This window comes from Amphiura filiformis, unplaced genomic scaffold (assembly GCF_039555335.1).
Source record: "Amphiura filiformis unplaced genomic scaffold, Afil_fr2py scaffold_72, whole genome shotgun sequence".
NCBI classification, from domain to species: domain Eukaryota; kingdom Metazoa; phylum Echinodermata; class Ophiuroidea; order Amphilepidida; family Amphiuridae; genus Amphiura; species Amphiura filiformis.
Window position 1 is genome coordinate 66,753 of NW_027305536.1, and position 60,948 is coordinate 127,700.

At 36.5% G+C, this 60,948-nt stretch overlaps 1 protein-coding gene across 1 annotated transcript; it reads right to left on the bottom strand.

The window, feature by feature from the left end:
- Window positions 1-24,036: 24,036 nt before the first annotated feature.
- Window positions 24,037-44,477, bottom strand: LOC140144690 (uncharacterized). Its single transcript, XM_072166500.1, has 2 exons — window positions 44,179-44,477; window positions 24,037-29,399 (listed from the first exon to the last, which is right to left on the bottom strand). Exons 1-2 carry the CDS (start codon window positions 44,225-44,227, stop codon window positions 28,261-28,263), a joined length of 1,188 nt encoding a protein of 395 aa, XP_072022601.1. The 5' UTR covers window positions 44,228-44,477; the 3' UTR covers window positions 24,037-28,260.
- Window positions 44,478-60,948: the final 16,471 nt, after the last annotated feature.

Genomic DNA, 60,948 nt, shown 5'->3' on the forward strand with positions numbered 1-60,948 from the left:
AAGAAGACCGTAAGTCCATTTGGCCCCTCAACATGTATACACCAAAGTTACATATAGTTTCTTAGGGTTTTATGATGTTTAATACATGTTCCAGGGTGAAAACATCATGAAAGGTTATGAAAGATTTGTTTTGGCCCCTGAACATGTATAAAACATTACCAAACTATACGAAACCATACGCATCTTAAGTGTATACATGTTGAGGGGCCAAGTGGACTTACTGTCTTCTTGCACTCAGGTCTTCAAATGAAGGCAAATTCGTGGTATCCCATAATCACATGCATGTATCGGATGGGAGCCCGGACCAACTAGCCGAAATTAGGGTAAAATTGCACAATCTTGCGCGCTTCGCCCCTAAGGGGTGCACTATTGATTCATCATCATCATCAATCTTTATATCATTCAGGGCCGGGGGGCATGGGAGTTTTAAAAAAACTTCTCCCACTATAGTGAGAGAAAAAAACCTTTGCCCATTAGTGAGACAAAACAAAATTGCCTTACTGACGCGCACACAAGAAGATCGCGATATATAGGGCCTAATTGTAGGCCTACCCTAAATGTTGTTGCTGGCCTATCACCAAAGCATCACGGTACGACATTTCAAACAACCTCCTTGCGCCACAATCGTCGCCAGTAGCACCAAGTCCAATCGATATCAAATACTCATTCATAAACATTGCTACCGCAAACTTATCTTACTTAATGAAAGATATAGGCCGCGTAAACGATTATCGTCTAGGCCTACTGGTAAATACAAAGATGACCTTTGAGCCCAAACATACACGTTAAGTTACAATTAACCCATGCATTGCGCGTGGCGCTGAAAAACCTGACAAGTATAGCTTTTGAATTTTGAATCAGAAATGTGTAGATACAATTTTTCCCATTTCCATATTTTGCAAGTTCTCGACGCTATTCAAGATAAGAAACATGAAAGCCTTATACATGCTTGCCGCGCCGTAGGCCTGCATGTGGTGTATGCGTATTGCAAGTAACATATCACAAGAAAAAAACGTAAGCTCGTAGACAGATTTTTCCTTTGGGATGCACTGAGATTTTCCAAATACATGCCTTTTCAAGAGAAATCTTCATTCTGGTCTTTATACACTATGCAATAATATTAGAGTTCTTGAGGTGGTTCGAATCTCTTGACTCGATCCATTCACATATATATTTTGCTGGTTGGGAAGAATATGGAATGGGGGCCTGGGACATAATGTTTTTTGGAAGCCCAAGCAGAGGGCGCACAGAAATCCTTTCGGAATAACGAGCTGACCACGTTTCAGCTGCCTGCATTAGGCCTGTATAAATGGTCAATGGATTTGGTCAAAATAATCTCAACCTATCAAAGCGAAGGAATGGTTATAGTTTCAAATATTTTGGGGACAGCTTTAAACGCCGGTCGACGGCTGGTGGATTGGTAGATCTCCGTCGATGGGACCTGGTGTACCGGTCATCCAAACAACAATATAAACCAGGTCCAATTGCCTCTTCTGCAGCACGCCGGCGTTGACTGGCGAAGTTGGTTTTGAAGCCATTCCTCGCTTTAATGATAGAATGTTATAAATGTCGTTAACATTTTAACATTAATCTACATGAAATGAATAAAACGAGTGTGACCAACTAAACCAATTTTATTATTATTAGGCCCTGTAGGTTGAATATGTAGCTCTTAGGCCTAGGCCAGTAGGCCTACACTGTTTTGAAAAGTGGTGTACAGAAAATCGCTGAAATTCCACTTTTTATAATAATAGGCTACAAATTGCAACAGGCGCGTAGCAAGCAGGGGGGGGCAGGGTGGACGAAGTCCATGGGCCCCGAGGGTTCAGGGGCCCCGAGCCCAAAACCAAAAATTAAATAAGGGCTGATAATGGAGAGCAGGGCCGAATTTACCACTGGGTCAGATGGGCCCGTGTCCAGGCCCCCCCCCCCAAAAAAAATTGCCCTATGCATCTTTCTTTTAACCCCAATAACAGCATGTTTTTTGGCCAAAATAGGGTAAAATTATAAAATTGTCCGCGCTTCGCGCGCATTCAAATGGCAAAATTTACGTTCAGTGATCTGGGCTAAAATAGTCTGCAATTGAATTTTTCGCGTGCTTTGCGCGCAAATGTCCTATTAACATCGTAACAAAATATGTTATTCCCCCTCTATATTATATGTAGGCCTAAACCAAAACTTGGCCACGATGCCTTCCTCGGCACGTGAGTTCGGGGCCTCCGAATTTTGGCCTGGCCCAGGGTCAACATAACATAAATCCCACCCTGGTTACAAGGGCCCCGGTACTGCTCCTTGTCCATGGGCCCCTGATGCTCTTGCTACGCCCCTGATTGGTTGTGAGAAACCTTGAACAGCAGTCATGTTCATGGTTAACTAAAACTTCTCCAGACATCCAAGGCCTATACATTAACCTTGAATGGATAATGATAGGGATTTTTGAGCTAAACAGTAAATAGTCTGGCTGAGCTGTCAAAATCTTATCTTACTATAAATGACCGACTTACCTTTTTGTTAATCGTATCATTTTAATCTGATAAACTGAGTTTAATTAAGGGTCAAATTAGGCATAGACCCAGCTAAGCAGTGTTGTCTTTTAGATAGTGTATGACAACACAGTGCAAAATACGTGCCACGTTAACAATAATATTCGATCACTTACTGGATGCTTTTATATGATTCTTATATTTTGTGAGCCGGTGTGTCGCGTCCCGCTAACTTGCTCTCTCTCCCCCCCCTCCTTTTTTTTAAATCTCTCTCTCTTTTTTTTTTTTTTTTTTTTTTTACATGTATCCAAATTTTTAAAAAAAAAACTTGACAAACAAGGGGTGTTTTTTTATTTTTTATAAATTTTTTTTTTTTTTTTTTTTTTTTTTTTTTTTGATTAAAAAAATAGTCACCTCGAATGACGTGATGACCAGAACGTGACAGGTACTAGGTGCGCGTCAGAGTGTCATCGCGAATCGCACCCGGCACCATCAGGCTGCACTTGACAAACTAGTTCAAGCCTCGGTTACCATACTGTCGTCGAAGCTGTCGCCTTGATCTAATGTGCTTCCTTCATTGAAATTGTGATGCAATAAAGTTCGTATTAATGAATCGCAAAAACGGTACAGGCACGGGTGGCAGATATAGGGATGATTAGGACTATTAGCGAATTACGCCCACAGTGCAGTGGCGAAATGATGATTGACATCATGGGTAAATTTTCCGAATTAATAAACGGCAAATCTGCCGAAATATGTGTTGGGCTGGAAATGCCGACTTAATACCGGCAAATCTAGTAAATATTATATGCCGTAATGCCGCGACAATTCGGCACGACCGGCATAGGGCCTATAATTAGCGTGCTACTATTGAAGAAAACGGTAAAAGTACATCCCGAACAATCCCCCCCCAGCTCCCATGGCTTCATTATTTTCCATGATATCGTCTATGCATGGTCTCTCCAGTCTCGGCAATCTAATACGACAGCCCTGTGCCGAAATCACGGGCGTGCCGAATAGGGCCTATATGGCATTTCGGCAGAGCCGCGTGCACAAATCCCGGGATTTAAGCTGGTTTCATACTACCCTGCCGCTTGCCGCTAAGCGGCGTGGCGCACGGCAAGCGAGATGAGGAGCGAAATATAACGCATATTCAGTGTAACATTATAATTTATCAGAGAAGATGATAGATGAATTTTTTACGAATGCCACATCCACTGGCAAAGAGTCTGCTCAAATGTAATCAAGTAGGCCCACAGCAACAGCACGTTAGATATTATGGCAAGCCTGACAATATCGCAGGATTTCGGCAATCCCGTGATTTCGGCAGCTGCCGAAATCCCGGTATTTCGACAACACATTTCTAGGATTTCGGGACTCCCGTGATTTCGGCGGAACAGACCTTTTACCGTAACGATCCAAATCCCGGTGGGTTCAGTTTGTATTTAAAGGTAGGACGTATGATCGTTCCAGAATTTGAAAATGACCCCCTATTTCATGGGCAATCGAGGACATTTGGAACAATTTTACCCCCTATTTTGCGCGAAATCAAGGAAAATTTGCCCCCAAATACCTCCCCTATTTTTATCATTTTGAGGATGCATTTTTATTACACCCCCTTATCACGAGGAATTGAGGACATTTTTCCGAAATAAATACCCCTATTTTTACCACTTCAAGGACGCTTTTGAATTTTCCCCTATTTCACGGGGAAATGAGGACAATTGTTTTGGAAAAAATACCGTATCAATCAAACGGACAGAAAAAAAATACAAAAAACAAAAACTGTAGTGGTAAAACGCGGAGGAAAGTCCTAGAAATACACCCTATTTTTCATTTCAAGGACAATTCATTACTCCAAAACACCCCTAATTTGGACAATCGCGAACAATTTTGTCCTCGATAATTCCACGGACATTTCTTGAAAAGTACCCCTAATTGGAACCATCATGGATACACATCGTCAGTGAAGACTGAACCCACCGGGGATCCAAATGTTATACGTTACATCGTGGTCTTACGTTGTGAACACCACGATCGTACAATCACAATTTAGTCTAGTGCCCTCTATTGAATGCAGTTAAATGCTGTTACATTAAGGTTACATTATGTTACAACTTAAATAAATAGTCATTGCCATTTTCAGTCAAGGATAAGGGTTTGGGGTTGGCCATAAAAAAACGAACATTTATACATACACCAGGGCCAGGCCAGCATCCCAAGGGGGGGGTGGCTAGACTTCTACTACTGGGTGATACCGGTACGTCACGGCATGCAAATCCGATTAGGGGATCATCTAGACAAACCTTTCCGTTTTCTTCATATTTCGGAAATGAAAATGTTAAATGCTTCTCGCTGGTCAAGGTATATGGGGCGGTGTACGTGTGTCATAGTTTTGGGGTACTTTTCAGCGATTTTGATATAGGCCTATTAATGGGTGGGTTTTCTAACCAATGCGCCCAATTGGGCACATTTGATATAAAATTGGATCGATGGAGCCCATATTTATTGGTCGAGCTATGAGTTTTTATAAAACTCATATCAAGACCAATAAATTATTGGGCATAAAGCATCCAATTTTATCATGTGTTGGATCCAATATTTTCACACACTTGGATTCATCAAAACATAATAATGTTCAAACGTGGTCCTTAAAAGCGCCTAATTAGGGTGTTTTTGTGAAAATTTAATGATATTAAAACGGCAACTTAAAAAGTATAGTATTATTTTAGTATTAAGAGAAAGTTAGCATTCGAAAGTCTGCGTGGAACACCTACAAACAATTTTTTTAAGAAGAACTACCGGGATTTACCAACCATTTTAAAGCAACTTCAGAAAATTTATTTGGTCCTATTGATATGATTCTCAAGTTGGATCTCTGAAAGTGCCTTTAATGCAAATCCCTCGTAGACATCTTAGATGACACTTGTTCGTTCTTTTTACATAGCATTAATTCAAATTAACCAAACAATGGTACATTGGTATGGGGAGTGGTGTGTCTTTCACCTGTCGATGAGGCTGTCAGAACACTTGTTATACGTCAAAATGATTTAGTCTAGAGTTGCTCTAATCAGGATATTGTTAATGACTGTTAATTAAACACTGACACTCTGCTTGAAGAAATACTTCAATAGTTCAAGTACTGTTGATATTAGCTACTAAAGGAACATTTCCGTATAGGCCTAGTCCGGTATGAAGTGCAGGGCCTAAAGGCGGGCCTAACAAGGGAACAAACCGAATATTCGATAAACGAAAGTGCTTTTATATATAGCTGACCCCTCCATCCATCCTTCGCTAACTCTTAATAAAAATTCCTTTAAAAAGGAATGTGGCGCCCAATGTGAACTTGGACGTGATATGGTGAATTCCATGGTGTGTAGATTTGGTATTATAATGATTTTTCTAGGGAAGAGTAGAACTTGATCAAATGCAAGAGGAATGTGTTTGATTGGGGAAGGTGTTCTGACAATCCAAATATAAACTTAGTCCACCTCAAATGACCTGTAACAATTTGTGATTGACATTACTTAATTCACCTCGGATGACTTTGATCTGACATTCAACATTTTCGCGCTTACACCAATCATATCCATAACAATTAAACTCTTACAACTTCCTGTAAACTCTCTAATTTAAAACTCTAAATTTCTGTCTGTTTGCCTTTTCTGTCTTATACCATTTAGTCCAATCATGGAGGTAGTAGCTAGTCAATTTTGGTCTTCAGTGTTTTAAAATACAACAATGTAGAACATGTATAATTAATATGCCGTGTTGTTTGCATACAGTTTGCCGCCCAATTGTGCCACCATATTGCAACTTTGGCAATAACCGCTATATAGATTCTATGGTAATTAGCAAACAAAAGCCATCAGTTTAAGAGGCCTCGTTAATTGATCTTATCACTATGGACCACAAGGGTCTCATCCCAATGGCACAGTCCAATAACCTCAATTAGGCCTACATAATCATAGTGCAAAATTTGACCTCAAGTTGCAGAGTATGAGTTTGTGTTGCCAAATTTTCAAAGGATGAATGTACAAATGTATTAGGGTTTAAGAACTGTTCCCATGATAGATGAGCATGTTGTGGATCCTAGTGTATGGTCAAATGTCTCCGTCCAGGCCCGTACGCAGAGGGGGTGCAGGGGGCGCGTCATACCCCCCCAAATTTGCCAAAGTGTACAAAAAGTCCCCAAATTTCAGAATTTGCGAGCGTATCGAGCAAAAAAATCAGGTTTTTTACGTGTTTTTCGTCAAAAAATGTCCAAATTTTGGGAAAAAAGTCCACTTTTCACAAAATCGCTCCCCCTCCTTTGGAAAAAGGTCCACTTTTTCAAAATCAGCACCCCAAACAAAATCCTGCGTACGGGCCTGTCTCCGTCTATCGTGTTCTAAGGCACACGGTAAACTGGTTGAACGCATACAAAGGTCAGGATTTATTTGGTGTTTTTATAAATCCTAATTTTGTATTTTAAACAAAGAATATACGCTCACCATTTTATCCCGTGCATATCTGAAAACAATAATAAAATAAAATCCAAGCAAATTGTGGTTTTATTTCTGAGCTGGGCATAATTTTAGCAAAACAATTGCGAAGTCAATCTAGCAAGAGTGAAATTAGAAGCTTTTCACAAAGTCATGCCTATTATTGTGGCGCGCCTCCGTAGAGGGCGCCACAAAAAACCTGAGGTGCAACTTAAAACCTTTTTTGCCCTGTATGCAGAACACTCTGCGAAATAAAGGTTCTACAAAGGTTCTAAAGTGGTCCCTCAGGAGAATCCTTATAGGTTCTCTAAAGAACCAAAAATGGTTCACCCAAAACCCGTCGAAAATGGCCCCAAAAATGTGATACATATTTTTCTGTTCTTTAGAGAACCTTTAAGGGCTCTGCAAAATTAAAGAATCATTTTGAGAGGTTCAAGACTAGGAGATCTCAATAAAGTAGACGCCTTATTTCTTAGAGTGAACCCTAAGCAATAAAGTTCTATAAATAACTTTAAAACGTTCTATAAACAATCGTAAAGATTATAAGGTCCCAGAAAGAACTTTTTCTTGGCTACAGAACTTTCTTTTTTTTTGTTCTTCAAATAGGGTTTTTGTAGAACAAAAATGGGTAATTTTGCCGAAAGGTGGGACGTCCCCGGGACGTCCCCATGCCCCCCCCCGTTGAAACCCAAGTTTTCAATCCAATCTCATTGCCAATGTACACATGTCTAACATCGTTGGCCAGACCAACTGGCCAGTTTTGTGCAGTAAATAAATACCATCAATTAAAATGTTAATGCTACACGTAGGCCCTATATAGGTAGGCCTAACCTTGTCCTTACACATTATGTCACAATGTTCTTTTCATTATATACCATACTTTTACACTGGTCAGGGCCTTGGTGAGTTGGACACTTTTATTATTATGCATGTTTTGCCATAAAATGATGAGCTTGTGTAACATTTTATGAATAAATCCAATACACGACAGAACATTCAAAAACAAAAACGCGCAAGAAAGGTTTCCAGTCTCGATAATGAAATACAATATATTAATGTAAATATCATGATCCGCACAACATCGATCGATACCGGTGTATGAAAGTACAATGTGGTTTGACTTTTAAGCGCGCTTCAGACTCCGTATTGTACGTACAATATTGTATGTACAATACTTTTCGTGACGTCAAAAAGTATTACACGTGCAATAAATAGTATGTACCGGGAACATATATATTTTGCTACAATCATTGGTTGCTTAATTGATACGGAGTTGCCAAATTTCTAAGAGTGGTAAATTTAGTGAGTGTTCGTGCACGGAATGATGAACATCTTTTTATGTCTTCTTGTATTCAACTGTACTTAATATTAAAAGGCCTATTAATACTACTAATAATAATAATATTAAAATTGTAATAATAATATATGGCACATTCAGTTTTTATTTATTTATTTATAGATTTATTTATTTAGGCATATTTGTTTATTTATTTATTTATTTATTTATTTATTTATTTATTTATTTATTTATTTATTTATTTATTTATTTATTTATTTATTTATTTATTTATTTATTCATTTATTTATTTATTTATTTATTGGTTGATTGATTGGTTGATTGATTGATTGATTACTGATTGATTAATTGATTTAGCGATTCATTTATACCGACATTTAGTCATATATTGATTTAGTCAGTTTCTTAAGTATTATTTGTAGGCCTATGTATTTATTCTGGTTTTGATTTGATTGATACCGATATTTTTTTGGCATATAACATTATACATTATAACACGTTGTGTTATGAATTTGCAACAGCTTTTTACATGTTGATATCGTTGAGGCATGTTATGATGGTGTATGTTATAGACCTACTTATGATCATCCCAATACATCCATAAACGTGAAACGAGATTACTTGAAATATATATATATTTCAGAGTTGAAGGAGTTTCAATTATACGAACATATATCTGAAATATGTCTCTCTGATTGGTTGATTGTCAAGAGGTTTACGGCATCCTCAAAGCCTCATGCTGTAATTCTCTAATCGATATCTATTATAGGACCGATCTTTTGAAATCCATACAACCGTGTCAAATGAAATAGTCTCGGATCATAGTTTGTGGACCGATACAACGTTGATACGTCAGATTTCGGAATTGTATTAAAAATAGGCACAAATCACATTGAACAGGTTGAATGGTGGCAAAAGTAGATAAAATAACTATGGGTCGAATTTACATTAATCAGTGTCCTGGGCCAGGATAACATTTAGGACTCCTTCGCATTCTAAAACAATACTTTGAACCAGAACTTTGAACACCAAAATGTCCTTGCTTTCATTTTCTCATTTAATTTGTTTTAATTGTAATTGATTTCTTTATCCACTGGCTCTGTGGTAAATCCGGTATTGCCAAATATTTATCGTCCATTACCCGTGTTAATCTATTTATTTATTAAAATGCACCATCTATTAAATTCCTGTAATACAACATAGGCCTAGTGTATTTGATAACAAATTTGTTTTTATTTTTGATTGGAATTTGGGTATTTCATATTATATAAAATATGTTTGGGCATGGCGGAAAGCAGAAAAAACCTCCAAACGCACTCTAGGATTTTTCATCAGCAGCAGTAGAAATTTATCTTGCATAGATTTTCTGGTGTCCTCGCTTGGATTTAGCAAACAATGAACCGTCAGGGTTATAGCGCGTTATTTAATCTGATTCAACTAGTCGTGGCACGTATATTTATTGCACGTGCAATAATTTTTGACGTCACGAAAAGTATTGTACATACAATATTGTACGTACAATATGGAGTCTGAAGCTAGCCTTATTATTCATATTTCCTGTAACCACCTGAAACCGCAGTTCTGATTTTTCTCGTGTTGATATAAATCAAAGTAGGCCTAACATGCCTAATCTAAATCACATTATGCCCATTGAATCCATCATTCCATGATGATAACCTAAACATCTACCAAAATGTAATTGCCCCCTTTAAATAATGGTCATTATTCCTAAACAGTTGATTGTATGCCAAATTTGGAATATGCAGTCGAAGCAGAATTTATTTCTGCGCATTATGACATCTCATTTGTTGCAATGTTCCCAATTTTGATGTCGTCTGGCAGCGTACTTTCAAATGAAAGTAACCCAAGATTTGAAAGTTGCGGTAAAATTTTGTCCACCTTTCACAAAATCACCCCCCGGAAAAAAAGGTCCACTTTTTCAAAATCAGCACCCCCAATGAAATCCTGCGTAAGGGAATGGGCGCCCATTGGAGCTTTGATGTGATGTGCTGAAATGTAACCGTTTGGATACAATTTTCTTCTTTAAAACAATAATGTAACATTAGCATAGAGCAAAGAATTAGGAAATGTAAAGCATATTTATTGATTAGTGCAGTGAGCCTAGAGGTGTAAAATCGTACTGCATGGGATATAAGAGGATTGGTTTAGGGTCGACTTATTAATTATGACTCCTCCAATAGTATTTACTGTCACTCTTGAACATTTAAGCGGGACATTTTAAACGGGGACATAAAAGTCGTTTAGTCGTTAGTGTTTTCGCTTTTCCACAAGGCACAAAGTGCCCTGTGCTTTTTTTTACATATCACAAGAGTCTCACAAAACAAAATCACAAATGCAGCACCAAAATAATAATGTAAAACTCAGTTTTCTGAACTTTACAACTAAAGAGAACTTGGAAGAGTTGAAACTGGGACTTTAAAGTCGTTAGAGAGAGACTTATTGATTAATTTGTTGTGTTATTGTTTTGTTGTTGTTGCTGTTGTTGTTGACTTCGACAGAGAATAACAATTCGACTATTTTAATTAAAATCTTGATTTATATGATGACCATCATATATATAGTAAAGTGTTTATTCAGCATTTCTTATTTATATACCATCTAAACAAATTACGTCCTGTTTGAGATTAAAAAGCTAACTATAAAATGGCAACATTTTGTAATGACGATACGCGTACGGTCAATGACTGCTCCAATTTAGTATGTTTCGCTGCTAATGATCCACGACTATTCAAAGGAGACTATTGCCCTTCGCAATTTTTGTCTCAGATATCTTTGCCAAAAGAAACCACGCTATAATGGCATACACACGGGACAATAGCGAACAACGAAATATGCCGGAAATATCAGGGCATACCCAGTCAAGTTTATATATTACAACAAATATATTTAGCGAGGTTAATATCACTATTAAAATGAAATTCTTGGCAAATGCAAACAGTTTATTTATTTATTGGTAGATCACTGTAGGCATTTACAAGAATCGTGTATGTCATGTGAAGTAGGGCGGGATATGTAGCTCATCGAACATTGACATTGAATTTAATGAGGATTTCATTTTGAAGTTTAGGGTCATTTACCTTTAATCTGAATTTAAACAAATGACATATCATCTGTAATGATGAGTTGTGGTTGGTTTTATCAATTGGTGCAATGGTGATAGCATTTAGATGTGTAAGTGGACTGTGCGGTGACAATAATGACTTCTGATGACACCAGGCAGAGAAGACGTGTTACCCTTCCCAGAATCCTTTGCAACATTATCACCTCATTTCATCAAATGACACTCCCATCTCATTCCATCAAATGATACTCCCACCTCATTTCCATATAACACTCCCATTAGGCTTTGAATATTTTTGTGATTTTGTGATCAGACCGGTTAAACATGGGTCGATGGTTTAGTCAAGAAATAAAAAAAAAAGTTGCAAGAGAACATGTTCATGAACATGATGAACATTACTATCGACCCGTGTTGCATTTAAAGTAGATCAGTACATGAAATTAAAATGTGAGAAATGCATTATGGGAAGTGTATAAGACATCTTCTGATGATTCGTGTATGCTTGTCATTATAATAATTATTATATAGATTCACGGTTTGTTGAGTGAGAATTTTTAAAAACCGACAATATACAAATAATTGAGGATGTGAACTATTTCTTCATGCCCGTGTCTTTGCAGCAATTACAAATAGTAGAGGTGAATGCACGACTTGCCTTCCTTGGCTTATACTCCCCAAGTTGGTCCACGTGTTGTTTTAAAAGCGTTGTCTTCGTGGATGAATCTCGTCTCAATAACAAAACATTAGCAAATGATAAACAACAAATAGCGACAATCAGTTGAGCAATACTTATTATTTGTTTTGTTATGATATTATTGACTTAACGTGAATTGACCTTCAGTTCTGAAGAAAAACAAAACAACATCTGCAAAAGAATGATAAACTTGAAAAAGAAAAACACGGAAAAGGTTTACACGTGACTCGAGAGTCGATACTCCTATCCCTACCCATCACCGGTGTTGCTTTAAAAACATATATTGTACAACCTTCTCTTTATCGGCATTAAACATGTTCAAATTTTTGTTTCAATTTTCCATTGTGTTTCGATACCATCAAACCGGTATGTTTCTTTTTTAATAACCAAGTTGATATAACATCCTTGTTCACTCAAGATCATGCATAGAAAAAAAAGAGAAAGCATTATCTCTTTTTAACATCCATGGCTACCCGGAAATATCCAATACCTGATTGACAGGAAGTGTCAAAGCAAGAAACGTCTGGTAGGCTAAACTTTGGCAGCTTGAAACCGGGTTGGTAACAATGGCTGAAATTAAGTTGCTGCCAATATTTTTCAGTGCAACCAGATATGCATCATATAATACTCATTTTCGTTTATAGCAACTTCTGAGGTATACCGGTAATCCCATTTATTTATGAAAATGGTTCTTCCATACCAGTGATTCTGCAAGGTTAATAAAAGTGTTCAAAAGGTTCTCAAGAACTCCGATAAGAATTAGCCTGAGTATAATGTAACATGTAGATTGTAGACCATGTCTCAAGTTCAGATAAGGTGACTGATGAGAGGGGTGTGTGGTGGAGTGGAAACTATGGAGTGAGTAGTGACGATGTTTGATGCATGGACAATGAACGCATAGAGTACCTTTGATTTGAAGTTGAAAGCCCGGGGGGCACTTCAATTTGAAATGGATATAGGTGTAGGGCTGGCACTTTCGCACTAAGGGGCATTCGGTGAGAGCAAAATGTAAAAAATATGGGGTCATTGGGTGAGAACATGATCTTTTTTTGAAATGGAATCTTTGGGTGAGAACCGAAAAAGTGCCCAGAAACCTCGAAAATCGAATTCTTAGTTCTAAATGGCTTCAAATATCTTTGTTTTTTTTCAAAATAAGTAACAAAATCAGTGATAAATGAAAGTTGCTGTTCAAATTGAACTTGTAAGGGTCTTTGGGTGACAGATCAAATGGAAAAATAGGGGTCTTCGGGTGACAGAGCCGGGACAGAGCATGTGTTCGTAAAAAAATATGGGGTCTTTGGGTGACAGCGATGATGAAAAAGGGGGTCTTAACAGCCCTACATACGCGTCACCTCCAAAGTTGAAGTGCCCCCCCCCCCCGGGTTGAAAGTTAGGATTCTAAATTACTCTATTAAATTCGAATCATTGCACCATCTGTCCCATCCTGCCCTCCTCGTGTTGCCAAACCAAACTCGCTATCAACGGAAACACAACACACCCTTGATTATTATCATCATCATTGGCAGAATGATCATTTGTCAGATATTATTGACAGTGACATTGACAATGTGCCATTCCAGATATGAACTATCCTCCCCGTGACCGTATACTGATGGTATACCTTGGGTATCAACTTTCGTTTTCTGAGAATTCCATCACTTGGTCTTGAAAAAAAAAAAAGCAGCAGCAGCAGCAACCAGGATTTCCACGATTTCCTCCCGTATGTTTCTCAACTATAATTTATGTACTTCCCATCATGCCCATGGACGGGTTATACTATACTGTCATAGTTTCTTGTACTTTTTAATACCTCTGTATAGCGGTAAACATGTTAAAAGAACAATTAAGAAGACCATCAGTTTGAGCTACCGTAAAAACTCGATAGTTAGCATATGTGCTTACTATCGAGCGCTTTTGAATCATGCAAACAAGAGCCCCATCCACAAAAGTGTATAAAGGGTTTTGAGCAAATCATCGAGTAAACCTTTAAATTTGTGTCTCAATCCCATTAGTTAGCTCAGCTCAGCCTGTAAATATGGTAAAGCGCCGGACTTTGGGTACAATTTCATGTTTTCAAAAGCGCTCGATAGTAAGCACATATGCTAACTATCGAGTTCTTACGGTATATCATGTATGCCTATATAGGGGTCCTTTGTACATGGTTTGCGCCTTGTATTATGAAGGAGATTAAATTAACAAATGACCGACCCATAGAAAAAGAAGAGAGGACTAGGAGGAAGAGGGGGGGGGGAAGGAGGGGCCGGGAAAGGAGGGGCTGGGGAGGAGGAGCAGGAACAGAAGGAAGAGCAGAAGGAAACGCATGAGTAATGGTGTAAGAATAAACGCAACATAAATACACTGCAAAAATATTTTACTCAACTTGAGTTAAAAGGTTACAAAATGAGTAAAAAATTACTCCAATTGAGGAAATAATACCCAACATTGAGCACTTATAGTATTGATAAACAGTACCCAACATTGAGGGCATCATTTATTAATTTGAGCTCATGTTGGGTATCATTTATTCAATTTGAGTAATATTTTACTCACTTTTGTTGGAGTTGTGACCTTTTTACTCAAGTTGACTAAAATAATTTTAAGAGTGTAGGCTGTAGGCTACATGATAATAATTATAGTTGCAACGTGCGTCTTTATTTTAAGAACATAGCAACACTGCAAAAACAAGTGTTTATATTTAAACACCATATTGTGTTTATCAGAGCAACACTTAATAAACACATAATTCATGTTAATGGTCTAACACCAATGTTCATAAATTAACACTTGGTGTTATATTACAAACACTAATGTTTGTAATATAACACCAAGTGTTAATTTATGAACATTAGTGTTAGAACCATTAACATTAGTGTTAGACCATTAACATGAATTATGTGTTTATTAAATGTTGCTCTGATAAACACAATATGGTGTTTAAATATAAACACTTGTTTTTGCAGTGAAGGGGCTGCAGCATGTGACATGAATACACTAATCATGAAAATTGTCAGAATGATGTTTATGTTGTTGACAACTTGTTCTCAATGAATGATGTGCTGGTGGTTTGTGACATTTCCTTGTTAATTAGTGGATAGAACAATTGATGATTGTGTTTTACTGGGATGTTAATTGATTTCCGCGTGCCTCTCGCGTGCCGGTAATTAACGCACAAGGTGGGTAATTACAGGTGATTAGTGGTTTATAAAGTTTAATAGTATGTGGGCTCCTTTTCTTTTTTTCTTTTTTTTGATTCGGGGAAGTAGACAACACAAAACATTTTCAAAGTGGCGTACAAGGTTACCAGAAAACGTTTAAAATATATAAAGGTTTAACGTTTTATGTTCAAAACATTTTAGAAGTTCCAACAAAACATGGTCATCATTGACTTTTTACAACATTTTGACAACACCCGTTTTAAAAACATTTCTTATATCTAGAATGTTCTTAAGACGTAGGCTATATGCTATTCCTAATGTTTTAATAAATAGACATCCCCTAAGATTTAATCACACACACAAAAAAAAAAAAAAAAAAAAATACGCGCGTGTTTACCCCCAAATGACCTACGCTAATCGTAGATCCATCCTTTGCGATCATTATAGTGAGAAAATGTTTACCCGGGGATAGGACCAGCCATCAAAGATGACCATAGAGGGGGGGGGGGGGGAGGAGGGGATACCCATCTACGGTAAAATCCAATGATTTGCATATTTGGTTGCAGAGTGGTGCCAAAGGAAAGAGAAAAAGTAAAGAATAATAATGAAAATACTTCCCCTTCCGGGGGTGACACTCAAATGCACATGACCCGGGTCAATATTCATATAGGTCCTTTCAGGTATGACCCCCCCCCCCCCCACCTCGTTTCAAATATTTTTCGCTGAAATGAACTTAAGGAATGGGCTTATCCTATTTGGGAATATATTTGAGCATTTTTATGCATCGTTTTGTTAACGGTCGCTTTTTGCGGAGACACACTTTGGATCCTGATAGTACCAGACTCAAACAAAAATGCACAAGCCAGAAAAAGCCTATATAACCATGCTGCCCTTTGTGGACACAAAAAAGAAAAACAGATTTGAAGGTAAAGATCAAGGAAAAAAAGGCCACTCCCAATTTTACAATTTTACTGTCAGCTTCTGGATCAAGAGAAAGGAAACTTCTTAAGGGATCTGGAATGAGCGTTTTGACCGTTTCGACAGTATTTTTTGTGGGACATGAGAGCACATGAGACATATCGAATTGCATTCTGAATACGAAGAATGTCTTTCTGATATCAAATAATTTTCATTTTTGAAATTCACGATATAATACAAATTTTATGACAAATTATTAAAATTTGATATTTTTGATATATAACAGTCCGCGAAGTAAATTTTTTAAATCTAATGATATATTCTTAAAGTGTATGTAGCTGGGAGGAAAAGCCGACGATCAATTGAAAATTTTGACCTTTCATATTGAAGATATGAATTTTTTTCCCAAAAGACCTCATTTTTTTGGTGTTTTGGGGAAAAAAATCCATATCTCCAATACGAAAGTTCAAAATTTTCAATTGATCGTCGGCTTTTCATCTCACCTACATACACTTTAAGTATAAATCATCAGATTTATAAAGTTTACTTCGAGTACTGTCAAAAATATCAATTTTTAATCATTTGCCATTAAAATGTGTATTACATTGCGAATTTAAAAAAAATCAAAATTATTTGATATCAGAAGGACATTCTTCGTATTCAGAATGCAATTCGATATGTCTGATGTGCTCGAATATCCCATAATAATACTGTCCAAACGTTCATATCCCACCCCTTAATCCAATCTTTTTGAGGAAGATTTGACCAGATGCAGATTGTAGAATATGAAAAAATTATCACTAAGTTTCAGAATTTTAGTGTGAATCTTCTGGAACAAATACTGAGTGGTTCTTTACATCTCAACTTATAAGTTTTATATAAATTCGTATGAGGTGCCTGAATTGCGAAAGATGAACACTTGCATAATCAGTGATTACGGGGTTCGAGAACCGCTTTGGAATTCTTTCACATACTGGCGGAAAACACGTGACTATTTGACGCTTTGCAGATAAAAATGCTTGTACTTTTTAAATATTGCCAAATCAAATATTTAATATAGGTAAAGAAATTGTACCCATCAATACCTTCAAGAAATTAATGTATCATGATTTTCTTTGTGTAGCTTTATCTTGACGTTTCCGGACGCCGGTTATGAGCCCACACATTTGGAATTTCATTCCTTTTGATTTTTGACTTCAAATTATTTACATTCATTGTTAGCAAATACCGTGTCTTGTACAAAAAATCTCTTTGAAGTTTGTACATTGAAGGCCTGAGCGCAAGAAGACAGTAAGTCCACTTGGCCCCTGAACATGTATACACTAAAGTTGCCTATAGTTTCGTATAGTTTGGTAATGTTTTATACATGTTCGGGGGCCAAAACAAATCTTTCACAACCTTTCATGATGTTTTCACCATGGAGCATGTATTAAACATTATAAAACCATAAGAAATTATACCTAACTTTAGTGTAATACATGTTGAGGGGCCAAGTGGACTTACGGTCTTCTTGCGTTCAGGTCTTCACATGTAGGCCTACATATGAAGGTCATTATACTAAGTATAAATGACAAGTATAACTGATCATCGTGATAAATGGGGAATTCCCTTTGAATGCAACAAGTGGAATATGGGTAAAGAAATACATTACAAACGGTAAGTTCAGTTATTTCGCGCTCTTTTCAGTTGTAAAATTTTAGGAAAATTATGAATGGTTTGGAATATTTGTGCATGGAAGCATAAAGCTATCAAAACCGGTAGCGATGCTTTATGTATTCACACGTTGGACAGGTAGATTATACAGGGTGTCTGGAAAACTTCTCCAGTTTATTTTGTAGGATCAGAGGAGAGACGTATTTGTTAGGATCAGAGATGTTGATGCTCGGTAAATATAAAATATAGGAATATCCCCTAAATTTGATGCTAAGTAAAAATACAATATATCGCCTGAATTTGAAGAACCCTTTATTAGTCTGGCTGTTATGACGCTATTTATAGATCAAAATCAAAATCAAATTATGAATATACACTATTGTACACGATCGACCAAATTGTAAATTGATTGGATGCGTAGTTGCTTGAATAAAACAAAATGTCGCGTTCCGCAAGGATCGGTCATTGGTCCTCATTGGCTATGCCTACACTGGCACGGTGGTGTTATCACCACACTCACGCGTATCATGTCTTGAAAATGACTTTTATATCTTAAATCTTAGACACTTGCCAAGCAGTAAGCCTACACCTATACCCAGAGGCGCTGCGTAAAAAGCCGCGTGGACAGGGTGGACAAAGTCCAGGGGCCCCGAGCAATTTAGCGAAAATGAGATAGGGTTGAAAAAAGGAAATGTTAGAAGGTTCCCGCACTGCTCCTTGTCCATGGGCCCCAAAGCTCTTGCCCCCGAAGGGTTCTTCCTGGTTGAAGGTATACGGGGGTGTGCCACGGTTTTGGGGTACCTTTTCAGCGATTTTGGTATATCAATGGGTGGGTTTTCAGTGAAGACCAATGCGCCCAATTGGGCGCATTTTGGAAAAAGTGCACATAAAGCGCCCAATAATTGCAAATTTGGGTGCTTTTTGGTGCTTTTCTTGAAAATTGGTATACTGATGGGTAGCAAAAACAGCAAAAAGTAGGTATAGAGAAAGTCATCATCCGAAAGTCTGCGTGGCACACCCCGTACAAAATTTTTCGAAGACCCCCCCCTGCGGCTCTTGCTACGCCCCTGGCAGTACATTGTTCCTGACTACTGAGCACTTTAAATTATACGGGCCGCGTGAATGGGCAGCCTCGTGGTCAAAACTTGAACAAAAGGTGACCAAAATGGTGTGTTCCAACCATGAACTGCCTCAAAAGTGTTCCATCATGAACGTGTTCAAAAGGTGTTGCAAAAACTGTGTGCATAAGGGTGTCATCATGCAGTTATTGTTAACTACATGTATGCACACAACACAGTGGCACTCACAATAGGCAATTGACCCCTACTGGTAGCGCTGTGTTGTAGATATAGGAGATGAACTAGTTAGCGTCATATAACAAAAAGTATAAAAGCTATGATTTTAGTACTTGCTCTATGTTTCAATTGCTTATTCTTTTCAACCCGGTACAAGCTTTACTAACGGGGGACCATACATTTGTATGAAATCCTACCATCTATCCAAACTCCCGTGTTATTCCAATGCACATTTTGCTTTACCGGGCAGCCCTGGCTTGGTCGTATTTGGAAGATTGGTGTCACGAAACCGTAATAGGTACAAATTTAGTACTTTCTGTGAATCAAGTATGGTTTATTCTCTACATGTCAATCTTTAAATCATTAGCATAGTCCTTATAATAACGGGGGACCGCCTTGATAAGTAAATGACAGCAAACCAGTGAAAAATACCCCCAAAATCGGTCAGTGGAGCTCCGTCCGTACATGTCAATAGCGACATTATCGATACGGAGTGTGTGCTTCATGACTAGACTGGCTATGTTTTGAACACCCTATACTATTAATTATTTGACCTATTTACTGTTAACAAGTCAAGTGCAAATCTATGTATGACGTGCGATAAATTGAATAGATTGTATAGAAATCAGGTAGTTATAGAACTTAAATATTTGAAATAAGTAGGGCCTTAAGTTGTATTTTTACTATGGATTACATACTTTGTATTCCCAGGTATAATGAGTTCCAGACAAAGACACATCGGAAATAAACACACGTGAAAGCTGTCAAATATAATGTCCACGAGGCAGAGGGGTACCTAGTATGTTTATTTTATTTTATTATTTTGTTGTTGTTGGGGTTTTATTTTGGGGGTGGGGTGGGGGCTGATTCTGGAGAGAGTGGACCGTTTGACATAAGGAATTTTCTTGCACCAAAAAAAAGGACGCCATCTATCATGTTTATTTATGTCAAATATTTCACTTCCGGTCAAATTATTTAATACCGTTTTCCGGTATCCATTGATAGCATCGGGCTAGTGACCTTTTTTTAAATTTCTAACATATAAATGAACCACTTGTCTTGAATCACTGAAATTCCAGTGTACAGGGTGTCCCAAAAACTGGATTCCTTGCCCCTATAACCATGATGACATACATAACTTTTGTTACCAGTGTGTAGTTATTTTTTTTAGAAAAATGCAAAATTAGTCACAAATTTATCAAGGGGTGTAGTACCACCTTAAAGCATTGTTTTTTATTAATTTCTTCTATCATTGGTTAATCATTATACTTCGTTAATAGGCCTATGTAATTTCAGTGAAGCTTCTTTCTTGTACGAATATTTTTGCTTAAACCAAATTATCGTAATTGCGAAATAACTGATCGTAATTAACTAGATTATATCGGATGATGATATCAGATTAACATCAGGCTACCATTGACTAGTCGAGATAAGGAACATCCATTTCATCAGCAGTTGTTTGAACAAATACTAGTTATAACCAGACGTTTACGTACGAGTAAATAAACATTGCAAATAGTGTCCATTTTAATTGTAAATAATATATCTGAACAATTCTTTTGAAAGTTTAGATCGCGATTAATATTCATCTAAATCATTACGAAAGGGTCTGCGGATATCAAGCCAAGTTACAGGTCGAAAACTTTAAAGTATTATAAACCCGAATCCATACCCTATCTGCGTTTAGAAATCGAGGATAGGTTGGTATTTAGAAGGATGAATGTCTAGCATTTAAAACACTTTAATGTTTAGATCCTAAACACATTTCATATGATTATGTGTTTATAATGTTTAAGATCTAAACATGTAAGTGTTTAATGCTAGGACATCAATCTGTCCTCGATTTCTATTGAATATTGCTTCTGCAGCGTCGGCATACAGGGCCGGATTTACCATAGGGCCAGATGGGCCCGGGCCCAGGGCCCTCAAATTTTGGGGCCCCCAAAATTGCCTTATGCAGTGTGCATCTTCCATTTTAGCCGAAAAACACCATGTTTTGGACCAAAATAGGGTACAAAAATTACAAAATTTTCGCGCTTCGCGCGCACTGGCATGTTTGTAGCAAAATTCAGATATATTTTTTTAGTTCTTTAAATTTTCAAGAACCCTTTTCTCCGCATTCTATATAGAGGACAACCAAGAACCCTTTTTTTTTTCTAAAAGTGATATGCCCTGATCCTAACCCTAAACATAATTCGACTATATACTCTAAATTTGACCACATTGGGACATAACTTACACCCTTAACTAAAATGCCCTAAACACCTAAAATCATTTTTGGACTATACCCTTCGGACAATGGCTGTACCCGAGTGTCCGTCACTTGTATTGGACAATCAGATTTTTTTTTACTGTAAAAACAATTTTAATGAACAAGATCTTCAAAATTCACTCAATTCTACAGTTATTGTCAAACATGGAATCTTGCTGTTAACCCAAGCAAAACAAAAGTTGTAGTATTTTCTCATGGGAAGATCAGAAAACCTTTATTCCACCATTATTCCACAATGGTAATGATAGCGTAATTGTGTGTGATGATTGTAATTATCTAGAAGTAGTTTTTAATTACAATGGAAAGTTTTAAAAAAAAGTTTTAACAAATAAGTCAGCCAGGCAATGCATGCTTGTTTGCATTATTGACCAAGTCAATCACTAACCAATTGATATCACTTGCAAACTTTTTGAACTCGCTGGTCTTATTACTCTACGAAACAGTTGAACTGTTGAAAAATATTAACCAAATTGAGATATTTTATCGAAATGTTCTCAGAAGGCTTCTCAAAGTAAGTAAGAAAACTGTAAATTGTATGTTATACGGTGCATGGTGAAACTGATAATATAAACTGCAAAGCATAACTGATAAAAAAAAAAGAGATTAATTTCTGGAGTAGACTTGTAACTGGTAAAAAGAGCAAATATTCATTATTATATTGTCTTATCAAAACTTCATGTAAAGAAATATGCATCAATTTGGCTGGATTAATAAAATCAAGCTCATACTTAAAGGGCATTTCGTGATCCACAGCCTCATCCCCCACTTTTCTCAAAAAAAGTTGAGATTTTTATATCACTGGAAACATCTGGCTACATAATGTTTATGTACAAAATATTTCTTGCAGATTACTTCGTTTTGCAAAGATATCGTGAAATTTGAATTTCGTTCTGGTGCACCAGAACGAAATTACAACGCATTGTCTATGGAGCAGTGTAATACACATAATCATGCATAACTCGCAAACGCAAAATCGGAATCAACTGACATTTTGGGAATAGGCTTTTTTCGTGGATATGTACTGAAAAATGTCATAAAAAGAGGATGCTAGGATCACGAAACACTCATTTAATCAAAATGGTTTTGGGTAAGCTCTTGATCAGAGTATTAGTGATATTGATGAGCAAAACTGGCCCAATGATGTAAACATCTACCAAAATTTAATTACCCCCTTTAAATAATGGTCATTATTCCTAAACGGTTGATTGTATGCCAACTTTGGAATTATGCAGTCGCAGCAGAATTAATTTCTACGCATTATGACACCTCATTTGTTGCAATGGACCCAGTATTGATGTCGCAGCATACATTTAAATGAAAGTAACTCAAGATTTGAAAGTTGCAGTAACGTCCTATTGCCTTGTATTGAGTATCCATGGTAGAAAATGTTTTCTGCGCTCATTGGATTAAGGTGATACTACACCCCCTGATAAATTTTGTGACTAATTTTGAGTTACTGAACATTAAAATGTACGCTGCTGCATCAATATTGGGACCATTGCAACAAATGAGGTGTCATAATGCGCAGAAATAAATTCAGCTTCGACTGCATATTCCAAATTTGGCATACAATCCTCAGGTAACAGAATATTACTTTGTTAACTTAGATTTTAGTAATAGAATAGCATTGGGGCACTTAAAATATGCCAATGTAGGGCCAATCCATTCTTGATTGCAACAATCTGCAGCATTTTCACATGCTTTAACATGGTAAATGTTGGTCACATAGAACTCCCGTTTGCCAACAAAGATTATCACCAAATGAAATAAAACACACAAGTCATTCATCAATGTACAGAAAAGAGCAGTAAAAGAGTTGCTCACATATAATTTATTATATATATCACATTCACGCAAAAAGCACATTACGTAATAATTTCAACATAAATTCCCTTAATATCCAGTATTCACAGAAGGCAAAGAAGTATATTACAATAAATGAAAAGTTCAATAAATGATTAATTAATAAAGAGAAGAATTCTAGCTGCATAACCAATACCGTAATCTACTAAAGCACATAAATGGCTTCCTTTCTTTACAACAAAAGCGACGCTTAATCTTAAGGAACATTTCGTGATTACATCATCCTCTTATTAGGGTGAGCTTGTATGGGTCAAGAAAAAAGCATATTTCCGAATTTCAGCTTTCTGTCTGTGGACATACAGAAAATATAAAGTGGATGATGTCTGTCGAACGGCCGAATCAACAAGGAAGGTAGGTTTCACTATGGACCACACATTTTGTATAGCCTCATCCCAATGGCATAGTCCAATAACCCCAATTACATAATCATAGTACAAAATTTGACTTCCAGTTGCAGAGTCCGAGTTTTTGTACCCAAGTCTTCAAATGTCATTCAATGAATGTACAAATGTATTGGATGTTAAGAACTGTGCCCCTGATAGATGATGTTGTGGATCCTAGTGTTTGGCGGTGTGGGACAAAACTTTGGATCACGAAATGTAACAATTTCTTGAAAGTAAACTAAAATGGCTTTGTGCATCTCACGAGGGAATCGTGTTCAAATATTATATTCAGATTCCTATCACACCACACCAGTCCCAATCCCCACACATTTGCATGTGTTAATCAAGAACCGCAAGACCAGTCATGTTCAGCTAGCTGTACATGTATTAAAACACTTAGAGCCACTGCGCTAAGAGCCATTTTGATTTACTTTTATGAAGATTTGAGGAAAAAAATTGAGCTAATGATAAAGCGTCAACTTACACTTCATTGCTGCTACATAAGTAACCATGACAATTTATTTCTCCAATGAAATGGAACGTTCTTTACAATCAGTATGAAACCGTCACGCTTATTGGTCAGAACTCGATCACAGGAGCGACTCGAGTGTAAACTAGTTTCACCAACATCCAATTATAATGAAATAAAATCATATTTTCTCATCCTTAAAGTGTTTCTAGGAACATAAGGTGTTTCTAACTGTCCTACAGAAATGTATGTTCCAAGAGATTTTGAAATTCACTGTGTAATCATTTAATTCTTTCAAATGAATACATACATTAGCAGAAACAAGAGTATATTCTAAAATTAATTAATTTTCTGGAAAATACATTCCTGTTGTGAGACGGTTTGACACAATTTATCGAGACAGAAAATCAGAGATACATGTACCGTATAAGAAAACATGGAAGATAAAAAAACCGAGAAACAAAATTACATTGTAAACGAAGCATGTAACATCTTGTAAGCCATTTTATAGCCAAATGTTCCAAATCGTCTCCTTTCTCCAACAATATAAATTCAATTATTAAATGAAATACCTTACAGGACTCAAATACTTTTTGGCGACATAGGGATACTACTTAACGAATTGAATATTGGGCCATTTCAGAAAATAGACGCACACCTCCTATAGAAGAGTTTGGATTTCCGAACTTTTAGTCCAGTCGTGATTGCTGGAAATTCACTTTTTAAAGTGTCCAAAGGCGAAAAATCCAACACACAAATAGCTGGAAATCCTCTAATTGAGAGTTCATTTTGGACAATTTCATTCATTTAATAGCATTTCCAAGCCTTTTTCAGTAATGCCATCTGTTTTCAGAAAGCAAACATGGAAATCCAGACATTTATTGAAAAGTAACTCTTCTATAGGGGGTATGCACTATTATTTTCCCGAATAGCCCATCGTATAATACTTGGTATTAACATCACATAAAATACAAAAATTCCAATTAAATTTAATTTTGCATCTTGCAAAAAAACACCGTAAGGTAATTGAAAATTCATACAAAAATCAAGCAATTTTAAATTTGCCATACAAAAATTTTGGTATAAAATTACGAAAATGGGAAGAAATTTGATTACTTGTAAATAAATAAAATGCTCAAATCTTGTTGAGCATATAGTAATTATTGCATACACAACGCAGGAATAATTAGTACCGTTTGGAAAATTATTGAATTTATGCACTTATTAATTCATATAACATTATTACAACCGCATGAACGATTTTTAATTGGCGTAATCATTTTTTCTCATTCACAATTATAAAACATGATCAATATTTTAATGTAAACTCATGATTTTGGTTTCGTTTATCGGGTATTTAATGTTTGACTTCAGAACGGAATACTGTATAGGGAACAAGGAAGGTTTGTTGATTTGAATCTTATCAGCTAAGTACACTGAAAACATGGCCAGGTATAACATTGAACAGTCTTTTCAAAATAGAAAAATGCGCATAACCAATAACTTAAACATCAGCCTTGAGAAAACATTGGAATAATAACTGCAAAGCTATAATGTACGATCTTATTACTAATATCAGTTCAGCATTTCGGGTAAAGAATAATAAAATTAAAATTTGAAGGAAATTGTACATTATGGCTTTGATGTGTCTAAAACTTTATGTCTCTGAACACCAGTGTGAAAAGACACACAAAACCACAATGTGGCTTTCCAAGTTTGACACAATTCAATCCTGAATTCGAACATATTGTTTCATTTTACCAATGTTAACGTGCAACACTGCGGCTGCCGGCCTATTGAAATTGAAAAAGAAAAATGATCAAAAATATTTGACAATACCATTTCTTTACAGAATATGGTGTTGGAATTGGGCCAGAATTTTGATATAATCACTTGTTATGGTTGTGTACGCATTAACTTTAGGCGATGTACGCATCAAAAACGACACGTCCAAGTCTAAACCACCATTGTGTACTGTCTTTCTCTCTTACTTGTATTGTGGTTCACTGAAAGAAAGTTATAGAATTGTGCTCGCAATTCTTTCTTTGATGACTAACAAAATGAGCTACTCATCAAGAGTTAGTGACCTACAGACCTTTTTATTCGACGTAGAATATTCGATGTAACATAATCCATATCTACGTTATTTAATCTATTCCCGTTCTATTTCCAGTAATGTTCAACTTCTAACGAATGTTTGATGACTTAAAATCGATAATATTTTTCTAACAGATATTATACGTAATATATTATCGATTTTATGGCATCAAACATTCGTTAGAACTTTAACATTACTGGAAATAGAATGGGACTAGATTAAATAACGTTGATATGTTGCACCAAATATTCTACGCCGAATACCCGGAGTCTGTAGCGGCACTTACGATATTACACACTATTTTTGAACCACATGCAGTTTCTTTAGTACCGGTATATTCCTGATGCTACCATTGACAACCTGTAACAATTTACATATACACCATCGCTAAAGTATCTGTTTAACATGATATTAACATGACGACATTTGGTCCGGTCAACAAAAACAATTCTCTGAATTTTCGTCTGTTTTTATGTTAACTTATGATATCTCAAAACTTACGTCAGTGATTCTGTAACTATGCCGTTCTCATCTCTATTTCCTTACTTCGGCAAAGAATCTGATAACCAGAAAGTGCTCGATGCAATCAGCGCTTTGAAACTTTCTTGAAAAGGCGCTTTATAAATGTTGTAGTATGTAGTATGCAATACACCGATATATGTGCAGTTTTATGACCAAATAGATCATTTGTTAAAAAAAGATTTCGCCGACACAATATTTTTACATTTTGGAGGCAAATATTCAAAAGTATATTTAAGCCAAAAATATTGATAAACAGGGAACTTAATGTCAAAAACTAGGCGTTTTTGTTGACCGGACATACAACTAACCAGCAACCATTTTAAATCTGTGACATCAGCCAAAATAAGTCATTTGTCGGACTGAACCAAGTTTTGCTCAATTTATAAATTCACAATTATGCTGAATATCCTCTCAATAAACGAGTTAATGATCTTGAGATACGAATATTTGCATAGAAAGCAAAATTAAACTTCTACGCTACTCAAAATTTGGTACACTCACTGGAGAGCTTTCACCGGGTCAACCGGCATCTTCAGCGCATGTTATTGCTCTGAAGATTTGTTATTTTCTGAATATTTTCACGTTGCCGAAAAGAACAAAACACAGCCGTATGTCAAGATCAGTTTCGGCGACAAATGACTCTTTTTGCTTGATAGTGCACTCTTCTTTCGTGTCTTCTTGACACTATGGACCACAATGGCCTCATCCCAATGGCATAGTTCGATAACCTCAATTAAACAATCTTAGTGCAAAATTAGACCTCATGTTTCAGAGTACGAGTTTTTGTACCCAAATGTTCAAAGGTCATTCAATGATTGTGCAAATGTATTGGGGTTAAAGAACTGTGCCTTGATAGATGAGCATGTTGTGGATCCTAGTGTGAGATATGATGACAGTAGTCTCGTTATAAACATTTCCTATTCTTATTTCCCTTTGACAGTTATCACATATTATATAACATCATTCTTTCATATATTGCATGCATTTTACAATCATATGACTATTACTAGTATTTCGGCATTGTTGACATAATGATGCCTTTTCCGAGTCTGACTTCAGCTTCATGATGACGTCATGGTTATAAAGTGATATCTTGATGATCATGTGACATCATAAAGCTTGCATGTCTTTCATGATAGGGAATAACTCATATCACACCCAACTTTTGTTTTCTATCTTGAAATGTTGAATGAAGTCTGGCACGACAGAAGTCACATGTTATAGTTAGAAATCTTGAGTCAAGGCACTTGACAGAATTACATTACAAAAATGTGAAGATATTGATGCATTAATTTAACTATTCCATTTGTTATAAAGACCTGTTTTGTGAGGCTATTATTACTAAAGCGAAAACAATATTTTTTTGCATTGATCGGTATTAAAGTACCATCCTAAATATCATCTTATTGAAATTCCTTCTTTTAAGTTAGCACCACTTGCTCTGGAACTTTGAATAAATAAGGCCAAAACATTACATAAATACAAAATTTCGTCTTGATAAGTACAATGTATCAGGGCATTCATAAGAACTGGAATAGTTCAAAAAGGTTTTTCCTTTCAAAGTTTATCAAAAAAGTACTTTTCAGTCAGTCTTAACAAGCCACGACCCTGCCATAATGTCCCGGGTGGTGTGGTGGCGTTATTTGACTCATTTCATTTTCGCGTTTCCAGAGTGCGGCGTCCACAAGCATGTGTAAAGGATTGAACTTGGCTTCTTCTGTAGCACCACTTACAGACCGACCACTAGCTGTTAGCGGGGTTGCGAGCGGTCTTGGCGGGGACGGCGGAGGGGTGGTGTGTTGGTGTGCTGGCATGGTCGACGACGCGCTACTGTAATAATGAAGTCCACTGTTTGGCGAGTAGCGATGAGAGTCTGATGAGTGTGGAGGGAGTGGGTACAGAGTCTGTGATGCCGGGGATATAGCTGTTGGTCTGTATAACGGTGTAATTACTGGATACGGAAACATGGATGGACCGGGGTAACATGTAAGAGAAGATGAGGGCTCATTGCATCTGAGAAGATTGTGAGTGTCTGTGTCCATTCTTTCCTCGCGATCTTGCTCTTGGTCAGCACTTGGTGGTCGTGTATCTTCACGTTCCAAATGTGGGGGACTATTGCAGGCTGAGAGGTCATCGCGAGAGTAGGGCGGGGATTCGTACCCGCTGCTGCTTCCAGACAGATCAGGAGCATCATCACCCATGTCGCTATTTTCTACTGGCTCCGGGGAGCCACAACTACCATCAGATGCGGACCCCATGTTACTGTCGCCGTCTTCTGAGGGCGTGCTTGTGCTGCTTGAGCTACTACTCGTGGATTTCCCGGATGTGCGACGGCTGATCGTGAACTTGTCGGGGTCGCGACCTTCTTGCCGGATCATATCGGGAAGGATTCTTCTCCTTGCATTGATGAACCAGTTGCACACTTGGAGGAGGGACAGATTAGCTAATCGAGCAAGGTGGACTTTTTCTTGATCATTTGGGTAGGCATTATACCGATGTTCATACAACCACATTTTCAATATGTTCACAGATTCCTTTGGAAGGTTACCCCGTCTTTTCTTAGCAGGAGGACCCCCGGAACTGTTGGTTGGTGTACTAATGGGTGTAGTATCTGCCATGGTGGTTATGTCGCTATAGGTACTGTTGCTGGCAAGAGGGGCTGGACGGAACTTCTTGTGAATGACTCCGTCGGTGGGTGCATGAGGCATGGTGGTCTTCTCTGGAGAATTAGCTGCAAGATCAAAAACACAAAAAGAGAACAAACATTAAATAAGGTATACAAATAAAGCACCTGGCGGGAATTGTTTACTTTCCAACTACAACTGACTTGTCAACATAGGTGCGTAGGATATGTACACATAGCGATTAAATGATAATTACTTTAACCTTTGACCTGACAAATATCAATCAGTCGTTTCCGATATTTGCTTCTATAAACTTGTCAAATCCAGTATCCATGGCAAAAAAAACTAAACCAATACTCGGAATGTTTGTAGCCTACATGCGGGCATGCACATTAAATATATGATTTAAAAAAAATTATATAACAACAGTTCAAAGTGAAGTCAAAATGCCCGGTCAGAATACAGTCTGCTAAAGCTATATCATGAACCTATATCATCAACCAAAGATCATCAACAGTATACATGAGGTTAATTCGACACCCTTTGATTAACCCCATGAGAACTACCTGCCGATTGGCCAAAATGAAACTTTCATAATCAATTGGACCAATCAGCAACATTGTTAGAATAATTTCATCACCCCCAAAAAAATTGGGATGAATTATTTGCAAAACTCCATTCTGATTGGTGATTAAAATGAAGATATCATGTAATTGACCAATCAGAGGCAATGTTAGATCGCCATGTAGTACACAGGGGGTTAAGAGCCACGTTCAGGTGGAAACTGAAGTCCACGTTTTTCATCAAACAGATCAAATCGGTAATGATTACATTACAAGCACGATAATAATGTGATATTTATTAAAGGATCACTTGACACGTTGCTAGGGTCTCAATATGTAAATATCATGGCGCCAGTCAATTTTACACGTACATAGGCCTTAAAGTATAAAGAGTAAAACTTGAACTAGACGAGAGGGATAATATTGGTTGAGGATTTACTTGAATGGAATAAACACTCGCTTCATTGACGCTGAACATAACAAGTCTTCCTGATTACCATACCCTTGAACTCGCGATGGTGAGCCTACCTGTGCGAAAACCACATGAACGGGCTTTTTCAGTCGCTGTCATCGCAATTTGCAGTTAATTTGACGTTTGGGTGGGTCAAAAACTAGAATTTATGAAAAAAAGGTGAACATTGTGTACTTCTTTTCATTGGATCGGAGTCTAGCCTTATCGATGGATATAAATAATTTGTTTCGATAAGGATCAGTAATATACTTATTTTAGTTTCTTTGAACGCGAGTGGGCGTTAATGTTGATAAACAAAACAATTTGATACACAATGTACGTCACTTGCTACTTCAGAAGCTCACTGTAAAATGTGAGTTGTATTGGTGGATGGTGGGTGTAGTGGCTTATTAAATATAGAAATTGGTAAATACATGTTAAATATACTATATTTTTCTTTTATTTAACGGCAAATATTTTCAGATACCATCAACCAGTAGATTCCTGATGAAATTGTTCAAAATTCAAAAATATCTTCTCAAAATCAGGTTAGCGCCCCCCCCCCCAAAAAAAAATTTAAAAAGAAACGGGAATCATGCCAAAGACCCATGACTTATAAAATATTAATACATCCCTTAGTAAAACGTTGGTTAACCATTTTGAAAAAGGAAACAAAGGCCGTTCAAGTAAACTACCGTACAGGTGCGCGACAAATGAAGCGTCACATCGCGGTCCCATCTACCACCAAACATAATCACACCCCTACAACAGGTGCTATTCTTTCAAACTCAAAACAAATCTGAATAGAAATTCAAGGCTTTCCGATCACAACAAAATTACACACATAAATAGAACCACATTGAATAGCCTACTTTTTCACGTCAGACGTTTTATACACACACCAAGTAAACTATAAAACACAAAAGCACCTGACTTGAAAGAAATATTATTTAAACATAAAATTGACTTCTAGTTGGGCAGGTTTTATCAATGATCATTGGACCCCCGCTCCAGGGGTGAGGTTCCGGTGGTACCAAATGATAGTACCAATGCAAATATATCGTTTCCTCTTTGTGACAGTCGTGATATAAAACGTCAAATGTACAAACTCCAAAAAAATAATAATTATGAAAGAGAATATTGTTATTTATTCACTATTTATACTATATTGGCAGAATGCCAAACGATATCAGCTGGTTGTGGCTGCTACTGCGTGGCGGGAAACAGCGTGTAAAGGTGAAATGACACATGATGATGCTGATGACACTGATTCAGACAGTAATTTGCTAGCGGCAGAGGGCGTCAATGTAGCTCTTCATTTACAAAAAAATACCAGCAATGTGCATACAAATACAATTATACTTCGTCAAAAATTAGTTTTGTCAGCCACAATGTTTTGAAATTTTAATATTTATGATGAATACCCACAATATGCCTTTCATCGTAAACATTATCATTGAAAATATATACACGCGATTAATTTTGTTAATTTAAATAATTTTATAATCACAAACTACCAATGCATAAATATCCATTACTTACGCATTCCACATGATGCGCATTCGTGACTAGGCCAAATGACTAATTTTAGTTTCAATTCATTAACTAATGAACTCAATTATGGAAAGACTAAACCACCATTATTCAAAAATAGCTATGCGTATATGTCCCGACCTAATCAAGCATGAATCGGTACAATTTGTAACAAATATAGCCACAAGTATTAAAACGTCGATATTTGTTGACCATTTTTTTTAAAAACGTAATATAAAAATAAGTACAATGGCCTGTTTATAAATAATTAACAGCATGTTTATTGTTTAATAATATTTTGGTCCCAATTGGTGTAATTTGTTTCTATCCCTGGATGTTTACAACTGGTCCCTCGTGGTCGATGACAGTGCCCTTGTCATATTAATTTTCCAAATTAAAAGGCAATAATAATAGCAAAACCATCTTTACAATAATTACCATTGACAAGTAATCAACCACTCCTAGTGATGAGCTGTCGAGTACTTAATTCCCAAAAAAAGAAAACCACATGTATGAGTAAAATATTACTAATGACAAAAACACATTATTTACATCCAAGTTTATCAAACATATCATTATGATAGTAGCGATATAGTACACGTCATAGTTTATGGGCGCTACCGTGGACCATGGCGTGGACTGAGGTAGGTCGCTATTAATAGTACATGACACTGCATGCATTGCAGACCAACCGAGCATATGACAGGAAAGAGACCAGCACGAGGCTGGACTCCTCGGAATTGTATTTTTGATATTTGATAAACATAAATGCGTGGTGTGTTTACACATCCGGGTACCTCGTGCCTGGACCATGCACATAATTAACATTACTAATATCGTAAAAATATCGATTACGCAAGTAAACAGCATAGTGCTGCCATGATGTTGGAGTTGCCGGTTACCATAGCAACGTGACTCAGTTACCCACAATAGCAGTTGACACTGACCATCATCCATCATATGAGCATTACATCAATATCATTTTCGTCTCTCAAATGACCAGCAATTCATTTCACAAAGCTTGTTTTCTCATCATCTCGGCATAATTATCACCATCACACCATCTCATATGTGGTTCTTTGGGTGGTGTGCAGCATTATCTTGTTGTTGTTGTTCTGCCCCCCCCCATACCGTTTGCTCATTTCCCCTTCACACCGTTTTCTTCCTTATTATTAATAGCTGGTTAAAGTTAATAACCAACGGCTCCTGAAAGTAATTTTGAGCGAAACCCCTTTGTATTTCATTAGTTTCGTTGTAAGCATAACACGTACACGCATCTTGACAACCACTCGACGCGACAGTACCTGCGTCTTTTAAAAACTAATTTTCGTCATAAACGTTGATAATAAAAATTATTAATAACCGAAATATAAACCATGCACAATTACGAGCTGTCAGTGACTGAAACTGTTCCTATCTTTCCTTGAATGAAAGCTTTTTCGACATGCAAAGTGCACCCAGGTGCTACGTCTCAAGTGAAACCAGCAACATTCATACCCGTAAATTATATTAAAATTTGAAGAAAAAAAAAATAATTAAAAAAAAATGAACAAACGGGATATGCCTATTTAATGAAAACTGAGAACATAGGACCTGACACAAAAGTGAAACTCCCATCAGATCAGTCACAACATTTATTTAAGGGTTCTATTATATTGGATATTTGTTTCGATCCACATTGTTTTCAAGATATCAATTATACCGTACCATCCATGCATGTTGATATTTTGTAAAACATTATTAACAATGATGTTTCGAAGGAACATTTTCGATTATTAAGACTAGTCTTATTATTTCAAACAGAAAAACAAAACAAACACTGAAATATACCCTATACGCGGAATAATGTGCCTCGTTTAAAAAAAAATAAAGTGTTAAACATTTTAAATAATGAAAAATGTCTACAAGATTGCGAGTGTTCTTTTTTCTAGGGTCTGTGGTGTTACATATCTATCATGTGATACTAAATACCCCTATAGTATGTCTACAATACCGACAACCGTAGCGGTTCGTCCGTCATAATTAGCATCATCACTTATTTCACTAAATTGTGCATTATTCCAGCTCATATTTAAAAATGATAAATGTTCACTTATCATAATTAAAACTGTAAATTGATAAGCAGAACACATGAAACAGATACTGAAACGACCGGCTAATTGAGGATAGATTCGGAACAAAGAAGCCTCGTTTAGTTTAAAAATAAGGTAGGCCTAATCTTGGTCTTTATTATCGCACACATGGTACATGGAATTTCAAATTGTTGCTTGTTTAAGGTATGATCCGACTCATGTATACAATGGTCACCATATTGAATTAGGTCTATTTATTTTCGTCTTTGACAGTTCCAAGATTTGCATTGTCCGCATGCAAGCTGACGCACACGCGCTCTCAGTCGGACCGTTGTCCTTTTAAAGAAAAAAATCGATCACCATATCAAAAAGAAAAAAAGAAATCAAAAATTAAAATTGGCTACAGATGCTTTTGACAGCTCTCATTCGATAATAATTATTTAACAGTGCTATTCTTTGTTCTGCCACACGGGCAACATGCTGGCAAGGGAGCTCGTCATCTGAACGATGGTAATTATCTTTCCAATAAGCGGTGATGTTCACCGGTTGCACTCCATTGAATATTTCGATAAACCACTGGAGTTTTCTTTTTATGCCTGAAAATATGATCAAAACACCACGTGTATAGTATTATAGTCACACGGTGAAATTATATACACATCCGTAATGAGAGGGGGGTAGTGTAACGGAACCGATATGAAATGTCAAAATTAAAAAAGCACGATCTAGACTGCAGATGACAGATTCGAGCTAACGAAAAGAGATGATATTCTTCATGATTGTTTCACATGCTGCAAGATCCAATTATTTTAGAGACTGTCAACGTGGTATGGATTGGTTAAGTGCAAGTCCAGTAAATAAATATGGCAATTCAGCAAAGGGTCTATTTTTTGTATGAAAGTCCTCTTCTCAATTGTGAGGCCAGCTATCCCTTTTAAGGGGATTTTTTTTAATTTAAAGGTTTAGGCCTATATAATTATGTATTGTATGACTCTGCTGACATAACTGAAATATGTAACAATATTAATGTTGCACAACCAAGCCCATGTTCCGACGTACTAATAAATTGACATTAGTTAATTAACATCCTCATTGAGTATTCTTGATCATCAATGCCAGCTGACGGCCAAGTCACGACTCGTCAGACATAAACCTCCTAAAATCACGCTGTTATTTTCATTTTTCATGAAAATTATATTCTCTCTCATGGTAACACGTGTATAAATGTGAATACCTCCCGCAATCTTGGGTAAAATATCATTGATTTGATAATATATTTGTACATCTATATTATATAATATCCAGGGTCAATTCTAAATCCCCCTCATCCCACCATGACCTGATTTTTTTTCATTGCATTTGTAGTATGGCGTGAATGGTAAAAAAAATGGGAATTGTTAAAAAAATGTTTAATTTATTTTCATGAGATCAAAAAGGTTCAATAATTATCAAATTAATAATAACAACAACAAGTCTCCTCTTTGGTGGGCATAGTTGATTGTCTATACATTTTGTGGCTTGCTCCGACCTCGCATCATGAGAAAGAAATAGCCGTGGGCCTATATCCAAATAATTATTAAATTCTAAGAACTCGTACGATACAAATAATACATTGGGTAACATAACAAGTGTCATCATCAGTTCATCCCGTTATATTTATCTTTTGTCATGTGTTGGAACAAGTCGATAAAATCGTATCCAATGATTCATTCCATTCGCTTTAGTTCTGCCCTTGTTTTCTCTCAATCGGCAACAAAGAAAGAAACAGCTGACGGTCATTTTACCACCATTGTACTATTATAGACATCGCAATGAAGCGTCATCACTAACAAAAATGTATCGAACCACATTCTAGAATCTGTAATCGAACTTAACTCTCTTGATCATTCAATAGGGCCCTACTCATTCTCTAAAAATAGGAAAAATATGCCAAGAGTTGTGATTATGATTAATAAGTGAGCTCCAAACTGAAGAATCTTGTAAAAACTAAGATTGTTCTTACCTCGGTTAGAAATATAGCTTGATCTCCAAATCCGACGCGCGAGAATATTTTCTGTAAAATATCTTATAAAGCTTTATGATGATGACATTGTGTTTTGTATACAGTTTCTATTTTTGTACTATGAGAAGATGAACGGTAATGACGTTGTGCACTTTTCACACTTATGACAAGTAGGCCTAGTCATCTACGTACCAGTACCAATAATACACTTTGCAATTGAATCGACTGTCATCATGTCATCGCTAATTTTGGCCAACCGCCACAAAAAGAACTTTCAATTAAAAACCTCGAAGAGCCTTCAAAATAACTCACCACATCGATAATTCCCAAGAAACTCGCACTTCTATTTTGGTATTTGTGCAATACGACATTGACAATTTATTCTTGTATCAACTTTTGACAAACAAGAGTTCATCGCAAAACAACACTATTCTTGCCCGGGATAAACAAAACAAGGAAATAGTGCATTTGACTCAATTACAAGACAAACCACCGGAAAAGGGGGTAATAGCAAGACAAGGGCCAATCTCACTTGAACACAAGTGTACGGGGACAAAGGAAAGGTCATTCCAATTCAAACGGCAGGATATAGCATGTTTCCATCCTAATATCCTTTAAACTGTCAATAGTTTTTATACGTCTACTATTTCTTTATTATTTAAAAGCGGCCTCAAGGTGTCTGGTGCATGGCTTGTTGCCAAAGTTAATAGCTGAGCTTCTGTACCCTAATTACCTCGCTAATTTGATGGGAAGCTTCGAAGGGCTATGATATTTTTAATAGCCATATAGGTAACGACAGCATGGAAGTACTTATGTTTAATCAAGATGTCGTTACAGACTATGGACAAGTTTGACATCCCCGAGATTCAAGGAATCTGATCTTATTCTTCGAATTGTTATTGAGGAACGTTAGTGGGAGCATGGAAATGGTGGGAAATTGATGGTTTAAGTAGAAGTTTCCTTCATTGGTGCATGCATTCTCAAAATCTAGATGCCTGAAGACACAAAAACAGACATGCCACTTTAGATGTTTAGTGCCGTTCAAACAAACCTGAAACTTAACTTGTGAAAAGTCGGAAATATCGGGTAAATTTGCGCGTTTCAAAACAGGCAGAAAAAAATCAAAGTGTGAAAATTCGGACTTTGTAAAAAACCAGGAATTCGTGCAAGAGCCAATATCAAAGCCAATAGGCATGCTTGAAAAAAAAATCGCTAATTGACTGCTCTTTGACTTTATTCACCACGTGCGTGCATGCATGGGTCTACACTATACGACATGCCTGTAAAAGAGCAAAAAATCCAAGAAAAAAAAAAATAAGGTGAAAAAAAAAAAAAAAAATTGGGATCAAAATAACTTGTTGCCAACATGTTGCAAATCCAGTTTGTAAATGAAGGTCAAAATCCTGATCATATCTCAGGTCACGTCTGGCGTTAGCCCAAGGGAGCATTTGACATTGGACAAGATGGTCCGCCTGATAAATCCAGGGTCTAGCTGGCCTGCCTGGTGTTTCCCCGGTCACCCGTGTGACATGTGGCACGGGTTGAACCAGGAAGTAGAGGGCTAATAAATCAACTCATCCACGCGACTCATGACATCATCGGTTTCTCTTGAAATTGTCAACTTTGCCCTTCACTTGTCAATACCCACTATGGACCACAATAGCCTCATCCCATAGCATAGTTTTATAAACTTAATTAAAATAATCACAGTGCAATGTTGCAGAGTATGAGTTTTTGTACTCAAAGGTCGTTCAGTGAATGTGTATAGTATTAGGGTTATAGAACTGAGCCCTGATAGATGAGCATGTTGTAGATCCTAGTGATTGTGTATGATGGAAGTGGCGAAAATACATGACCTCGTAGATTTGACAAAAACAAAGAAACAGATTTTACAAGACACATATCGACATCGCTTTTTAGAATGACACTTCAAGTTCAAAATGAATGAATTAATGTCAATCCTCGAGATCATACAAAACTTGAGATGTTAAAAAAGGCAAAGGTCATAGCGTAAAATCGACAGTCAATTGATTTCTGAGCATCAATAGAGCAATAAACATATTTATTATGTCATGATATAAAATGAACCTGACCGGTGCACCTATGAAAAGACCGGGACCCGTGGCTACGGATATTCTCACAAAATAACGTCATCTCAAATTAAATCACACATCCCACCACCAAACACCCTCCCACCGACACCTAATAAAACACTTAATGTGCCATAAAATAAGAACAAGAAACAAGTTGCGATGTTTCGAAATCAAACTTCCGTTCTGGATTTCAACCAATTTCGCGACTCTGCAGCAAGCAGTGATCCGCGAGGCAGTTTTGATTTACGTCTTTTGTTTCAAATCCGATGCCTTTTGAAAAATCCAAATGACAAGTCTATGACCAGTTTTTAAGAACTGTCAAATTGGAAGGAAGAAAATACCCGGAAAAGGAATTTTAATTCCACTTTCTTCTCTTGACCTCCAGGGTATGGTTTATTCTTGGTGTACCGGGGATACGAGTTCTGGTAGGATGCGATAAGAAATATTGGGCGGATACTCACTACCAGTTTCAGGAAGCTATTATAATAAACCTATTTGCTTTGGTTGCATATATCCATAGGACAGAGGAAGGCACGCGTAAATCATTAAAATCAAACGCTTTCCGAAAAGCGACATTTTGAGCTTCACTCTCGATCTTAAAACACGAGCAGGGCATTGTTAACTTATAAAGTGCTCTTTCGCTTTCATATTTGCTAACTTCATAAAACGACCAATCGTGTGCGTTTCATTATTAAAATTTCAATACAATTTACAAAACCTTTACATAAATTTCTGGCCTACTCTGAAGAGATTTTTACGGAATACCATGACAACGGTGAAATGTTTTAATGTAAAAAACAATGGTATCGGCCACCAGTGGAGGGACGACCCCCATTAAGCATTTGTATGTTCTGAAACCCCACTCACGGATTTACAATGCAAATATACGATGGGCAATATCATTTTTTAAATGAAAAAAAAATCATCAATCAAGCCAAGCGTTTCATTTTTTTGTATCAAAACCCAAAAATTACAAACATAATCACAGGAACCCTGTGCGAAGGTCCTGTGTTATGTTTTCACCTTTTATTGTAAAATTAAATAAGGAAGAACAAAAACTTTGCCAAGGGCAGCCTGATAATCCCTCGAGTAAATTCACCTCGGTTTGAATTTATTTTAAATTACTCGTTCCATCCTCTTTTTAATGATCATTCATTCAATTGGTAAAGCCTTTCTGCACGACCTCGTCGGAACAATAACATGTATAAGTACAGAGTATAGGTACCGCAATGACAAATGCTGTCAATGTTGTTTTGGAGAGATTGCTGGGTATTTTGAATATCTTCGTTCAATAATGAAAATAATAATAATAAATAATATCAATAGGGTCGTTGGATATAAGATGTCATTGGAAGGGATGCGCAGGATCAAAGCCTTCAATGTATCTGTTTTATAATAATAATGTTATTTAATGGCATCTACATCGATGAACGAAAGTGTGAAAAAATGATTTTTTTTTTAACGCAAGACAGAGCCTGGATCTTTAATTTTAACCCTTCAAATGCCTCACGATGACAATTTGAGACCTTACTAAGTGTGGTTTTTTTCACCTGACACTTACGAAATGTCAAGCGAATCACTAGCGTATTTTACATAAGTTTCAATATTATTACGTAATCAATTGAGTTCCCAAGAAAAAACAATGAATATCCATGTGTTTCTAGATCTGTAATTCCACATTTACAATCGTCTGCTCAGTAGAAACATGAATGTGCAAGCATATTTATATATTTAAAGTTCTCTGAACCGACCACCTTGAATTATCGACTGAATACCAATATTCTCCGATGCATTCAAACAAAATATCTATTTAAACTCGACTCGCTATTGTCCCTGTGACAGCACCAATGCAGTTTCTATTGTCTACGTTTCCCGCCATACGGTGCTATAAATAAAAATCAAAATATCTATTTGTATTTATTATCATTAAAGGGACAATGACAAGATGGGTAATAACCCGTGATCAAGTCGCCCAATTGGGAGACTTATTACAATTTCAGTCCCCTGACTTGACAAAGTCACTCCAATACACGTGCACGTATAGGTGACCAATAGTTGAGAAATTGACAACTTTAATAAGCGCCCGCAACATTCAGTAGTTTCCTGTCACATTAGAAAACCAACGGTCAAGAGAAACAAAATTGGGCGAGTTTTCAGGTATATTTGGCTCGCGATTCGGTCCGACAATTGTTTGGTTCTGTAAAACTTGGCAATTAAATGAGAGCCACTTTGTTGTGTCATCTCGTGTGTAGCGATGTGACCAATGCTGCAATGAGCACGTTGACAACTAGAAAATTTATATTATTTCTGACACATGACGTGTGTTGAAATTGTGGCTACCATTTAGCAATGACACAAAATGTATAATAGCTTACGATATTGTGTACATGAATGATGAATCGTACATCATGATCACATTAATATTAAAAAAAAAAAAAATAAGCAGCGCCACAGCTGACACGTGGCCGTATGTGGGTTGGTTTCGTCAAATTAAAACAGACATAAAACGTCGAAATACACCATAATTCATTAGCTAGTATGACAGAAATGCATCACTAAAACCATTAATGAAATATGAAAATACGCCGGCTCACTCAGTAGTTCATTTATTATGCCTGCATATCGCATATACATGATATAAAAATTGTATGTGTAGTGTAATGGCGTCACGCCGATCGCTGGCGAGCCGTCAAAATAATAAAATAAGAAGAATGACAGGCGATGACAGCGGTTGTCATCTACATAGCGTATCCATTAATTAATTAAGGAGAAAGCATTATTTATATACAAGTTGTAGCTTGTCGAACATGATACGACAACTCTTCCAAACCTGTCCACTCACCAGATGGACAGTCCATTCAGTCAGCGAGACAATCACGTGGATCCTTTGACCAGTTCAATTAAAGTGTTACATTTCAATTTCAAATAAACACGATACAAGTATTAAAATACCTTCCCGTTTCAGACTTGCCAATTTTAACGTCACACGTGCACCGTTTTAAACACAAGTCTTCGTGTCATTTCCCATTTATCAAAAGAAATTTCAACCGGCACTCCTGTTATTAGGCCAAATAAAAAAATAAACATGTTTCACGTCCCCTCCCGCTTCCTTTTTGAGGTTTCCTCAAATATATTTTATTTTTTGAAATTCAGTTATAACTTTTCAAAAAATATATCTAGGAAGTTGGGATGCATTCTATAGCCTTGTTAAGATACAAGAAACACTTTAGGAAGGTTTTGTGATCATTAGAGGGGGTGTAACTCTCAGAACAACAAATAAAAAGGGCCTCCTCCTTTTTCCAGGCATGATTGTATACGCTAAAACAGCTCTAATTATGGGTATTTACACCAATTTTGCGATAAAAAATAGAAAATAAAAAGCCCCCTCTTCCTCCTTTTTTTCGAAAACCCTGACGTGAAACATGTTTTATTTTTTACTTGGGCTTATTAATTTTCAAATGATTCGGCATGCCTTGGTGCTTGACGAAATAATCATTTCAAAACTCAGTTAATAATAAAGAAAGAAAGCATTCAATTTTTTTTATTTTTTTTACCATCAGGTATGGCGAATCGATCAGGCATGAAAGCGAGGAAGGCACGCACAATACAATAGTCTGATCTCCATTCATTCAAAGAAATGAGACAATTTTACATTGTGTATGCATACAAACCACTGGAGAATTGAATTAAAAGAATTTTTTTTTCATGATAATGGATATTGGAGTCAGTCAACGGACAATACATATGAGTTTGACAGGTCTGTCGAGGTTGTATGGTACTTAACAATAGAAAGAAACATTTTAAACTACAACATGTGATGGCTTCTCACCACATTTTTGTAAAGATTTTCTACCTGAGTAACTGTTTGCTTTTTATGGACCAAACCATGCATCATCATGAGTAGCCGAAAGGGGAAGTCAAACTACTTTAAACTGTCAAAAAACTTGAACCATGCACTTGCTATAAAAAAAAATGCTAAAAAAACACCTATTTAAAAGACCACCTAAAAATCTTGCTTGACAATGACATTTTATGGGCCTTTATTGAAGTTTACCCACTATTGATTAGGGAACATTAGGGTACTGACTAAACAGACCACATGAATGGAACAAAAAAAATGCAATATCGACCGGATGCAAAGTTTATTGTTAGCTAACATTTTGTTTCTCTTTGGCAGGTATGCAAATCACTTAAATGACCTAATGGAGGATGTCATGTGACTACGAATGTCAACTTGGACACAACCACATCATAAAAGTGGGGAATAAACGCACTTTAATTGAGGCCCTAAAAACTTGTAAGAATTCAAAACATTCTGTCATCAGGTAATAACAACATTCTACTTAACCATCCACAAGGTGGTAAAAAGATATCATAGTGCACTGATAATTTGAAAATCTGCTTTTGGACAATAAAGAAGTTTAAACAGCAACCAGTAATGGAATGGTATGCCAGCGTGGAGGTCTATGTCGGGATTTAAGTAAATAAAGCCTATCTAAATTGCACCTCGTGAGTTGACTCATAGCTTTGTGCAAATTGCTATTGGTCCGTGTTTGAGACCTACGGGCCTTTTCTTGAAAATAAATTCCCTTCCATGACGTTGCATGATTTCTATGAAATACCAGTGTGTCAAGAAATTTAATACTTGAAATGATTGCGTCTTTTTGTTACAAATCATGTTTAGGCCTCAATATATAACATAGGTAATATAATCTACAGGTGTAAGATATCTAATCCTGAAATTATACAATAAAAGGAATTTCATATTATTATTTTTTTTTACATTTTGATTGAAAAATTACTTTCACTTTTCTGACATTTTACCGAGCGTGAACGACGTCCATGCTGACGACGGCCCGCATGGACACAATAGGGGTATAAATACCCATAAACAATGGAAACAATAGCCAATATGCATGGAGGGTGATCTTATGTATGGGTATTTGGACTGTAATATAGGTAAGAAGTACCCTTAGGGGTGATTTTGTGGTATACAGTCAAATTATGCCATGGTATATATGGTTGACTAGCTAAACAGAAGCATGATCATGATAATAACAATATAGGCAAGGTTAAAGTGACTACCTGCTGTGTCAAAAACACCTGAGAAAAACCTTGGATAGTATTTGCCACTTGTTCTTAAATAAATTTCAAGAAAAAAGAAAATGTATTAATGATGTTAATGTTGTATTCAATGAAATAACATGAAAATATGTGAATGATGTTTGCACTGGGTTCTAGTTATGAATTTTAAATAGTGCCATTTGGAGCTGTCATCCCCGTCACATTACAAGGTTGGGTAGCCATGCTGAAAGTATTATTATCATATTATGTCAAATTCACCATCACCAGATTGTGTCCAAATTTGGGCTCCATGCAGTCATGTATTATGTACTCTAGAGCACTCCGTGAAGCCCTATCGGGTTTCAAAATGCCTGGTCCTACTGCTGATATCATTTAATTACGTGTTCCGTTGACATTTCTCTCTTGTGATGAGTTTCAAACAAAGAGCTTTCCTACTGTCAAGTTATCAGTATGGTATAACAAAAAACTTGACACAAACAATGCACAACACCTGTCCCTAGCTAACAAATTCAGGGACCCATATCGATTGGCGATCACTCTTGGAAAAAGAAATTATATGGTCAAAGCATGACATGATGAACAATGGTATTTGGTACATGGCCTGGTACTATAGGCTAAGAGTAAGAGTACACCACAACACGTGCTGTTCAATCTACAATTAGGCTATATAATAGTTTCTAGTCTCATGACTAAGCATCCATAGTAAATGTCCACGTAGTTTAAAGTATAAGGTATGATATAATATCATTTAAGATGAATAAAGGTATGACAGTCTCGTGATATGTTGTTGATCAGTTATAAATTTACTGATGATGTCATGTTGTTGGCGAGCCGTCATACATATTGATACGCTTGCATCAGATATACCGTACCACGTTGTCTTAATATCATTTATGTATACAATGTACATCCCTGCTATATACTAGTATACTACAATATCTATACGACTAGTCGACTACACGCGCATATTAAATATATATTCCTTAACATAATTGAGAATGCATGTAAATAAAGTATAATTCACTAAAATCGTATCATTTTCGTGCAAATTTATATATAAAAGAAAACGTAGTGAACTCCAGCTTACCTTTTTTGTTGTATATACGCATGCTGCATATGTCACTAGCGTCCTGCATGTGTGATCACCGTTGGTGTAAATTCCAAGTCGAATTTTGGTTTTATCGGATGAAAATATGCAATTTGAAGCAATCAAATTAGTTTACAACCGTAGTGTGTTGTTGTCGTAAGTCAGATAGATAAAAAACAATCATATAGCAGCGGTTTTCAGAGCACGTTTTTCCTTATCAATAAAAGTGTTCCGAGTTGAAAATATACGCTGTTGTCAATTCAGTTCGCAGTGTGTGAATGAATCACCAAATTGCCCGACCGCGTGTTTTGACAGCTAGCTTTGGCGAGCACATGGTCTAGCATCCGGGCATTTTGCTGAATCGATCCAACCAATAGGAAAGCAGCATTGTGACAGCTACGGTGTGTGTGTGTCTGTATACCAGTTGGAGGGCCATTCAACTTTGACGCGCTATTATTAAACTGTACGCTATGAATACGCACACAACGAAAATTTAAATTTGCTTGATTTGGGTTGCAGTTTTAAAAGCTTCCAAATTTCTCTCTACAACTCCTAATAGCTATATATTTTATATATAACTACAAGAAAGGCTTTCAACATTCCATATATGTTCACAAAAAATACCGTAACTTTGCAAGGAATATGATATGGGCACATAAACACAAATTTTTGTCATGAATTGAGATAAAAGAGTAAGAAAAACTGCTTTATTTTAAAAATGGTGCGAGTTCATAAATCAGGAATTTGCATATGATTAGAAACATGGCTTATTATCCTCATCTTAAAAAATCAAGATTTTTGGTTGGTTAAGACAAAAACCTGCCGGGATGAAAAGGGTATTTTACAAGACGGAAAAATACCAGTAAACAGTAGGTCATGCGACAACAGCATTGAGAAGGTTCATGCGAGCAGTGTTAAACTGCGCGCGCGTATTCACTGAACGCAGATGAATGGCGCGCTTGGGCGCAACAAAGTCACGCGCGTGTACTCGTTCATGGTGTCAAGTCACGCGGTATTGTTATGAAGTTGTTTACTTAATTTTCGTCGATGGGCCTAATCTGGGTAACCAATTTAAACTATTATAACAATTTAGAATTTTAAGTTCAAAATTTGAGACAAAGACTAATCGATAGATAAAGGTTGAAATTACTTGTCTGGCTAAAAATTAGAATGATTAAAGCGTTAAGACAGAAAATATCCGGGTTAGAAGTCCTTAGCAACGAAAATAAATTTGAAGGTAAAGCAAACGCAACAATCACGAATTCTAACGACAAAAGTAGACAAAATGGAAATCAAGTAGAGAATTGTGAAGATATTTTCTAATAAAACTTATTTGTTAATTGCCCAAGATGATTGGCTACACATAATACGATACATTTCAAATCGAAATTTTCCGCGGGAAAAGTAAAAAAAGCATACCCAAGAGTGCGACGGTCATTTTGGCCAAGGTCGCGTCCGTTAATAATTTGACCTTTAACGGAAAACGCGCATGATGGCCCTCCGACTGTATACTGATACATATTCATGAGATTAAAGTGCCGAACCAGTCATTGTATTGTTTGAATGAATGGAGAGAAGAGATAATAGGATGGCATTGACAGTTTAAATGAATTGAAACTACTCTACAACGTGGCAATGACAGATTAAAGGAAATCGGTCTTAATGATTATTTTAAAGCAAACAATTCATACCTTTCTTTTATATTTCTTCGCTATAAATTAACACCACTAGGTCAACACGACAAAACACAAAACAAGTTTAAAATCTTTTTCAGGATTTAACTTTTAATTTACTATTTGATGGTTTTAACTTTGGTCACTGCACTGATCTCCAAAAGCAAAATAGAAATACATGTTTTTGAACTCGCATTGAAAAGTGGTTTAGTGGCTTGTCAATGTTATAAAGATGAGCATACAATGTGTCATCGTCCCGAGAGTCACGACATGGCAGTCGCCAGTCATTATCATAGAAAAAAGGTAAACATCAAACTCTGGGAGAATAAATTTTGATTTCTCGAGAAATGTATGACTAGGCCTATGAGCAATGACCGCGAAGAGAGTTGACGCATTCGTAATGATTATCACCCCATATAAATGATACACCTCTTATGTGTGTATGTGCACCCCTACACACAAAATATAGGTGCAAAACCGACAGACCCCAAGGATCGGGAGGGGTGGACCATTTTACTACATAGCCCCTCAGATATTGCTGGTATATATATTGCTGGTATACCGGTAGGCCTACTCTTTACCGTAGGGGCCACTCAAGTATATGATAGTGTAGGCCTACGCATGCGTGACCAAATTATCTTAAACACCCCTAAACGAGTTTTACCCTGCCAGCAAATTTAATATAAAATTTACCCCCTAATGAGTTTTGTGGCTAGTAAAAATGAAAAAATGTAGGCTTACCCTTTTTGGACTCGTAATCAGGCCCGTACGCAGGATTTTATTGTTGTTAATTTAGTGCTTATAAATTAACACCCCTATATCTTATCTGTACAAACAAGTGTTTATTAAGTGTGCAAGTGTTTATTAAGTGTTGCTCTGTTGTTTTTGCAGTGCAAGCCCTCTATTGCCCCAGACCGGTGGCCCTATAGATAAAGAAGTCCATAGCACACGGTAGCCTATACTGCCCTGCCATGGCAAAAGGGCCTAACTAACAAATTGATTTTTTCGAGATAATTGATTAAAACCATGCTCAGCCTACATTGACTTGTACATGGTAACCCATCCTAATTGGGGTAATTATTAGTGTTTGCTGGTTAGAAAAGAAGTGTTTTATGTTTTTAATAGGTAGATATCGTATCCATTGACCTTCCTATGGTGAAAACTCCATTTCTCAAAAACTGTTAGTTAGGCCCTTTTGCCATGGGAGGGCAGTATACATTCCACACCCGGATTCCACATATCTGGTATCAATTGAAGATGAGGCTATCATTTTTCGTTCTAATGAGAAACATATTTAACTGATTACTTGATTTTTTTCTTGAAAAATTGGGGGATGAGGCTGTCGATCTGGTCCCGGGATCTGTCAAACCAAAGTATTCTAGCTAGAATACTTTGGTCAAACAGTTTTTAATATTAAATTTCACATGTTGATAATCACACCACTCCACGCCATAAATAAATTCTGCCAGTCACATTTCCCCAATATGAAATTTATTAAAAAGTAAAATTTTAATTTTACTTCATTAAAGTTTGGCGTAGGCGGGGTTCGAACTCACGGCGGCGGACTACTTTGGACCCACTAAAAACCCAGCGCCTTAGACCACTCGGCCACTTGTGTTGTTGGAATTTATTTGAAACTTATTTGTAGATATAATCGCAACTTCAACATAGGCCTACCACGTGACAAGCAAAGGCAGAAAACGTACCATATTTTGGAATTTTATTTGCCTAAAAACATTTATGTGTATTATTAGCGCTCAATTGTTAACTACGTGTTTTATACACACAAAAATCCAACAAAAACATGATAACTGGGCGGCTATATGGACAATACATTATATCGATTTTGACACGTGCTTATGTCTCAGTACATTTCCATGGTCAGTAAAATACTATAGAGGAAAACCTACCATTTTCTTGTATACACGTTCGATGTTTTGATCAAGTATGTGAATATTTGACATTAGACCCAAAATGTTTTTCAGGAAATAAAAGATTAGATTACCATAAAAACGAAACAGTAATCTTTGGTTGGGTCTAATGTAATATTCACATAGGATTTTCAACGTTTTTTCTATCCTTATTCTTGCTCAATTAAAAAATATTTTGGCGTATATAAAATTGAAATAAAATTCTCTGCCTCTTAAACGACATCAAATGCGCCATAATTGGGTATCACGAATCGTTATATATGATGTGCAGTTAATATTCATATTTTCTTTTATACAGAGGATGCTTCAGTTTTGACAGGAAAAATATTTTCTTGAAAACCCTCTCACTCGGTTATTTTAAAAAGGTAACCACGCTTCCCTAGAATGTGCAATAAATTAGCATTAAAATTTTTCTTATTCTAACAGCAAGCGTTTCTAGAATGTATTATGGCGAAATGTGGTGTAGTTGATAATGGTCTGTAGGCTATAAATGGATTAAAAACTCCAAGTGGTAGGCCTATAAGGTAGGGCCTATCGTAGATGGAAACTCGAAACACAATAGGCCTTTCAACAACAGGGCAGGCCTGGAAACAAAATATTACAAAATATTTTGAAACGCCCTGTTTGTTATGATCTAGTCTTATCTCCAATCGTAATATTCGATGCTCATATAAATGCAGTAGTTAGTAATTAAAATTTGAATAATTACAAATACCAACGCACTTTACAAACAAGATAAGATATAAAATCATACAATCAACATCACATGGCATCTGAAACAGCTTTGATTATTGACAAACTGCACATAGAACAGCGATGTGTCAATTGCCGTATCCCATAAGGGGCGCACCATTAGATTTCCAGGGGGGGCATGGGAGTTTTTGAAAAAAAAACTTTGCCCACTAGTGAGAAAAAAAAAAAAAACTTTGCCCACTAGTGAGAAAAAAACAAAAACTTTGCCTCACTGATGAGTAAAAAAAAAAAAATTCCCACACCAAACTTTGTATATACGAAAGCATATTAGTGCCAAAAAAAAAAAAAAAAAAATTAGAAATATTATTGCGAATATTCGCAATAATTATTGCGAATATTCGCAATGTTATTGCGAATATTCGAAATGTTATTGCGAATATTCGCAATAATTATTGCGAATATTCGCAATGTTATTGCGAATATTCGCAATGTTATTGCGAATATTCGCAATAATTATTGCGAATATTCGCAATGTTATTATGAATATTCGCAATAATTATGCGAATATTCGCAATAATTATTGCGAATATTCGCAATAATTATTGAGTATAAAACTATCGACAGTAGATAGCTGGTGCAAAGTGTGAACATACCACTATCTAGAGTAGATAGTGTGTGAGTAAAAACCTTTCTAAAGTAGATAGCAAAGTATGAATAAAACTATCAACAGTAGATATCAGGTTATAAGTATGACAGTAGGCCTATATATAGCAGATATCAGTGTGTGGGAATAAAAGTATCTTCAGTAGATAGTAGGTGTGATTATAAAACTATCTAGAGTAGATAGCAAAGTGTGAGTATAAAAGTATATTCAGAAGATAGCAGGGTATGAGTGTAAAACGAGCTAAAGTAGATCGCAGGGTGTGCGTATAAAAGAATCTTAAGTAGATGACAAGGTGTCTGTGTAAATATATCTACAGTAGACAGCAAAGCATGAGTATAAAAATATGTAGAGTAGATAGCAGGGTGTGAGTACAAAACGTTCTAAAGTAGATTTCAAAGGGTGAATAAAACTCCCAACAAGTAAAAATCAGGGTGTGAGTATTTATAGTAGATATTAGAGTTTGAGAATAAAAGTATCTTCAGTAGTTGGCTGTGAGTATAAAAGTATCTTCAGTAGATTAGAGGGCGTAATTATAAAACTATCTAGAGTAGATAGCAAAGTTTGAGTATAAATGTATCTTCAGTAGATAGCAGGGTATGAGTGTAAAACGAGCTAAAGTAGATGACAGGGTATGCGTATTAAAGAATCTGATGTAGATGACATATCTAGAGTAGATATCAGGGTATGAGAATAAAAGTATCTTCAGTAGATTGCAACATGCAAGTATAAAACTATCTTCAGTAGGTAATAAAGTGTGAGTATCAAACTATCTATAAAGTTATAGAACCGTGACGCCGAAGCATGAAACACCGATTGCATTAATAAGTAGGCCTACATAATCAAACTGGTGGTGTGATTATTGCGAATATTCGCAATAATTATTGCGAATATTCGCAATGTTATTGCGAATATTCGCAATGTTATTGCGAATATTCGCAATATTATTGCGAATATTCGCAATAATTATTGAGTATAAAACTATCGACAGTAGATAGCTGGTGCAAAGTGTGAACATACCACTATCTAGAGTAGATAGTGTGTGAGTAAAAACCTTTCTAAAGTAGATAGCAAAGTATGAATAAAACTATCAACAGTAGATATCAGGTTATAAGTATGACAGTAGGCCTATATATAGCAGATATCAGTGTGTGGGAATAAAAGTATCTTCAGTAGATAGTAGGTGTGATTATAAAACTATCTAGAGTAGTTAGCAAAGTGTGAGTATAAAAGTATATTCAGAAGATAGCAGGGTATGAGTGTAAAACGAGCTAGAGTAGATGGCAGGGTGTGCGTATAAAAGAATCTTAAGTAGATGACAAGGTGTCTGTGTAAATATATCTACAGTAGACAGCAAAGCATGAGTATAAAAATAAGTAGAGTAGATAGCAGGGTGTGAGTACAAAACGTTCTAAAGTAGATTTCAAAGGGTGAATAAAACTCCCAACAAGTAAAAATCGGGGTGTGAGTATTTATAGTAGATATTAGAGTTTGAGAATAAAAGTATCTTCAGTAGTTGGTTGTGAGTATAAAAGTATCTTCAGTAGATTAGAGGGCGTAATTATAAAACTATCTAGAGTAGATAGCAAAGTTTGAGTATAAATGTATCTTCAGTAGATAGCAGGGTATGAGTGTAAAACGAGCTAAAGTAGATGACAGGGTATGCGTATTAAAGAATCTGATGTAGATGACATATCTAGAGTAGATATCAGGGTATGAGAATAAAAGTATCTTCAGTAGATTGCAACATGCAAGTATAAAACTATCTTCAGTAGGTAATAAAGTGTGAGTATCAAACTATCTATAAAGTTATAGAACCGTGACGCCGAAGCATGAAACACCGATTGCATTAATAAGTAGGCCTACATAATCAAACTGGTGGTGTGATTATTGCGAATATTCGCAATAATTATTGCGAATATTCGCAATGTTATTGCGAATATTCGCAATATTATGCGAATATTCGCAATGTTATTGCGAATATTCGCAATGTTATTGCGAATATTCGCAATGTTATTGCGAATATTCGCAATGTTATTGCGAATATTCGCAATGTTATTGCGAATATTCGCAATAATTATTGCGAATATTCGCAATATTATTGCGAATATTCGCAATGTTATTGCGAATATTCGCAATGTTATTGCGAATATTCGCAATGTTATTGCGAATATTCGCAATAATTATTGCGAATATTCGCAATATTATTGCGAATATTCGCAATAATTATTGAGTATAAAACTATCGACAGTAGATAGCTGATGCAAAGTGTGAACATACCACTATCTAGAGTAGATAGTGTGTGAGTAAAAACCTTTCTAAAGTAGATAGCAAAGTATGAATAAAACTATCAACAGTAGATATCAGGTTATAAGTATGACAGTAGGCCTATATATAGCAGATATCAGTGTGTGGGAATAAAAGTATCTTCAGTAGATAGTAGGTGTGATTATAAAACTATCTAGAGTAGATAGCAAAGTGTGAGTATAAAAGTATATTCAGAAGATAGCAGGGTATGAGTGTAAAACGAGCTAGAGTAGATGGCAGGGTGTGCGTATAAAAGAATCTTAAGTAGATGACAAGGTGTCTGTGTAAATATATCTACAGTAGACAGCAAAGCATGAGTATAAAAATAAGTAGAGTAGATAGCAGGGTGTGAGTACAAAACGTTCTAAAGTAGATTTCAAAGGGTGAATAAAACTCCCAACAAGTAAAAATCAGGGTGTGAGTATTTATAGTAGATATTAGAGTTTGAGAATAAAAGTATCTTCAGTAGTTGGTTGTGAGTATAAAAGTATCTTCAGTAGATTAGAGGGCGTAATTATAAAACTATCTAGAGTAGATAGCAAAGTTTGAGTATAAATGTATCTTCAGTAGATAGCAGGGTATGAGTGTAAAACGAGCTAAAGTAGATGACAGGGTATGCGTATTAAAGAATCTGATGTAGATGACATATCTAGAGTAGATATCAGGGTATGAGAATAAAAGTATCTTCAGTAGATTGCAACATGCAAGTATAAAACTATCTTCAGTAGGTAATAAAGTGTGAGTATCAAACTATCTATAAAGTTATAGAACCGTGACGCTGAAGCATGAAACACCGATTGCATTAATAAGTAGGCCTACATAATCAAACTGGTGGTGTGATTATTGCGAATATTCGCAATAATTATTGAGTATAAAAACTATCGACAGTAGATAGCTGGTGCAAAGTGTGAACATACCACTATCTAGAGTAGATAGTGTGTGAGTAAAAACCTTTCTAAAGTAGATAGCAAAGTATGAATAAAACTATCAACAGTAGATATCAGGTTATAAGTATGACAGTAGGCCTATATATAGCAGATATCAGTGTGTGGGAATAAAAAGTATCTTCAGTAGATAGTAGGTGTGATTATAAAACTATCTAGAGTAGATAGCAAAGTGTGAGTATAAAAGTATATTCAGAAGATAGCAGGGTATGAGTGTAAAACGAGCTAGAGTAGATGGCAGGGTGTGCGTATAAAAGAATCTTAAGTAGATGACAAGGTGTCTGTGTAAATATATCTACAGTAGACAGCAAAGCATGAGTATAAAAATAAGTAGAGTAGATAGCAGGTGTGAGTACAAAACGTTCTAAAGTAGATTTCAAAGGGTGAATAAAACTCCCAACAAGTAAAAATCAGGGTGTGAGTATTTATAGTAGATATTAGAGTTTGAGAATAAAAGTATCTTCAGTAGTTGGTTGTGAGTATAAAAGTATCTTCAGTAGATTAGAGGGCGTAATTATAAAACTATCTAGAGTAGATAGCAAAGTTTGAGTATAAATGTATCTTCAGTAGATAGCAGGGTATGAGTGTAAAACGAGCTAAAGTAGATGACAGGGTATGCGTATTAAAGAATCTGATGTAGATGACATATCTAGAGTAGATATCAGGGTTTGAGAATAAAAGTATCTTCAGTAGATTGCAACATGCAAGTATAAAACTATCGACAGTAGGTAATAAAGTGTGAGTATCAAACTATCTATAAAGTTATAGAACCGTGACGCCGAAGCATGAAACACCGATTGCATTAATAAGTAGGCCTACATAATCAAACTGGTGGTGTGATTATTGCGAATATTCGCAATAATTATTGCGAATATTCGCAATGTTATTATGAATATTCGCAATAATTATTGCGAATATTCGCAATAATTATTGCGAATATTCGCAATAATTATTGAGTATAAAACTATCGACAGTAGATAGCTGGTGCAAAGTGTGAACATACCACTATCTAGAGTAGATAGTGTGTGAGTAAAAACCTTTCTAAAGTAGATAGCAAAGTATGAATAAAACTATCAACAGTAGATATCAGGTTATAAGTATGACAGTAGGCCTATATATAGCAGATATCAGTGTGTGGGAATAAAAGTATCTTCAGTAGATAGTAGGTGTGATTATAAAACTATCTAGAGTAGATAGCAAAGTGTGAGTATAAAAGTATATTCAGAAGATAGCAGGGTATGAGTGTAAAACGAGCTAAAGTAGATGGCAGGGTGTGCGTATAAAAGAATCTTAAGTAGATGACAAGGTGTCTGTGTAAATATATCTACAGTAGACAGCAAAGCATGAGTATAAAAATATGTAGAGTAGATAGCAGGGTGTGAGTACAAAACGTTCTAAAGTAGATTTCAAAGGGTGAATAAAACTCCCAACAAGTAAAAATCGGGGTGTGAGTATTTATAGTAGATATTAGAGTTTGAGAATAAAAGTATCTTCAGTAGTTGCTTGTGAGTATTAAAGTATCTTCAGTAGATTAGAGGGCGTAATTATAAAACTATCTAGAGTAGATAGCAAAGTTTGAGTATAAATGTATCTTCAGTAGATAGCAGGGTATGAGTGTAAAACGAGCTAAAGTAGATGACAGGGTATGCGTATTAAAGAATCTGATGTAGATGACATATCTAGAGTAGATATCAGGGTATGAGAATAAAAGTATCTTCAGTAGATTGCAACATGCAAGTATAAAACTATCTTCAGTAGGTAATAAAGTGTGAGTATCAAACTATCTATAAAGTTATAGAACCGTGACGCCGAAGCATGAAACACCGATTGCATTAATAAGTAGGCCTACATAATCAAACTGGTGGTGTGATTATTGCGAATATTCGCAATAATTATTGCGAATATTCACCAATATTCGCAATAATTATTGCGAATATTCGCAATATTATGCGAATATTCGCAATGTTATTGCGAATATTCGCAATAATTATTGCGAATATTCGCGAATATTCGCAATAATTATTGAGTATAAAACTATCGACAGTAGATAGCTGGTGCAAAAGTGTGAACATAAAACTATATACAGTAGATAGTGTGTGAGTAAAAACCTTTCTAAAGTAGATAGCAAAGTGTGAATAAAACTATCAACAGTAGATATCAGGTTATGAGTATGATAGTAGGCCTATATATAGCAGATATCAGTGTGTGGGAATAAAAGTATCTTCAGTAGATATGAGGGTGCGATTATAAAATTATCTAGAGTAGATAGCAAAGTGTGAGTATAAAAGTATATTCAGAAGATAGCAGGGTATGAGTGTAAAACGAGCTTAAGTATATGCATGGCAGGGTGTGCGTATATAAAAGAATCTTAAGTAGATGACAAGGTGTTAGTGTAAATATATCTACAGTAGACAGCAAAGTGTGCGTATAAAAATATGTAGAGTAGATAGCAGGGTATGAGTACAAAACGTTCTAAAGTAGATTTCAAAGGGCGAATAAAAACTACCAACAAGTAAAAATCGGGGTGTGAGTATTTATAGTAGATATTAGAGTTTGAAAATAAAAGTATCTTCAGTAGATAGCAGGCTGTGAGTATAAGCGAAGTTTGAATAAAACTATCAACCGTATGAAAGTATCTATAGTAGGCCTAGATATCAGAGTGTGAGATTAAATTAGGCTATCTTCAGTAGATATCAGTGTATGATAATACAATTATCTACAGTAGATAGCAAAGTGTGAGTATAAACTATCTCCAGTAGATAGCAGGCTTGTGAGAGTAAAACTTCCAAAGTAGATAGTAAAGAGTGAATAAAGACTATCAACAGCAGATATCAGGGTGTGAGTATGAAAACCATTTTCAGTAGATACCAGGAAAAAAAAAAAAATGTCTTCAGTAGATAGCAAAGTGAGAGTATAAAATTATAGATAGTGTGTGGTCTGAGTAAATCAGATAGCAGGATGTTAATAAAAAATAATCTACAGTAGATATCAGGGTGAAGTATAAAAAGTAATAACTATAAATTTATCTACATCAGATAGCAGGATGTGAAAGACAAAAAGAAAGATAACGAGAAAGCACTGTTGTGTTTAGGCAAACACGAATATAATATCCGTTATCTCCCCCCCCTTGCCCTGCCTTCAAACAAAAACTTGATTACCACGATGTGGAAGCCCTTGTTATAAGCTTTCATTTCTTATATCTCAAGGTCATAGCACCTCAAATAAAAAAGCGCCCAATTGGACGCCAAGAAAGAAAAAGCAAAATGCGTACACATTCCCTTTTAAGGGAATTTTATATAAGTTTTATATCAAGACGTACGTTCTAAGCCTTTATCTTTGCTAATATAGATAGCTACCAGTACTACACTGTGTCAATAGGTCTAACGTATTTGCTCTTGACGTACGTTCCAATCCGTTATCATTGCAAATAAAGGTAGCTACCAAAATGTCATCTTTTGCACTGCACTGTGTTAATAGGTCAGACGTATTTGCTATTGACGTACGTTCCAATCCGTTATCATTGCAAATACAGGTAGCTACCAAAATACCATCTTTTGCACTACACTGCGCCCGACACTGCGTTCATAGGTCGAACGTATTTACTAATGACGTACGTTCCAATCCGTTATCATTGCACATACAGGTAGCTAGCCAAATGCCACCTTTTGCACTACACTGTGTAAATAGGTCGAACGTTTTTTGCCTTTTAAAGCCTGTGAACTTTGACCTCTGGGGTTGCGTCTACCATAGGATACATCTGGGGCCATGGGGCAACATTTTACCCAGTATGAACCCTGAGGGCGCTGTAGTTCTTGAGCTAGAGCTGTTTGAAATTTTACCCATATTGGTCCCTGTAGCCCATGACCTTTAACCTCTGGGGTCGGGGCTACCCCAGGAAATTTCTAGGCGTCTTGGGTCATCATTATACCACGTATGGACCCCAAGCCTACTTTTAGATCTTGAGAAAAGCTATTGAAATATTTGCAAAATCATTGCGAATATTCGCAAAGTTATTGCGAATATTCGCAATAACATTGCGAATATTCGCAATAATTATTGCGAATATTCGCAATAATGTATGGGTGGCCGATAGTAACAAAACACACCTAAAATTATACGCCTAACCATGTACGTCCAAGATTGCATCTTGGACGTCCAAGAATTTCGCGGCAGACATAAATCGACGAATCACGGGGTCAGAAATCTACTGTAGATAGTTTTATACTCACACTTTGCTATCTACTGTAGATTCTTTATACTCACACCATGCAATCTACTGTAGCTTCCTTTATACTCACACCCCGCTATCTATAATGTTATACTCACACTTTCCGATCTACTGAAGTTACTTTTGTAGTAACACTCTGGTATCTACACCTGATATCTACAGTAGATAGTTTTTATTCGCATCCTGCTATCTATTGTAGATAGTTTTTATACTCACTTAAGCAGAGATTGAATAAAAACTTCATCAGTAGATATCAGGGTGTGAGTATGATAGTATCTATAGTTCTATAGTAGATATCAGAGTGCGAGAATAAAAGTATCTTCAGTTGAAAGCAGGGCGTAATTATAAAACTATTGCTATTGACGTACGTTCAAATCCGTTATCATTGCAAATACAGGTAGCTACCAAAATGCCATCTTTTGCACTACACTGCGTTAATAGGTTCAACGTATTTGTTATTGACGTACGTTCAAATCCGTTATCATTGCAAATAAGGGTAGCTACCAAAATGCCATCTTTTGCACTACACTGCGTTAATAGGTTGAACGTGTTTACTATTGGCGTACGTTCCAATCCGTTATCATTGCAAATACAGGTACTACCCAATTGCCATCTTTTGCACTACACTGTGTAAATAGGTCGAACGTTTTTGCTTTTAAAGCCTGTGAACTTTTACCTCTGGGGTTGCGGCTACCATAGGATACATCTAGGGCCATGGGCCAATATTTTATCAAGTATGAACCCTGCAGAAAAAAGAAGAAAGAAAATTACGCATATCACCTATATTGGTGTCACATTTAAGTAGGGTGGTGTGTAATCAGGCAATAATAGGAGAGAGAGAGCACTATTAGGCCTACAGGGTGGCACATACAAGGAGGGCGGCTTATGGGGCGACATACAAGGGTGCACTGACTCCAGAGCGACTCAGTTCTTCAAAACTTACCCTTTCTGCAAGTTGAAGGTCAGATGAAGACATCCATTGTAGAAATTATATATGGAGTCCAGCATTTTTCCCCAGAAAAATGCCGACTAGATCACCCTATAGCCCATGCAGCCTACGCCACCTTACGAATAGCTTGGTGTTTCTGAAATGTAACACATTTTGAAAGTTTAGTCAAGGCCTAAATGAGGATTAAATATGAATCAGGGCCTAATAGTTGGGTTTTAAGCCTTTTCTAATGTATTTAATTTAGTCGTTTTGGCACGATTCCTCGTTTGAAACACTGATTTTCCTCCCAGGGTGTAGGAGACTTGTATTTACATGGTGTGCACTCACAAGAAGAGCGGTACAAGGAGGCTGGCTTGTGAAAAAACGCGTGTCAGTCACCCATAAAGGGCGGCACATGGTAAACTTATAACCAAGAGAAAAGAGGGGATGGAAAAGTACAACAAGCGTTATAACTATACCGTAATATGCCTACAGGGTGACCTATAACAAGGAGGGCGGCTTGTGACGGGCAGCACATACTAGGAAGGAAAAGATAGATCACACGTTTTAACTATGGGCCTGCACTACAAGGAGGGTGGCTTGTGGGGCAGCACACAGAAAATATGGGGGCTTTTGGGCAGCACATACATGTACAAGGAAGGCGGCTTGTAACAAGGAAACAAGTAAGAGGTGAAGAGAAAAAGCTTATCAGCCACCTATTTATAGGGCCGCACATGTTGGCTTGTAACCAAGAGAAAGGGGGCGGTGGAAAAATACAACAGGCGTTATAAATATAGGTGAAAGCTGGTGAAGAAGGGCGGCCTGTGAGGCGGCACATACAAGGAGGGCGACTTGTAACCAGGACAAAAGTAGAGGGAGGAGGAGAAAAAACGCTTATCAGTCGCATATCAATGGCGGCACGTTGTTTTTTAACCAGGAGAAAAGAGGGAGTGGAAAACGGTATATCACGCTGTGTTACTGTAATGGGCCTACGTCGTGAAACATAGAAGGAGGGTGGCTTGTGGGCGGCACTACATAAAAGGCCCTAAGGTGGCTTATGGGGCGGCACATACAAGGAAGATGGCTTATAACCAGGAATAAAGCAGATCATGAAGGAGAGAAACCACATATTATATATGATGGCTTTCAACTACAGCGCAGGGTACCGACGGGCGGAGTGCGAGCATCGGCAAACATTGCAAACAGTGTGGTTAACCGTGCAGGTGCATCTCATCGGAGGCCTATTTTCCCCAATTTCAATACGGCACACGTACAGAAGCCATACAGTAGACGTATATTATCATAGTAGTTTCAAAGGTCAGGGTAGGTAGGCCTATATGGGTAACGGGTGTTGGGTAATTAGAGATTTTAGTGATCCTGTCACGAGAACCACCCAACCCGAGAACCGCGAAATCTGGTTGTAGATAATTTTATACTCACAACCGTATATCTACTGTTAATAGTTTTATTCACACTTTACTATCTACTTTAGAAGTTTGATACTCACATTCTGCTATCTACTGCAGATAGTTTTATAATCGCATCCTGCTTTCTACTGAAGATACTTTTATTTTCGCACTCTGATATCTACTATAGAACTATAGATACTTTCATACTCACACCCTGATATCTACTGATGAAGTTTTTATTCACACTTTAATCTCTACTTAAGTGAGTATAAAACTATCTACAATAGATAGGATGCGAATAAAAACTATCTACTGTAGATATCAGGTGTGAGTATAAAAACAATTTTCAGTAGATACCAGGGTGTTACTTCAAACGTAACTTCAGTAGATAGGAAAGTGTGAGTATAACAATTAACATTATAGATAGCGGGGTGTGAGTATAAAAGGAGCTACAGTAGATTGCATGGTGGAGTATAAAAGAATCTACAGTAGATAGCAAAGTGTGAGTATAAAACTATCTACAGTAGATTTCTGACACTGTGATTCGTCGATTTATGTCTGCTGCGCAATTTTTGGACGTCCAAGATTGCATCTTGATCAGGCGTATAATTTTAGACGTGTTTTGTTGCTATCGGCCACCCATACATTATTGCGAATATTCGCAATAATTATTGCGAATATTCGCAATAATTATTGCGAATATTCTAATAATGTTATGCGAATATTCGCAATAACATTGCGAATATTCGCAATTGCGAATAACTTTGCACAATATCTAAAGTAGGCTCGGGGCCCATACTTCGTATAATGATGGCCCATGACCCCAAGAAATTTCCTGGGGTAGCCCCGACGGCAGAGGTCAAAGGTCATGGGCTACAGGGACCAATATGTGTAAAATTTCAAACAGCTCTAGCTCAAGAACCACAGCGCCCTCAGGGTTCATACTTGGTAAAATGTTGGCCCATGGCCCCAGATGTATCCTATGGTAGCTGCAACCCCAGAGGTCAAAGTTCAAAGGCTTTAAAAGGCAAAAAAAAACGTTCGACCTATTTACACAGTGTAGTGCAAAAGGTGGCATTTGGCTAGCTACCTGTATTTGCAATGATAACGGATTGGAACGTACGTCAATAGCAAATACGAGTCGTACGTTGAACCTATTAACGCACTGTAGTGTAAAAGATGGCATTTTGGTAGCTACCTGTATTTGCAATGATGACGGATTTGAACGTAAGTCAATAGCAAAGACGTTCGACCTATTAACACAGTATAGTGCAAAAGACGGCATTTTGCGTGAGTATAAAAGGAGCTACAGTAGATTGCATGGTGTGAGTATAAAAGAATCTACAGTAGATAGCAAAGTGTGAGCATAAAACTATCTACAGTAGATTTCCGACCCTGTCGCACTTTAATCTCTACTTAAGTGAGTATAAATTACAATAGATAGCAGGATGCGAATAAAAACTATCTACTGTAGATATCAGGTGTGAGTATAAATACAATTTTCAGTAGATACCAGGGTGTTACTTCAAAAGTAACTTCAGTAGATAGGAAAGTGTGAGTATAACAATTAACATTATAGATAGCGGGTGTGAGTATAAAAGGAGCTACAGTAGATTGCATGGTGGGAGTATAAAAGAATCTACAGTAGATAGCAAAGTGTGAGTATAAAACGATCTACAGTAGATTTCTGACACTGTGATTCGTCGATTTATGTCTGCCGCGAAATTTTTGGACGTCCAAGATTGCATCTTGATCAGGCGTATAATTTTAGACGTGTTTTGTTGCTATCGGCCACCCATACATTATTGCGAATATTCGCAATAATTATTGCGAATATTCGCAATAATTATGCGAATATTCGCAATGTTATTGCGAATATTCGCAATGTTATTGTTGCGAATATTCGCAATAATTATTGCGAATATTCGCAATGTTATTGCGAATATTCGCAATAACTTTGCACAATATCTAAAGTAGGCTCGGGGCCCATACTTGG

Bases quoted from the DNA above. Each gene is read 5' to 3' on its own strand.
- LOC140144690 (XM_072166500.1), bottom strand. From the start codon at position 44,227: ATGCAGGACGCTAGTGACATATGCAGCATGCGTATATACAACAAAAAA. The intron at 29,400-44,178 runs GTAAGCTGGAGT...TTGATCTTGCAG, and splicing joins GCGTATATACAACAAAAAAG to CTAATTCTCCAGAGAAGACC.